The 72089-nt window shown below is 35.5% G+C and overlaps 6 protein-coding genes across 7 annotated transcripts; all 6 read left to right on the top strand.

Moving 5' to 3' along the window:
- The first annotated feature begins 626 nt into the window (after positions 1–626).
- Positions 627–3256, top strand: LOC113321013. Of its 2 annotated transcripts, none has more exons than XR_003346418.1 (2): positions 627–2236; positions 2813–3256. XR_003346418.1 is itself a non-coding variant. In XM_026568890.1 (2 exons), the coding sequence occupies exon 1, from the start codon at positions 650–652 to the stop codon at positions 1901–1903; it is 1254 nt and encodes a 417-aa protein (XP_026424675.1). In that variant the 5' UTR covers positions 627–649; the 3' UTR covers positions 1904–1943; positions 2813–3256. The 2 variants fall into 2 exon arrangements, 1 of the variants encoding a protein (XP_026424675.1); XM_026568890.1 differs by having other exon boundaries at positions 627–1943.
- A 12322-nt stretch (positions 3257–15578) lies between these two features.
- On the top strand, positions 15579–16235 carry LOC113323939. Its single transcript, XM_026572285.1, has one exon. The coding sequence runs from the start codon at positions 15579–15581 to the stop codon at positions 16233–16235; it is 657 nt and encodes a 218-aa protein (XP_026428070.1).
- Positions 16236–20479: 4244 nt separating this feature from the next.
- LOC113323938 lies at positions 20480–21023 on the top strand. The gene is made up of 2 exons (XM_026572284.1): positions 20480–20908; positions 20997–21023. Exons 1-2 carry the CDS (start codon positions 20480–20482, stop codon positions 21021–21023), a joined length of 456 nt encoding a protein of 151 aa, XP_026428069.1.
- A 13961-nt stretch (positions 21024–34984) lies between these two features.
- Positions 34985–35563, top strand: LOC113323937 (N-terminal acetyltransferase A complex catalytic subunit NAA10-like). Its single transcript, XM_026572283.1, has one exon. The coding sequence runs from the start codon at positions 34985–34987 to the stop codon at positions 35561–35563; it is 579 nt and encodes a 192-aa protein (XP_026428068.1).
- Positions 35564–46459: 10896 nt separating this feature from the next.
- LOC113323936 (N-terminal acetyltransferase A complex catalytic subunit NAA10-like) lies at positions 46460–46921 on the top strand. The gene is made up of 2 exons (XM_026572282.1): positions 46460–46507; positions 46649–46921. Exons 1-2 carry the CDS (start codon positions 46460–46462, stop codon positions 46919–46921), a joined length of 321 nt encoding a protein of 106 aa, XP_026428067.1.
- Positions 46922–47519: 598 nt separating this feature from the next.
- On the top strand, positions 47520–51705 carry LOC113323935 (N-terminal acetyltransferase A complex catalytic subunit NAA10-like). The gene is made up of 2 exons (XM_026572280.1): positions 47520–47868; positions 51392–51705. Exons 1-2 carry the CDS (start codon positions 47520–47522, stop codon positions 51703–51705), a joined length of 663 nt encoding a protein of 220 aa, XP_026428065.1.
- Positions 51706–72089: the final 20384 nt, after the last annotated feature.

The following is a 72089-nucleotide window of genomic DNA, read 5'->3' as shown; positions in this document are numbered from 1 at the left end:
ACTACAACCACCGCCAGTTGGCCGAAATTTGAAGACGGTTATAAATAAACAACTACAAACACTAACAATCATTCATGATTCATAAACTAAAACATCCACTAATCGTTCAATTAAGAGCGACTAGTTCATTTAATTTATTTTAACTATTTAAAAATAGTAGTTTACGATCGAGTTAATCAATCTAAATTAGACAAGTGGATCCAAAGCGAAACCGCTAGTACTTCATCATCATATACAAAAAAAGAAAAGAATTTAAACATAAATTTTATATACAATCGTACATTCGTAAGTTACAATCAAGTTTAGTTTTAGCTCTTTCATAGTTGGACATTCTGTATTTTTTTTCGAGGCATGTTTAGAAATATAATCGACTATAAACCTTAAATTGATAGTTGTATTGAAGATTTCCACGGCTGTTTCTTTTCAAGTGGTTTTCTGCTCAGAATTGTATTCAAAGAAAGAAGAAGATGATGAGGCTAGTGAGGTTTGATAGACTGACTAAGTGACTATAGAGACCGGGGACATTACTAACTGGGCTTGGGCTCTTTTGCTACAGTAGAAGTGGAAGGAAATCTTTTCGTTAACTTCATTTCTTCATTTTTATGGGGGACTTCAAAATTTTGGTCTGCTGGTAGTGGTTTTGGGTGCAATGTTTAGATCGTTATTGTGTAAATCAGGGGGAACTCTGAAAAGGGCAACTTCCATCATCAATGGAGAATCTTCTTCTTCAACATTTTTAGCAGCTAAGTATTTTCTATTTACATTTCGAAATCAAAAGGATTTTGTAATTTCAAAAACTAGGGTTACTTCCATCTTTTGTTCCTTCTCTAGTTGTACTACCAGTAATAATCTTACTTGCTCTGATTCCAATTCTGCATTTGTAGTTTCTTATCTTATAAATTCATGTGGATTGTCACAAGATAAAGCTGTTACTGCTTCTAAGAAACTCAATTTCAAAACTACATCTAATCCCGATTCAGTCTTAACCTTACTCAAAGCATATGGATTCACTGAACTTCATATTTCTAAACTAATCCCTAGACACCCAGCCATCCTCTCATCAAAACCAGATAAAACCCTCAAGCCGAAATTAGATTTTTTCATATCCAAAGGGCTTTATGACCTTGACCTAGCCGACTTCATTACAAAGGAACCAAGGATCTTGAATAAGAGGTTTAGTAAAGGAATATTCCCTCCCTTCGATATCATTAAGAGCATTGTGCAGTCTGATGAAAATGTCATTAAAATTATTAATCGATGTCCTTGGATTCTCACTGCATGCCAACTTAAAAGAGTGATGGTCAATGTAGAGCGTTTGAGAAATGAAGGTGTCCCTCAAGCTAATATTTCTACGTATCTAATCCATCAGCCAAGAGCATATATGGAAAATGTCAATAGATTCAAAGAGATTGTAGAGAAGGTTAAAGAAATGGGTTTTAATCATTTACAAACCTCATTTCTTAAAGCTATAGATGGATTGATATCAATTAGCGAAGCCAATTGGAGAAAAAAGATGGATGTTTACAAGAGATGGGGTTGGTCTGAGGATCACTTTCATTCAGCATTTAGGAGATGTCCTTATTGTATGAAGTCTTCTGAGAAGAAGATAACAGCGGTAATGAATTTCCTTGTGAATGAAATGGGTTATGATTCAGCAAGTATTGCTCAATACCCAGTAGTTATTAATTGTAGCTTGACGGAGAGGATTATCCCAAGGTGTTCTGTTAGTAGGATTTTAGTCTCCAAGGGTCTGATTAAGAAGATGATTTCTATAAATGTACTTTCAAAAATGGTAGACGAGTGTTTTCTGGAGAAGTTTGTTATGACGTACGAGCAAGAAGTTCCTGAACTAATGAAGGTATTCCAAGGTCAGCTTAGTCATCAAGACCTGCTACAAAATTGAAGGATTTGATGGGATGAGTTCTGCATTCTCAAATTACAGTGTACACTGTCTTTCCCATTATTGCTTATATCCTGCTTCACTTTCACATTTTAGCTCTAATCTTGTTTATGCTTGTTTCGAAATTTCTGTTATGAATATCTGGTTGCTGCATATGTTTGAAAATACTGGAGACTACATATGTATCATGGAATAGTTGACAGGCTTATACTAGGAGATGGATATAGTGACGGAGATAAAGAACACTCATAAATTTTATCGATGAAATCAAGGAGTATTTATATGATTAAGAATTAGGGCTGCCTTCAAGAAATCTATGGTAGTTTTGTTTACTGTGTAAGTATGTAATCTCCTACCTTTTGAGCTGGATTTGATTTTTTATCTGGTTAAGGTTAACTGACGTTTGACCTGCAGAATTCTTGTTTGATTATCATAAAAAACTGAAAAGGGATTCTTGGAGAAATTTGCAAAGATTATCGAAAAACTGCCTGTTAGTAGTGCTTCCTAATTATAGTTTCAGTAACATGCATATATCATGTGAATTTGCAAATTGGTTTCCAGCTGGTTGAGTTCTCTTCCTGAATAAAATATTATACTTGAACCCAAAACCTTTAGGGTGTCAACAAATTGATTTTAACTTTAAATTAGTATGCTTTTGTAATGGCTTGAAGTTTGTTGTTGGGAAACCATGAGGAGAGTTTTAGTTTTCTGTTAACACTAACTACTGGATTAGTCACATGAATGTTTTATTTTGAACTACACTGAGTCTGTAAAAATGTACGGTCTTTCAGGTTTGTAAAAATCTTTTGCTAAAATTTGATGTCCTAGATTCTGATCCGTATTATATATGCTTTTTTTAAGTTCGAGAAGTCGAAAATCCTAGAATTGGAATTATAATGTTCAACTTTGCAGGTGGATCTGGTGAAGTTAGTGCAGCTACAGAAGAGAATATCGAGCAATATGCCAGCAGGTGCTGCCAGGCTTAAATACTGCAGTACTGCACAATGGATCCCAGAGCTGGTTTTTAGGAGGGTGCAGCTGCAAGAGATTTGTGTGTGCAGAAGTAAGCCAGTATTTTTTTTTTTTTAGTATAACCAAATGGTTGTTCGTAAGTTGGAATTTTGTAAACATGGCCCTATAGGTAAGATTCTGATGTAGTACTAGTAGCAGGAGAATATATGATGAAAATGTAGAAATGTGAATAAAAGTTGCTTTAGAGTTTAGATAGCTTCTCCCTTGTCTGACATTCTGAAGCCCAAGATATTTGCTTGGGATCACTCTTTTTGTTGTGTTTGGCCGAAGAAAAGAAATATGTGTGTGAACCAGATCCACTGAATGTATTCTTGTTTCAGAATATTTGGGTAGCACATTTGTGAATTTCAAACAAATGATAATGATGTACAGAGTGACTATCTGGACATCGTCGACTAAGGTAACTAGATCTCTCTTGACAGGGAAGAACGCTAAAATAGACACAACCACATCATTCAAGATCATGAAATGATATATTCCTGCGACAATTTTTTTTTTACTAGCATTGGAAATAGCGGTTTCTCCTGGAGCCTAAACTACAGATTCTGTACGAGCAGGTTGTTCTCGAGTGTCCAGTTGCAGTTTAATAGCGGATCTGAGTGCTTTGCCGTTGCCAAGGTTTGCACTACTAAGTGGGCTTGGGCTTAACAGACTAAGTCACAACCACCACAAATGCCTCAACAAGTAACCACCAGCACCACCAAACAGAAAAAATAAGTAAATAAAATCTAGGCTTTGTTTTGGTGGTGCGGGTTGGTGGTAGTGGCAAATAACTTCTTTTCTTTTTTTGATAAATCAAAAATTGTATTAAATAAAAGAAATATTTACAAGGTAGTATGAGAGAAAAGAGGTCACAGAAACTAGGGGTGAGCATGGACCGATTTTCACCTCATCCGTATTCAATCCAATGCACTACGGATTTTAAATTTGGCATCCGCATCCAATCCATATCCAACGAATTTCCAGCCATGGATGCACGGATGGACGGATTGGATGCGGATAATCCAATGGATTTGTTTTAGTTAATATCCACATATCTTATATATTATACAAATATAAAAATGTCATGTATAACATCCCAATCAAACACCTTACAGATTCATAAATGATCCATGGGTATTTTTTAGAACTATATAAATGCCTTTAATTTAACGGATATGGATGTCCAACGGATTTTCAAGATTGTATCCGAGCCCAATCCGTAATCCGTTGGATTTCAAAAATGTCATCGGCATCCAACCCATTAACGAACGGTCCGGGCATCCATCCGCAAAAGAACGGTTGGTCCCGATTAAATCCGCTGATTACGGATAAAATGCTCACCCCTAACAGAAACCCCAAAAACTCTCAAAAACTACAAACATGTTGTAGGGCCTACGGCTCATGGGTGTGCGGCCCAACTAGAAACCTAAGGGTTTCTCTTTACATGTATATAAATGATATTTCACCTATGTAATATGCTAATCAATAGAAATCCTTCTCTTCTCTGCATCTTTCTTTTCCCCCTATTATTCTACTATAACACGTTATCATGCACAAAGTAATACCGCAGAGCTAGATTGGATAGGTTGATTTTTTTTTTCCATGGATGCGTTACCAGGTATTTCTTTTGAATAAAGAAATTTCGTTTCATAGTATATATTAGGGTTTCACAAAAGCATGATTATCAAACGTAGAGATTTCATCGTTAAATTTTCATGAAAATTTAGTGCGTTCTAACCAATTAATTTTTATTTACTCTGTTAAAATTTCAATCAAGTCGGAATATGATGTAATCTTAGTAGAACTGTCTTCGTTCAGAAAACCCTAATTATAACAGCGTAAAAAAACCTAAGTTTAGTATAATTTTAACCGTTGGATTATTCTTTAATTTTTTTATATGTGGTATATGTTATCCTCGTGGAGATAATGTAAAAATTTCATAAAGATCCAACCATGGAAAATATTCCAAAGCACGTAATATTTCCTGTCGTGTGCATAGAAACGTGAATTGGAACAGTTATACGATGTCATAAATATCTTTTTATCTAGCCGTTGGATGTCTTTGAAATTTTAATATTTTTGTCTAAACATTGTGGTGAATCTACATTATTAATTTCATCATCATCGGACTATGATGCATTGGTCTGTCGATCATAAGAGTTGAAAGAAGAATTTTTTCAATTTTCATGGTTAACGATATGTTTTGGGAAGATATACTAATAGTTTTACACTTATTATCAAGGGAAAAATATCGGTTGGTCCTTTTTTAGGTGGGCCCATGTATTTTTAGTCCTTTGAGAAAATGCCTTTACTGTTTGGTCTATAATTATTTAAAAATATAAAACAAACAAAAGTATCCTTCCGTGTTAATTTTTACTTATTTTCTTGTAGTAGTTCATTCGTCAAAATGAAGTCTTGTTAATTTCTACTTATTTTTTCAGAAAACATATAAACCAGAGTTCATTCCAGAAATGAACTCCATATAAAAACCTAAAAAAACAGAGTTCATTCCAGAAATGAATTCCATATAAAAAACCTAAAAAACCAGAGTTCATTCCAGAAATGAACTCCATATAAAAACCTAAAAAAACAGAGTTCATTCCAGAAATGAACTCCATATAAAAACCTAAATAAACAGAGTTCATTCCAGAAATGAACTCCATATAAAAACCTAAAAAAACAGAGTTCATTCCAAAAATGAACTCCATATAAAAACCTAAAAAAACAGAGTTCATTCCAGAAATGAACTCCATATAAAAAACCTAAACACACAAATCTTCATCTTCTTCATCATCTTCATATCTTAAGCAGCAGCAACAAAAAAAAATAAAAATAAATCTTCATCTTCAAATAGCAGCAACATCGTATTCATCATCTTTAACAGCAACAACAAACAACAGATGCACAAAAAGAACACAAAACTTCATCATCTTCATCGACTTCAACATCATCATCATCAGCATCAACACCAGTTGAGAATAAAAAGCCTTAAAACTCCGTCGTTCATCATCTTCTTCGTCGTCTTTATCATATTCATAGTTTTTCATCTTCGTCTTTAACAACAACAATCACCATCTTCAATAGCAGCAGATCTCGAGAAAGTTTTTATCATCTTCGTCGTCTTCAAACAGTAGTCGATCAAATCTTCAAATCAAGATTCATTGACTGCAACATAAACAGCAGCAGAAAAGAAAAAAGAAAAAAATGGAGAGAGAAAAAAACTAGATCTGAAATTGAATAATAGTGGAGAGAGAAAGAAAAACTAAAAATAAGATATTTTCTACTCTTTTTTTGTATATATATGGTCCTAAAAGGGTATTTCTTCCACTAGATATTTACATCATCCATGACATCAATCTAGGACCAAACTATAATTTTTACGACCAAACTATAATTTATATTACCAAATAGGACCAAACAGACAATTGACTAGGTCAATTGGACTAGACTCTCTCTAATATATTATTTGTAGGACCAATTGGTATTTCCTACTATTATCAATGGGCCTGAATATCTCATATATAATGGACCATATATGTTTATATCCATTAAACATGACCTTCTCAACCCAATGGACCGGGTCTTGACCAAATAGTTGAACAGACTTTGACTAAACCAATTGGACTCTAATTTGACCTTTTGAATTCAGAAGTACTTTAACACCACTAAAGAGTCTATGATGTGGAAGTTTTTGTACACAAGTACAATACTTTCTTCATAAAAATCTTCAACCTATAAAGATACACCTTCCAAAGAGGAATCCATACATTCAACATTTCCAAGGCGACATATTAACTTCATACGATGTATCTCTTTGAAGGAAGTTTGTCGAAACATTCATTTTCCCCCAAACTTGAATGTTAAGCGGGATGTACTCCACTTGTTAGACTATAATGAGTCAATAACTTTGACAATGATATGTTGTAATTAAAAGCACACCTCACGTTTTGTAGAAAGAAACTCACAAAAGTTTCCATGAGTCAGAGATGTAATTATGGCTCCAGTAGTGATGATACAAAGTAAATGTATCTACCTATAATGGGACAAAGATGTAATTCTGACTCATACCAAAGAGAGTTGCAAATATTGGCATAAGCATTTTACTGAGAATGATACAAGCGTTGTAATGAAAGTATCATATATTAATAGTCAACTACAAAAAATATAGGGAGTTTAAAGGAAAACGAACACACTATATTATTGCAGAAGGTCATGCCCTAGACATCAACATTAATGGAAAGAAGAAATCTTCCAAGTCAATACACTTACCCATTTTTTTTCTTACCTTTATTCAATCGAATTTGTATGGTTAGATTCTATATTTTGATCATAAAATGTTGTTTACATGACAGTTTGACATATATTTCATTAGCTAAAATAAATAATTTTTTTTTGCGAAGAATTAAATTCATTGTCTGCACTTATGGAATGAAAAGTATATCATGTTCATGAGATTGAAATACTCTAAAGAACTTGAGATATACTCAAAAGTACTTGATTGATAAGGATCATTCGTACATTATGATGAAAAGTATATCATCTTCATGAACGGTAACACTTTAAAGTAAATGAGATAGATTTTATTTTGTTACATAATAAGGTCACACCACTTATTACACGAAACTCGTAAGGAATTTAAATTAGTTGTTGAACTATTTTCTTATAATGTGACTAGAAGGATTGGATCATCGGACGCAACATTGTTTAAAATTTGTTTTCAAGATAGAACAAAGACGTCGGAAAATCTCTAGATGTACCGAGAGATTATCACACCTTGTTAAATTCCCAAGTAAATCATGTGGAACATCACAATGATGAGAATGTTATTGATTGCATCTTTTATAGTCTCTAATATATTTGGAAGGAAATATATATTAGAGAAACGAATGAGTCAATCTAGTGCAATGTATTTCACTATAATATTTGGATTATTGAATCCATATTTACTCCGACGATGAAATGTTGAGAACTGACTCATACAGGCTTTGGGTATAACCATAAAGAAACTTTGGTTGTGATATGATGATTGTTTTGAAAGAACTAATACAAATATCACTTCATTTGAGTGAACTAAAATGGGAAGAAGATTGACAGAATGCAAAGTGACGACATATCACTCATTCACAAAGCTTTTAAGTAAGAGAGCATATCACTCATTCACAAAGCTTTTAGTAAAACAAGATCGGGACCATTTTACGATGCAAATGGTAAAAAAAAACATATTAGAAAGAAAAAAAACGAGGTGAAATTTAAAATATATTCATGCAGAATGCGGACCATTAAAGTGAATTATGGCTCTGGTGAATGTTTTGACATTCTTAACTAGTTATAGTTCCCAAGAAGTTTTGCGTTTGGAAAACTACTAGCACATATTACACATATAAGGGCTCACCATCCCTTGAAAATGCTAGCTATAGTGCACATCAAAAGGACTTGATGGTTATTGCATGTTTAATAGGATCAATGTAGAGCATCATATACCCCATGGTCACGCAAAGGCTATCATCAAAGGTTACAGATGGTGCCTAAGGCATGCTTATGCGTACAAACCTACCTTTAACTAGTTGGGGAATATGAAATATTACATGCATATTCAATTATTCGATTTAGACCCACAATTGGTGAACCATTCTTTGTGTACCAGTTGGTAACTGGATAAGCCTGTCATTTTTTTGTACGTTCTTACGCAATTTTGGTTGCACTATGTATGTGCCCTTATGACTCCACATCGTAATATCATGGGTCATCAAAATGATTAAGTGACTATGTTGGACAGGAATTTCCAACAATTATACGCATTTTTAAAACCTTTGGAAGGAGATCTCTTACCGCTAGATTTGCGAGTTGTCATTTTAATGAGACAATCTTCCTGTCGTTAGGGGGAGATAAGAAAAAGTATTTTCTAAGGGAATGACAAGAATTTTCGTGGTATGTTCCCACTGTGTTTCATATTAATTCTAGTACCCCACAAATGTAAATGTGAAGTGACAAAGAATAATTGATTTTCAGAATGTACACTAATGTCGCTAAAGTGATGAGATCACACATATCAGCTGCAAACCTACCTTCAAGGTTACAAATCCTCAATAAGGGATATACACCATAGACTAAGGTGTTGCAACTACACTTAGTGGAAGTGTAGTTGAGGCCGTGGCTCCACAAAGGAAGTTGGAGACACCATTTGGTTGGATCAATCCTCACCTAGAAAGGAAGTAGGTGAGGATGGCACAACTTACTTATATCATCAGAAATCATCTCATAAGATTGTCTCTGAATATGTCCATGAATCAAACTAGAGGACGTTCCGAAGTTTAATGATTCCAGAGAACAATGACATCCCAAGTAGATTATAAGAATGTGCACGAGTCAATGGAAAGATCATGCGAGCATATTGATGGTTAATTTCATATACACTTGCTTAAGGAAATATAGCAAGATGATATCGAACCGTGCTCCTTGTTTCTTAATGTCAACGAATAGCATATTTGTCCCATACAATCCAGGTAGAACTTGGTTCTTTGATAAATATACATGTATTTGGTGTGGTAGTGCTAACCAACCAAGTGTAAAGCCTATTGGACATACATGATTAATTTATCATAAAACATAATGAGAAGAAAGAAGTCATAAAGTATAAAGACTCGCCTTCTGGCGCGAGGTTTCTCACAAAGCCCTGGATTTTTTTTGTAATAAACTTCATAGTGTTCGGCGACTCATTTAGCTTGGTAATTTCAAAAGGACTTGAACTGCAGCATATGTATGTGGCTGTTACATATCTCTGAAACAATCAAGAGATACAAGATATTTATAAAAGTACGTGATAGCCGTTTGTTACCCGAATCAACAAAGACATAAAAATGAATGCTAAAGGAACTGTAATCCAAAGGTTCTTGATTATGAAGGAATAATAATCTGTTCTCCAACAAAAGTATTTACCGCATTTCCGATATTCGGTTTCGAAAAGTACATGACTAAAAAACTGTTTGGAACAACTCTGAAAGTAATCGGGGGAGATGCCGACATCAGGGGGAGTATCCAAGGATATGATGTCGACATATTTTACTTCAAAATGGAAGTTGTGTTATACTCTTTTTCTCTTCGATCGAGAATAGTTTATCCCAAAGGTTTTTGTTACTCGATAAGGTTTTTAGCAATATAACACTAAAAACATCAAGTATGTTGAACGTTAAATACATAAAGATCGCGTTGGTATTACAGAAAATATCTGAATCAAAGAAATGAAATGCGGTATTCTATCAAGCAACGTAACTTCCAGAATCAACAACATGGTCTTATAAACATTCAAGTCACCAAAGTAAAGTGTGATAAACTCCTTTTGACTTCATTAGACTAATGAAAATTGTTTGACATCAGGGGGAACATCTAAAGGTGTGTTGAGCTGTTTTCCTTCACCGAGGTTGCTTTTTCCCACATTGTTTTGTTACTCAACAAGGTTTTTAATGAGACAATAACAAACATCACGAATATAATTTCCCAGTTAAGGCTATTGTATTTCTCACGAGGATTTTTTGCCTTAAGAGTTGTGAAGGAACTGGTCAAATTCAACGGAGCAAAATGATCATCTGCAAAGGATCACATTTACTTTCATCTATCATGTTGTACTCTTTTCCCTTCGTCAAGGTTTTATCCCACTGGGTTTTCCTTATCAGGGTTTTAATGAGGCAACATATTTGAGTCCAACTATGTTCTAAGTTTGCTTAATATTGTACTCTTTTTCTTTAGTTCAGGTTTTGTCCCTCTAGGTTTTCCTGACGAAGTTTTAACGAGGGAATTAACTTAGACTCGTTGATCTTTGAAAATCATATTGCATGTGATGAATTACATGTAAAGTACGTGAAAACATGTGAAGAGTTTCACCAAGATTTTATCCCACTGGTTTTTTCCTTGTCAAAGTTTTAATGAGGCGATTGATTTCGGCAAAATTCATCAAGAAGAGGACGACATTTGAAGACCTATATTCGAAGAAATATACGTAAAGCACTACAAACGGAGTTCTATTGGACCACACAAGGGGGAGTATTGTAGAGCCTACGGTTCATGGGTGTGCGACCCAACTAGAAGCCTAAGAGTTTCTCTTTACATGTATATAAAGGATACTTTAATAGAAATCCCTATATTCTCGGCCTCTTCCTTTTTCCCTATTATTCTACTATAACAATAAATTATGGTGGAAAATAACACAATTAAGAAGACGTGGTTCTTTTGGTACTACAATAACTCACCTTCCTAAAACACTACTAACTGGGCTTAGGCTTTTTGCTACAGATAAAATGGTGTGTTATAAGATTTCAGAAATTTGGTGGTGGTTTTGGGGTGCGATGTTTCAATCATTGTGGTGTCATCATCAATGGAGAATCTTATTCTTCTTCATCACTAGCAACTAAGTATTGTCTCTTTACATTACAAAATCAAAATGCTGTTGTAATTTCAAAATCTAGGGTTGCTTCAATCTTTTATTTCTTCTCTACTACTACTTTTAGTAATAACAGTAATTCTTCTTCTGATGATGATGATTCTTCATTTGTAGTTTCTTATCTTATAAATTAATGTGGATTGTCACAATATAAAGCTCTTACTGCTTCTAAAAAGATCAAATTCAAAACCACATCTAATCCTGATTCAGTTTTAACCTTACTTAAAAATATGGATTCACTGAGCTTCACATTTCTGAATTAATCAATAAGCATCTATCCATCCTCTCAATGAAACCAGATAAAGCCCTCAAGCCGAGATTCGATTTTTTCAAATCCAAAGGGATTTATGAACCTGACCTAGCCATCTTCATCTCAAGGTTCCCAACATTACTGTTGCGAGGCTTAAAGAAAGAAATAATCCTTTCGTTCGATATCAATAAGAGCGTTGTTCAGTCTGACCAAAACGTCATTAGAATGATTGAACGAAATTCTTGGATTCTCTGTACAAAGCAAGTTAAAGTATTGATGGTCAACCTAGAGCATTTGAAAAATGAAGGTGTCCCTGAAACCAATATTTCTATGTATCTAATCAGGCAACCTAGAGTTTTAACTGGAGATGCCAATAGATTTAGAAAGATTGTTGAAAAGGTTAAAGAAGTAGGTTTTGATCCGTTTAAAACTACATTTCTTGTAGCTGTGGAAGTATTGACATCAATGAACGAAGCCAATTGGAGAAAAAAATTTGATGTTTATAAAAGATGGGGTTGTTCTGAGGATCAAATTCAATCAACATTCAGGAAACATCCCATATGTATGAAGGCCTCTGAGAAGAAGATTATGGTGGTTATGAATTTCCTTGTGAGTGAAATGGATTATAATTCATCATTTATTATATATTTTGCTAAAGAATACTCCTAATCCTCTTTAGTTTTTCCTGTAATGAAGAAATGTAATCGTTCTAGTTATAAAAAAGGCCCATTAAGCCTAACGAGCTTTGTTTGTATTTCTGAACATTTTTGATTAATAAAATTTATATTACTGAGCAAAAAAATAAAAGTGGAAAAATTTCTACAAGTACAGTTTCAACATTGTAGACAAGTCTTTTTTGGAGAAATTTGTAATAAAGTACGAGCAGCAAGTTCCTGAACTAATGAAGATATTCCAAGCTCAGTTGAATTACCAACAGCTTCTTCGGAATTGAAGGATATTATGGGATGAATACACGGTAATTACCTGCATTCTCAAATAAAAGTGTACATTGTCTTTTCCATTTTGTTTAGGTCCTGTTTATCTTTCACATTTAAGCTCTGCTCATGTTTATGCTTGATTTTTTATTTCAGTTATGAGTATAAGGTTGCTTCATATGTATGAAAAAACTGAAGAATATATTTCATGGAGTAGTTGGAAGTTTTCTACGAGGAGAAGGAGACAGTAACGGGAGTCGGAGAAAAAGAACACTAAACATTCAAATAATCAAATGTATCGCTGAAGTCAATGACTATTGTTATGCTTAAGAATTAGGCCTGCCTTCAATATGTAGATGCTAGTTTTTTTTTTTTTTTAGTATGTAGGCAGGTAATCTCCTACCTTTTAAGCTAGATTTATTTTTTATCTGCTTAAGGTGAATAGACGTTTTGGCTCACAGTGTTGTTGTTTGATTGTCTTAATTTGCTGAAAAATGATTCTTGGAAAAGTTTGCGATGATTATTGAAGAAGTGCATGTAAGTCTTGCTTCGTAGTTATAAAGTTGGGAATATGATGATATTTACGTCAGTTTTCAAATTCGTTTTCACCTTCTTGAGTGGTCTCGCGGAATAAAAACTTGTGCCCGGAACCATAATTTGTTGGGTACCAGCAAGTTGATTTTACCTTTGTGATTGTAACGATTTTAAGTTGGTAAATTAAACAAAACATGTTTTGCCTTTGGGATGGAACACCCCAAGTAAATTGGTACCCCTATTACCAGCCATGCATTTTGGTACCCACAACAAAACTATTATTGGAAAATCATTCCAAGACCATACCATTTTTCTTTTCGATTGATGAATTTGGTGCTTGGAGTTTCGAAGTAGATTACTAGTATCATTATATTAATTAGTTAGCAGGATAAATTAGTTCTCTCTCATCTCTGCAACTTTCTTTAGGTTTCCAAAGAAGAAAATCTGTTTCTTAATAACCTTCTGACAGATTCTTTCTGTCAGAATCAGTCAATCATTGGTTTTTAATCATTCAATCATTAATGTAATCATCAGCAAATTAAAAACCTACAATAATGTATCTCCTATATTATTGGTTTAGTGTCTTCTAGTCGTAAATTATTTTTTCTTGATTGTTCTTGAGTTTTCCCTAAATTCAACTTTCATAGAATCATCTTATAAACAATCCCTTTGTCCATAAATTGTTTACTGTTTCATGGCTTAAATTATCATGTAAACAAATTCTAAATCCTCTGTTCTTGAGACCAACTCCCAAACCATTATCTTTTCTCTTATCACTTTGGTAACTGCTGATAATCGCTTTTCTAACTGCTTTCATCAGTTCCTTCGGAACTTTTCTATATAAGTCTGTTGTGGTTCCTGTATCAGTGCATTCTATCTTCAATTGCTTAACAATGTCTTCCAATCAAGAAAACTTTGAAAAAAATCTTCATGATGATTTACTTCATGACTTTGCAAACCTATTGGCTCAGGAAAAATCGTCTTCTATAATCAATATCAACAATCATTTCCCTGGCTCAAAACTCAACCACAATATGTGTTTAGTTCTTAAAATCATCACCAACAAATCCCTGCAAATCACTTCGGTGAGAGAAATCCTTCAAAAATTCTGGAAAACCAACCATGCTTTCTATGTCTCGGTTTTTACTGACGATACATTTTTATAAAATTTGAATCTCGGGCCGATATGGATATGATTATGGGTGGCATTCCTTAGATAATTAAGGAAGGTCTCTATGCTCTAGAGAGATGCATTCTGGGGAAGTTACCAAGTAGTTATAAATTTGAATCTGTGGAACTTGGTTTTCAAATCCATGGACTTCTAGTGGAAAACTTAAGTGCAATGTATGTTCATGAATTTGTCTCTCAAATTGGTGAAACTCGTCCAATACCCGTCTATGAAGCAACTACTTGGGGTAAGTTCGCAAGGATTAAAACTCACATCAACATCAATCATCGTCTCCCACAGGCAATTGCTTTTCCTCTACCTAATAATCCAAACTATGAAGTTACAATCAAGTATGAAAGGCTACCGAAGTTTTGTGTATTTTGTGGGTTTATTGGCCATCTAATGCATAACTGCCCATGGGTTAATGACTACAAGGACTACATCTTTCAGAATCACCCAGAACATCTACATCAAGCGGAAATGGAAATGATCAAACCTGTGTATCATCCTTCTATTAATGTTTCTGCAAAGTCTCAAGTCAAGGAGATTCCGTAGTTCAAAGATATCTATGTTGTTGGTGAAGCCCCGATACCTGAAAAAGAAGGAAAGTGTTCTTTCAATTCTGATCCCCATAATACTATTCCTTCTACTTCTATGGGAAGATATTTCTCTGCTACAAAACGTACGTATGAACGAACGGATCTGGTTATTGGATACCAGAAACATTATCGCGTTAGATCTGAAATAGTTTATCTTGACAACACTAATTCTTTTATGGGAATTCCTTCCTTTACAGAAGAGCGTCAGGTGGAAGAGAATCGTATGAACATGATGGTTTCCAGAGCCAAACGAGTTATGCAAAATTGTATTGGTAGCACTAACTTGAGACTTGCTTCCAATGATCATATTATCATAGAAAGTCCTCTCTCGCTGAACCCTATTGTTACATATGCCAAGAATCACGTTTCCATAGGCCCCAAAAAGGTATTTGGGAAGCCTATCCCTAAAGCTAACCCCATTCACAATGATTGGAAGATGATGGCTAGATCACAGGGGAAATCTTCTTCAAGCACTAATGCGGATAATCTTGGAGGTCAAGGCGCAAAACGTGGCCAAGATGAAGACTACATTCGTAGGACCTCTCCTCAGCCAAAGATACAAAGAAAATCTACTACAAACTATTCTTCTGCAAATGGTAAGGCGGCTAACCTCAAAATGCCGCATGATAAATGCTGATATTCTCATGGAATTGTTGGGGTCTGGGGAATATCCCAATAATTCGGACATTACATTCATTCCTCAGATGTACAAATCCATCTATTGTCTTTCTGTCTGAGACTAAGATGTCTGAATCGATCTCATCTCAAAAGATTGGTCCATTTGGTTTTGATCACCATTGTGTAGTTTCTTCAGTAGGCAGGAGTGGAGGCCTATGGATGCTTTGGGAAGATGATATAGACATCGAAATCATTACACAATCTCCGAATATGATTCATGCATTGGTTCGTAATGATGGTCCGAGAAATTCCTGGCATTTATTCTACATTTATGGTCCTCCAATCACAAATCAAGGGGCTTCTTTCTGGTCTTCTCTAACTAGTTATGTTAGTAATTTTGATGGTTGTAAAAGCTTTATTGGAGACTTTAATGCCATTGTTTCGGTTCAGGAGAAATTTGGAGGCTTGCCAGTTCTTGATTCTAACATATCTGCTTTTGATGACTTTATTCACCAGAACCATCTTTCGGACTTAGGGTTTTCTATACCGGCTTACACTTGGAGTAATGATAGAGCATTTCAAGGTATTATCAGAAAACGTCTTGATAGGATTATGGCTAACCCTGAATGGTGCATTTCTTATCACTCGCCCGTTGTTCTCCATCTTCCAAGGATTTCCAGTGATCATGCCCATATTCTTCTAAATACTTCGAGACGAATTGCTAGAGTTCCTCCAAATTACAAATTCGAAGCTTATTGGATATCCCATCCGGAGTTCTTATAGAAGGTGGTGGAATGCTGGAGTGAAGACATGGATTAAGATATTCTATCCAAGCTAAGAAAACTGGGTATCTTTTTATCGGATTGGAGTAGAAGACGAATTGGCTGTGTTAAACATAAGATCTCAATCTTAAAAACAAAGCTTCTGAGAATTCATGCAAAACTTCCAACTGCTTCTTCGATCCATCAGGAAAAGATTATACTAGCAGAATTAAATGAATATCTTGTGATGGAAGCCACTTACTGGGACCAGAGGATGAAACTGGCTTGGGAAAAGGATGGTGATAGAAATACAAGACATTTCCATCTATCTGTGCAACATAGAAGGAGAAGAAATAATATCAGTCATTTAAGAAAAGATGACAACTCCTGGACAACAGATCATTGTGAAATCTCAAGTATTTTAGTAAATCACTTTCAAAAGCTCTTTCACAAAGATCCTTCAGTAAGTACCCATGATTTCTCTCTTCAGCTTCTACTCAGATTGATAATGCTGAAATATCTAGAATTCCCTCTCAAGAAGAAATTTTGTTTGTAATTTCCAAAATGGGTTCTTACACTGCTCCAGGACCGGATGGCTATTCTCCTATGTTTTATAAAAAATGTTGGTACACAGTATGTAATGATGTTGTCAAATCTATAAAACAAGTGTTTCAATATGTTGTGTTTCCTAAATTATTAAACCATACTAACATTACTCTTGTGCCTAAGATAAAAACCCTGAATGTGCTTCTGATTTTCGCCCCATAGCATTATGTAATGTTCTATATAAAGTGGTGGCAAAAATAATCTCGAATAGAATTAAACCACACTTAGATAACTTCATTCCGGGGAGACAGATACTGGATAACATAATTGTGGCAAAAGAACTTCTGCATTCCATGAATACTTCTTATGGTGTAAATGGTCATTTTGCGTTGAAAGTTGATATGGAAAAAGCATATGATAGAGTTAACTGGTCATCCTTGGATAATATGTTTCATTTAATGGGAATCCATGGTGCTGCTCATTCTTTGATTATGATCTGCGTGACAACAACCTCATTTTCTGTCAATATTAATGGTTCTCCTTAGGGGTTATTCAATAGTGAGATGGGAATTAGGCAGGGTTGTCCGTTATCTCCATCTCTATTCATCATTTGCTCTCAAGGTCTTTCAATTCTAATGCATCAGCATGAAATTCAAGGCTTATATCAAGGTTATAAAATAAACAGTATGGCTCCTACAATTACTCACTTGATGTTTGCAGATGATCTTTTTTTCTTTGGTGAACACTCGAGAATAAATGTCCTCAACCTTGAAGAAAATTTTGGAAGAATATGCTGTGTTTTCTAGTCAACAGATTAATTATAATAAATCGGCCATTCACTTCAGTAGAGGTATTTCAGATATCAGGAAACAATCTACAACCCAAGATTTAGGTGTTCGTGAAATGTCAGTTGAGGATAAGTATTTGGGTATCTACCCATTAAAATCAGATTACAGGATTTCAAGTTTTAATTTTCTAACTGATACGTTTGCCTCTAGACAATCGGGTTGGAGACAACATTTCCTTAATTTGGCAGGTAGGAATGTCTTATGCAAATCTACTTTATCTGCAATTCCTTTCTATGCAATGGGTATTTTTCTTCTCCCAAAGGGTGTTACCAATAACATTGATAAAATTCAGAGATGTTTTTGGTGGGGGCATTCTCCAGAGGAAAGGAAGATGCACTTTATTAACTGGCAGAAAATGGGTATTCTTAAAGATTCTGATGGTTTGGGTATTAGAAATGCAGAAATGATGAACATCTCCTTAATTTGTAAGTTAGTTTGGAGGTTCTTAGAAGGGGAGGATGCTATGTGGATTCAATTACTGTCTGCAAAATATCTACAAGATTCTTCTTATTGGACTGCTTCTACTCCTGCTAAATGCTCTGATGTTTGGAATAGCATGCTAGAGGTTATACATATTATGGAGAATAAGGTTTTTGGCAAGTGGTTACTGGGGATAAAGTGAGAATCTTTGAAGATCCTTGGTTACCAAATCACATGGAGCACTTCTTATGTAGAAATTCTCAATCCTCCTTTGATGTCCAGTTTGTCTCGGATCTTATTGATCAGGATAATAATTCGTGGAAGATGAATATTCTACAGGATTTATTCACTCCTGATATTTTGCAGAAGATATCGGCTATAATTCCGTGCTCTGGTGAGGCGGACATGTTAACCTGGTCATGCACTTTGGCAGGTAAGTTTTCGGTGAAATCCTGCTATCATCTTTTGACTAATGAAATCCAAGTATCTTCTGCCATAAGCCAGTTCCCTTGGAAGAAATTTTGGTCCTTTAGTGAGATTCTGCCTAAGATTCATATTTTTGTTTGGAAAGTTCTTCATGGGGGTATTTCTGTCAAACAAAACATCAACAAATTCTCTCAATACTCTGATAGTTCGTGCACTTTCTGTAATCAGCGTGAAGAAACTGTATTTCATTTGTTGTTTGAATGCTCCTTTGCTAGGGTAGTATTTCAGCACGCTGGTTTAGATTATGATTCCTTGGTGTTTTCTGGAGATCCCATGAATATCATTGCAGTATGGATGGAGCAGAATATTGACAACAACTTTATTCACAGAGTTTGCATTCTGTGGAATATCTGGAAACTTAGGAATGATATGGTGTTCCCAGGCCATGCATTCTCCTTGGATGTTATTCTTCGTAAAGCATCCTTGGATTTTAATTTGTGTATGCAGAATCGTCCTTCAAGTTATCCAGGTATGGTTCATGGCTCAAACTCCTTGCATTGGTCGCCTCCATATATGCCGTTTATCAAAATCAACGTTGATGCAACTTTTGTTCCAAATAAGGGTGCGGCTGGTGCAATAGCTCAGGATTACAATGGTTGTTTTTGAGGCTGTGAAACGTCTACTTTTGACGCCACTTCTCCCTTATTGGCAGAATCTGTAGCATGTAAATTGGGAATCACTGTGGCAAAAAGCCTGTCTCTTCCTAAAGTTATCATTAAAGGTGACGACGGCTATTTTAGGTGAACCCAGAGATATTCCTTGGAGCATCCTTTCGGTGGTTTTGGACATCCATAATGAAGCAAACTCATTTGAAGATATTAGATTTGTTCATGTTCCAAAACCTGTCAATCACTTGGCTCATATTCTATGTCAATTTGCAATGCATAACAATGTAACACATAGGTGGAATGCTTCATCTCCACCATATTGTATCTCTTCTAACCTCAACTTTAATGAGGTCATTGAATAAAAGTTCACGTGCTGTTTAAGCCCGTCTTCCCTTCAAAAAAAAGATTTACTACCGTCTTATAATGGTATATAAGTATTCCCGCCTGCCAGACGACGTGACCCGGGTTCGAACCCGGGTAACAACTTCGTTTTTTCATGTATGTAGTGTGTACTTATATGCTTACAACTTACAAGTAAAATTTGAGAGGAGAAGAATACACTCTTTGTCATTCTGTTCTGGTGGTGGTTTTGGGCGCAATGTTCCTATCATTGTTCTGTAAATCAGGGGGAACTCTAAAAAGGGCGGCTGCCATCATCAATGGAGAATCATCTTCTTCAACATTATTAGCAGCCAAGTATTTTCTCTTTACAATTCAAAATCAAAATGTTTTTGTAATTTCAAAATCTAGGGTTACTTCCATCTTTTATTCTTTCTCTACTTGTACTAGTAACGTTAATACTTCTTCTTCATCATTTGTTGTTTCCTATCTGATTAATTCATGTGGGTTATCTGAATCTGAAGCTATTACTGCTTCTAAAAAACTCAATTTCAAAACCACTTCTAAGCCCGATTCAGTACTATCCCTTCTTAAAACATACGGATTCACTGAACCTCACATTTCTAAACTAATCTCTAAGTATCCATCCATCCTCTCATCTGACCCTCCTAAAACCCTTGAACCAAAATTTGATTTTTTCAAATCCAAAGGGTTTCTCGGACCTGACATCGCTTACTTCTTCTCAATTGACCGGACGATCCTGATGTACAGCTTTCAGTAAGGTGATAATCCCTTCTTTCGATATCCTCATGAGCATTGTCCAGTCTGACCAAAACGTCATTAAATTGATTAAACGAAATTCTCGGTTCAAACCAAGTTAAAAGAGTGATGGTCAATACAGAGCTTTTGAGAAATCAAGGTGTCCCTGAAACTAATATTTCTAAGTATCTAATCCAATACCCAAGAGCTTTTGCGCAAGATGCAGATAGATTTAAAGAGATTGTAGAAAGGTTAAAGATATGGGTTTTAATCATTTACAAACCACATTTCTTAGAGCTATAGTAGTGTTGACATCAATGACCGAAGCCAATTGGGAAATGAAAAAGGATGTTTACAAGAGATGGGTTTGGTCTGAGGATCACATTCATACGGCATTTAGGAAAAATCCCAGCTGTATGATGGCTTCTGAAAAGAAGATTACGGCGATTATGAATTTCCTTGTCAACGAAATGGGTTACAATTCAGTAAGCATTTCCAGAAGCCCAATGGTTTTTAACTGCAGCTTGAAGGACAGGATTATCCCTAGATGTTCAGTTATCAGGCTTTTAGTCTCCAAGGGTCTGATTCAGGAAAAAATTTGTATTCATCCACTTTCAACAATGGTAGACAAGGCATTTTTGGAGAAGTTTGTCAAAATGTACGAGCAAGAAGTTCCGGAACTTATGAAGGTATTCCAGTGTCAGCTTAATTATCAAGACCTACATCTGAACTGAAGGTATTGTCTACATCATCTTTCCGGTTTTTGTTTACTTCCAGGCTTCCAGCTTCTCTTTCATATTTTAGCTCAACTATTGTTTATGCTGGTTTTGTGATTTCCGCTATGAATATTGGGTTGCTTCATAACTCAATATGTATGAGAAAACTGAAGATGCTGTAGTAGTTTTATGCTTTAGTTCTGAAACCGATGCAAGTATATTTTGGGCACACTAAGTGTAGATTTTTCTTTGACATGGAAGTCGATATACGGCATGTAGACTTTGATCGAACTATTTATGTTGGCAATAATCAAGATAAACCTTAGAATTGAAATAGTTGCTTGTGTGAACAATTATGAGTTCTCCATAAAGCTTGGTGAAAAATTTAGTCTCCAGAGATCTGATTAGGGAAAAAATTTCTATAAGCTCACTTTCAACATTGGTAGACAAGAAATTTGTAACAAAGCATGAGCAACAAGTTCCCGAACTAATGAAGATCTTCCAAGGTCATTTAAATTACCAACAGCTTCTTCAGAATCGAAGGATTTTATGGGATGAATACATGGTAACTACCTGCATTCTCAGATAAAAGTGTAAACTTTCTTTCCCAATTTTGTTTAGATCCTGTTTATCTTTCACATTTAAGCTCTACTCTTATTTATGCTTCATATGTTATTTCGGTTATGGATATAGGGTTGCTTCATATGTATGAAAAAAGCAAACTGAAGAATATATATCATGGAGTAGTTGGCAGTCGTCTAGTAGGAGGAGACAGTAACGGGGAGTCGGAGAGGAAGAACACTAGACATTCAAATCTATCTATGAAATCAAGGTTTATGCTTAAGAATTAGGCTTGTCTTCAAGATCACTAGATGCTGGTTCCTTTAGCTTGTAAGTAGGTAATATCCTACCTTTTGAGCTAGATTTGATTTTTTTCTGGTCAAGGTGAATAGATTTTTTGATCCACAAACTTGTTGTTTGATTATCATAAATTACTGAAAACTGATTCTTGGAAAAGTTTGCGGTGATTATTGAAGAACTGCCTGTTAGTGGTGCTTCCTAGTTATAGATTTAGTAACATGAGTATATTATGTACTCAATTTAGTTTTCCAGCTTGTTGAGTTGTCTTGCAGATTAGAAAATTGTGCCCAGACCCAAAAAATTTAGGGTATTGACAAGTTAATTTTAACTTTGTAGTTGTAGTAATTTTAAATTGGTATGCTTTTGTAATGGCTTCAAATATACGAGTCTGTGGAATTAATAGACAGTCTTTTAGGTTTGCCAACTTTTTGTAGGTTTGTTTGAAGTTGACGTCCTAGATTACCCAAATAATATTTGTTTTTTTTTGTTATCAAGTCTGAAAAGTCAAAAATGCTGGAATTAGAATTTTAAATGTTCAACTTTGCAGGTGCATCTGGTGAAGTTAGTGCCGCTACAGAAGAGAATCGAACAAGAGTTGTGTTTTCAGAAGAAACCAGTATTTCTTGTATTGGTTATATCACCAAAAGGGGGTTCTCTTTTCTCATATAAGTTAGAATTTTGTAAAATGACCACAGATAGGAATCTGATCTAGTAGCAAGCAAAGGAATGTATGATTTTGGATGCTTCTCTGTTGTTGTCCGACATTCCGATTCCCAAGAAACTAACTTGGAATTACTCTTTAGATTGTGTTTCGTCGAAGAAGAGAATCGTACAAGATCCATTTGAACATATTTCCTGTTTGTTGAATGTGTTTTTATGAGGTGTCTATGAAGCACATTTTAGAATTTCAAGTAAATGATATTGATGTACGAACTGGCAATCTGGATGCCACCAACAAGGTAATCAGATCTCACATGACAGGAAAGCTACAATAGATACAAATCATGATGATATTTCTAACAACTGGGCTTGGGCCTATGTCATCTCATTCGTTGTGTGTGTGAGGTTCTACTTTGTGGAAAGGGAAAACTACTGGTAGACCCGTTTTCCAGCTCTTCTTCACCCTTAGACCCATGGTAAGAAAACTTCATTGTCGCGCCATATATTTTGCTTTTTTTATTAGGAAGCCCATTATTCTGAAATTTTGTTTATCGTGTTTTTAGAAGACCAAGCTACCATTTTCTATCGTGTTAATTCTTGGGTGAGCCTCTAACTTGCTTTAATTTCATTATTGTGAATTTAATTTTTTAAGCTGTAGAGGTAATATGATTGTGAATGAAATTGAAGTTGAGGTAAGTGTAGAATAGGGTTGTGTTGAACAATTAGAGTTAGGTAAATAGGCTTGTGTTACCGTTGTATGAAGTTGATTGATAAGAATTTGAGAAATTATAGTTGTATTGAACAAGAACTATGGTAGAAACTTTTGGAAGTTGAGTTATAATCACTTCTTGAGTGAATGAAGTTACAGAATGTAATCAGTGAACTATAGGTGAGTTATGCTGAGTGTGGAAGCATTGAACTAAGATGAGTATGAAAAAGCAGTTCATCGAATTGGTGTTAATGTTGTTGAGATGAAATCTGGGGAGGATTATGTTCTGGTGAATGGGTTCAGAAAGTGATAGAGACTGGGGAAAACCATGGTGTTGATAGACTGTGATTATGTTATGGTAGTGGTTCAGGTTGGTTGTGTAGCGAATATAATTGAATGGATTTAATTTAGGATAAGTTGGACAGAGAAGCAAGTCTGAAGCTAGGTTTGCTGCAGGAATGAAAATGGTAGTAAAGTTGAATGCAGGGAGTTGGTTTGTAGTTGGAGTGAACCTGCAGATATAGTGGTATTGTCGCTAGTATTATAATTTCAAGAGATATTTTGTAAAAGGGTCGGATGTTTATTGTCTGACTAGGATCCGGGTCATAAAAAATGCAGTTGATGCAAAAGGATCGTAGAACAATTTTGACCGTCTAATTCATTTACTAGAATACCCCTGTGAATTGGTTAAACGACATCATATCATTAAAAACTTAACGGGAAAATACACAGTGCCATTTTGTCGAACATCTTATTGATATATTATTTACAAATCAAAGTGATTCCCCAAGTTAAGACTTCCCTGTCAATGTCTGTCAACGCCTGTCAACGTGTAGATTTTTGCAATATCTAAACTATCGATGCCTGTCAACCAGTGGTCAAAGTGTTCTGCCAAATGATAAAGTCAGCTAACGTTATTTTTAATGGTCTTCCGTTAATCTTGGACCCTTTTGCATCAAACACAACTTCCACGACCCAGACCCTAATTAGACATGAAACATCCGATCCTTATACAAAATATTTTTAATTTCAAGGTATGAGAATAAGTAATGGAGATTATAGATGGAATTGAAAGATGGTGCTGCGAGTGTTGATAATTTTAGAATATTTGGTTGATGAGAGTTACATGTGGTGTATAAATGAAACAGAAGATGAAGATTTATGTCCAAGATTTAGTAGAAATGGTGATTTTAGAGTTGTAGATAAATATACTGAGTTATAAGTAGTGGCGGTATTGAATTATATTTGTAGTTGCTGGTGGTGATTTAGTTTATCAGGTCGTGTTGCTTGATTTATAATTAGATGTTGCTTAAATATGCAATTGCAGGTAAGCAGAGTTTTGATTGTAAAAGAAATTTAAAGTTTTGATTAGAAGAATGAATTGAGGTTGAAGTGTTAAAGACGAAGGTAAGGTTGTCTAGGTGATGCTGCAGTGTAACGCATCTGTGGTTTTGAAATGCATCACTTTGGCGCGACCTAAGTTTTGGTCTATGAAATGGCCTATCAATAAAGATGTGTTACATGTTCTGGTCTGAGCAATGACTCATGCTTAAGTTCTCTGTCAGTCAGATATCTGACCGGTCTAGCTCTTTTGACTCAGTTACTAGTTGACCAGTGACCTGACTTGACAAGTTGACCTTTGACCAAGACTTGACCTTTGACTTGTGGAATTAACCTTGACTTGATTTTTTAACGGTGACCGTTGGTTGACCCTTTTAACTGTTAGCGATGGTCAGTTGACTCAGATAAACCATACCATGGGTTAATGAGCTGGTTTTGTGGATTTGGGTTTAAGGACAGTTTTCCTATTTTGATGATCCAAATTAGAATTTGGTTCCTTCTTCAGAGTTGTATATGTTTTCAATTCTTAGTAAATCGACTAAAGATCTAAACCAATTGGATTATTAAAAACCTTAGACAGGTTAAAGGTGGAGAACGGGAAGGTGTAAAACCATTTATGCGTTTAGAACCATCAGATAGTTATTTAGCCTTTAAATGAAACTTGTATGATTATTTTGTAAGCCATTTTAGTTGAGTTCTTGGAGTGCTGATGTGATTAACAGTTGGTATTTATTACCAAAGATCGATCCAAAGGATGAAGAGTGGTTTGTGGATTTCGAGGTAGACATGGTTTGCCTTCAAAATAGGCGGGAACTCTATAACCTTCTTTTTATCATTAAGCTAAGTTTCGATCTAACGGTTGAAAGATATTAGCTTGAATATGATCAGGTTTTCATCTAAAGGTGAATATTGAATGCTTTGTTACTAAGCTAACATTGATTTCCAACCCTGATTTGAAAAATATATAAAGGAGAACTCTAGAAACTGGGAAAGCTAATCCCCACACCTCTTGTGTGATACTAGTTGTGTTAGTTAGAGTAGATTCTCCTTTAACCTAAGGTTTATTCTCGAAACCCTGTAGGTTGACGACTTAAAGATTTTATTGGGATTGTGAAGCCAGACCGAACTATTTCTCTTGTAGTTTAGTGATCTGATCTTGCCGTTTCTATCGTAAGAGTACAATCGTAAGATTGGCTTGAGATTATATCTCTGATAGGCAATATAAAAATAAATTACAAACAACTTCGTCTCATCGTTTGTGATTCCACAATATCTTGTTTCTCTACCATACGATTAAGATTATTGTGAGGTGATTGATAATTCTAGGTTGTTCTTCGGGAATATAAGTACGAGTTATTGATTGGTTCTTGTATACCTTGATTTTATCAAAAGACGGAACAAACTCGTAGGTTTATCTGTGGGATAAATATTTATCTATTATCGTAGACTTTTCTGTGTGATACATATTTGTTTATTAAAGTCTTCGACTTTGAGTCGTAGCAACTCTTGGTTGTGGGTGATATCAGCTAAGGGAATCAAGTGCGTAGCATCCTGTTGGGATCAGATACGTAAAGAGCCCAACTATACCTTGAATCAGTGTGAGATTGATCGGGGTTCAACTACAGTCCAGACCGAAGTTAATTTGTAGTAGGCTAGAGTCTGTAGCATCTTAAAAAAGTTTGGTGTTCAATCTGGATTAAGTACCGGGGTTTTTCTGCATTTGCGGTTTCCTCGTTAACAAAATTTCTGGTGTCTGTGCTATTTATATTTCGTATTATATTTTGTCATATAATTGAAATATCACAGGTTGTGCGTTGTATCGATCAATTGTGAAATCCAACCTTTGGTTGTTGAATGGAAATTGATTGATCCTTGGATATTGGTCTTTGTTACCATCCAAGTTTATTTCTCTTGTATTTAATAAAGACTCGCAGATTTCTATTTGCTTGAGTAAAGATTAAATCAAGAGATCGAGATATTAACTCTTTGATATACTTTTCATTAAAATTGAGTCTGATTGTTTAGTTTATTCTCTTAAAAGTATATTGGAGTTAGTCCATACAGATTTCTAAGCGAAATATTGGGTGAGGTTGTTAGACCCCCGTTTTTAGGTCTAACAGATTGAACTCGTTAAAGATAAGAATCCACCAAATAACCAAAACTGATACAACTCCCTCTTGGATGACCACCATTTTGAATTAAATTTCCTTACCAAAAACTTTGCCATAAAAACCCAGCGGGAAAAATATACGGACAAAGAAAAAAAGAGCACAATATCAATAGTTTTAATAAGAATTTAATGTCCACAAGATGTTTCCTCGTTAAAACCTTGTCAGGGAAAACCACATGGGACAAAACCTGAAACGAAGGAAAAAGAGTACAACTTTTGACGATTTATGGATGCTAACTTAAATATATGAGTATTATAGAAAACAAGCATCAAAATCATAACTCTAATCTATATCATAGAAGAGTTTTATGCAAGCATAATATTAAAACTGCAGATTTAAAAAAAATAAAATAATATTTATGTTACCAAACGTGGATTTTTGTGTTTTTATGTACTCTTTATGAGACCTATGAAGTTGATATTATCAACTAATTAATCCGTATTTTGGTTTTGTACCAAATTTCTAAAAAACACAAAAAGGATTGTGACAAAATCAAGTCAAGTGGCTGTGTAAATTCAAATATTTTCCCTCAAATTTTTTGTGTGAATGCTATGAGTCCTTAAGGACTACCACGCCAAATGCATGACATAAGATGAACAAAGTAGTATTCAAACAATCCTAAGGTTTGACTAATAAAAATCAAACTCTTAAATCTGTTTTAGCATGATCATATTTCTCACATAACAAATGAAGACTACACCAACATGTAATTTTAAGAATTTAGGCTTGCACGTTTAAGGTGTTAAGTCTTGGATCCAAATTTTGTGTTATTCAAGAGATTTTAATCCAATATAATTTTGTGCTTACCAATCACATTTGTCGATATTTATCCGGGTTCACAACCGCCATCATTTCTTATTCAGTAGCTACTGTAAATGAATATTCGACAATCACTAATTTACAATCATCCCATGTAATTCATTAGTGTACGCATATTTTAAAAAATTCAAAATTCACTTGTACCAGTGGCCATGGGCGCTATAATCTCCTCATCTTCAAACGAGGAGATATTAATTATGACAATGTGAATTTTCATATGATAGACTCTATAAGAGCACTATTCATAGCATGTACTAAGATATTACATGCTTTTTAAGTGTGATCGTATTTTCCTTTTCAAAGGAATTAGCTTATGAGGAAGCTAAACGAGATATTTTCACGCCTATTTGATGACATCCTTTTCGGTTTACTCATAATATGGGAGAGAACTTGATATAACTGTTTTTTTTTTAAGTTAATAAACACTATCTTATTGGTGTAGACTCTCCCTCTGAATAAGGCGGAAATATTTTCATTTCATAAACGAAAAACATTTGGTAAAGTATTATGCGGTTAATTCAAGGACATATACTTTTAATAATTACGGGTTTTAACAACACCTGGTTGGACATTAGATTTTGGCTTCAAGACACACAAAATAAAATAAAAACAAATGTCTTAAAATTGTAGTCTGCTAGACATACAAATTCAAAATTAACCATGGATTTTATTAGTTACAGACAAAACCAAATAAAATATTTAAATAAATCTCCAATAATTTCGTGACCTTGAGGTCCAAGGAAATAATGATTTAGAAGTAAATTATGGACATATTCTTTATCAAAATAAAATTATACCAAGATCAATATAGTCTCTAAAAAGACTAATAATATAAGTTAATTAGCCGGATGCGCACCCTTTGATATTTTATGTCCAACCATATTCCATCTACAAGTTGAATGGTATCGATGTTAGAGATTATTACCATGAGGAAGAATCAAAAATTGCTAAATATCCCTCAAGAATCAGCAATTCCTCATTTTATTGGTATTTGAAATTGTTTGTCTGCCATAATAACGATATATCATTTTGGGATCGATAACGAAAACCAATTTTGTTTGGCTTAAAATGTTTCATTAAAAAATAAAGAAATCATTATCGTTATATTCTTCGGAAAAAAAAATCCATTATGTGGTCGGAAAAATACCACTCCTTATTGACGCAAATTTATAAAATACACCAATTGATTTTCCCATCTTATAGAAACGATGGACAAAATTATCACCAATTTTTTTATTATATTTACTCAAGCTCTTGTATCGAAAAAATAAAAAATAAAAAAATTGTCCTTTTAGTTATCACAAAGGGAAAAACCAGGTTGTGGTTAGAAGGATGATTTCTTGTAGGTGAATAGAAACCAAATAAAAATCACATGATCTTCCCCCAATGAACGAAGTTATTAAAAAATTGATCGTAGGTTTTTCAAACATGCACGTGATTAATTACCAGAGAAGTAATTAAATTGCGATAACACCAATTTTTGGTGATTACAGTTTCATTAAAGGACTGGGAACTATACATCATCTTTCGATGTTTTTTTTTTTCTTTCTATTTATAAATGAAATAGAGAAGAAAGGAAATCAATTTTTAATATTTATCACCTACGCCCCATATATATGGACCATGTCAATATATTTAATTTAATTGCACCCAAAAATTAAAATTTGGTGCAGCGAAGATATGAAATCCATCGCAAAAAAGAAAAAGAATCATTCTAATGAGAACATATTTTATGATCTCATAGACATGGGTTCTGTTATTGTCAATAAGACAAAACAATAATATGCCAAATAAGGATAACTAAATTGATTCAATAATCAATTATGTAATTATTATCCAAGAAAATAATTAAAAGATATTACAGAAATACCTTAATAAAGCTGATATAAAAATGGGTTAGCGATAAAACCAACAATACCATCGATCGTATCTGTTTTCTTATGCATCAAAACTGTATTAGTCCAGCCAAGTATAGTACATACAAAAAAAATGAAACAAAAAATTAGCATAACCATGCAAGCATATTTAGAGATTTATAGAATAATTACCAATATAAATTGTTAGAGAAGAAATTTTCTTATAACACCAATTCTCCTTTGTTGATTTTTTCTTAAAATTTTTGAAGCTCGATGTAGAGCGTGCTGATGACGTGTTGTAAACTAAAGAAATAGAAGATGATAAGCATAAATAATTAGAGAGAAAATAGAAGAGACCATTTCTATTCACATATATGAGTTGTCTCTATTACAAGGAGAATAACATCTATTTATAAGATTACAAAAGAATGGGTGTTAAATGTAGCATTTAGGGGAGAATTAAGTACATGCACCCATTAGTATAGAAGTTACCATAAGGTGTAAAGGTAGTGGGAGATGTGAAGAGGTGAAAAGGGATAAGGAAAGGTGGTGGTGTAAATCCACACAATATTTATTTACAACAATCAGTTCCAGTTTTCAAGGTTTTGTCCCTACCTTCTCCAGCTAATAAGTTCCATCTAATGATACCTAGTGATTCTAGGAGTTATTACTTTTAAAATCGATAAACCTATTGCCGAATAAAGAAAATGATCACATGTTATTGCTAGATGTTACTCTAAAACCTATTGCGGCTGTCAATATAGTACACTAGTAAAAGTCACGGTGATGATACCAATGACCTGAGTTCTGAAACTCGCCAGCACCAAATTTTCTACCAAATAAAAAAAGTAATTATATCACTAGGTATCATTGTATTACACTCCACCGGGTAATGATATATATTGTCGACCTGAATTGAAAACTCGCCAACACCAAATTTTTTATCGATAAAAGAAAATGATCATGAGTTATTCAGATGAATTCCCACAACTCACAAATTACTATACGAGGATGATTAAACTGAGAGCCACAGCTTAAATACTACATGTATACTAACATTCGATATTTATGCTATACTTTTACCGAGTGGTTGCTTATTTTCATATCATTTTACACTGCAGGCATCCTTAAGTTCTAAAAAAATCTCCTAGGATTGAAGCGAAATCTTCCACTTAAAATGCTACACTTTAAAATATTCCACATGCTTTTAGCACATATCACATCTTTTTTATAAAATATTTTTGCTCAGCAATTATGGACAGTCAACCACATTATATCAACTGTTTGATAAAATATAATAAGAATTGAAATCAAAGGATAATATGTTAACTTTAACCTAATTGGGAATATTCAAACATTCATAAGTTCAAAAATTTTCTTCAACCGAAGATTAGATCCAATTTGTGCCATTTGTGTTGAGAAAAAAGAGAAGAGCAATACAATAAAAAGGTTATAGTTTATTTAGCTTGGAAAGCAGTAAAATAATCACAAGTCATCTTGTGTTGTTTAATGAAGGTGCTTCATGAAATCTGGAATAAGGTAAAATTGAGAAGAGAATCATTATAGATGATGATGAACAAAAAAATTCAACAACAGTGAAAATAGATTAGGTGAATAAGAATGTGAATAACTACCTCTAACACCTGCAAATGCAAGATTTAGAGCATATCCAAGTGAGTCTCCAAATACTACTGCATCAACATCACCACCATTGACACCACGGAAGATGCATAGGTTGAGTGAAGTGTTTTAAATATATAACTATGTTATTTTTGAAATAATTTTTTTTTAAACAAGCATCAAAAGAACTGGTTTGGATAAAATCTATGGAAGAAGAAGTTTTGCCATTGATGAGAACGATACATGGAGAAAGTAGCAAAGCCGAGTAAAAATAAGTTATTGGTGTGAAATGGATCTACATGGTGAAGTACAATGCAGATGGATCGGTTCCGAGGCACAAAAAGGTGACAAAGGGAAACTCGCAACAATCGTACATTGACTAAAATGATACTTTTGCACCGGTTGCTCGTCTTGACACCATTAGAGACGTGATTGCTATGGATTCCAAAAAGGTTGGTTATTATATCAACTTGATGTTAAATCGGAGTTTTTGAATGGAGAACTCCAAGAAAAGATATATGTAGAACAACTATAAGGTTTTGTGGTGGAATGAGAGGAAGACAAGGTATACAAGTTGAAGAAAGCATTGTATGGCCTTAAGCAAGCACCAACAACTTGATATAGTGAGATAAATGGATACTTCAAATGAAAAAATTTCAAAAAAATCATGAGTGATCCTACATTATATATGAAGGTACATCAATTTTTATTATGTCTTTATATGTTAATGACCTAGTTTTTTACGGGTAATAATTTTTATATGATTGAACAATTCAAGAGAGAATGCTTATGAAATATGAGATGAGTGACATGGGATTACTCAAGCACTTCCTTGGTATTGAAGTTCATCAAAGTGAAGATGGAGTGTTCATTTCTCAAGAAAACATGCCGAAAAAGTATTGAAGAGGTTTGGTATGCTTGGTTATAATTCAACTTCAACAACACTTGCAATAAATGATAAACTCAAGAAAATGATGGAGGAAGTAAGGATGATGAGACGCATTATAGAGGTGTTATTATAAACTTGTTATACCTCACACATACAGGACAAGAAATCATTTCGGCATCAAGTTTGCTTTCAAGCTTTATGAGTGCACCTAGTCATCTACATCTTGGAGCGACAAGAAGGTTTCTAAGGTACACACAAGAAACAGTGAATTTTGAAATCATGTATTCTGGAAATTTGATGTCAAATTTGTTGGCAAATGTGATAGCGACTTAGAAGGTCGTATTGATGACATTAAGAGTACATCTGGACATGCTTTTTCTCTTTGTTTGGGAATATTTTCATGGGCTTTGAAGAAGCAGCAAACTGTGGCTTAATCCACAACGGAAGAAGACTATATTTCAGCATCATTAGTAGCATCTCATGTTGTATGGATAAAAAGAATCTTGGAAGACATCCAAGAGAAACAAGAAGTGAGCACTGAATTTTTTTGTGATGACAAACCGGCGATTGGTATGTCCAAGAATTCAGTCCAGCATTGTAGAGATAGGCACGTAAAGCTCTAGTGTCACTTTATGAGAGAGACATATGAAGAAGGTGAGATTTAACTCAAGTATTGCAAGATGGAAGATCAATTTAAGGACATATACACGGAGGCTGTGGCAAAGGGAAAATTTCAAAATTTTGCTTAGCTAATTAAAGTTGTAAAACATCACAGTTAGGAGGATATTGTTAGTTCTGTGAAGTTAAATGGTGTAATATGAGTGTAAGTTAGTAAGATGAAACATTACCAACAAGAAGGTCAGGATAACTAAGAGTTATCATTTCTCCATTATCAATCATCTTAGAATATTGATATAAACTAATCAAAGTATCTGACAGTTTCCGACACTAATCTTTTTTTTTAGTTTGAATAGATGCTCACCAGTGCGCGTAGCCATATACTCTTTCCGTCCCATTATTAATTGATTTACTAGTATAATTTAGAAATAATTTATCTCTCCAACTATATTACGGATATTTTTAAATTTTATATCATTGAAAAACATTTTAAAACACCTATTATAACGAATATAAACATGAGTCTTAAACGATATAAAATAAATTATTAATGAGAAAAAACATAAAAACAAATAGATCAACTAATAGTGAGACGGATGGACTAGTGTTATTACTGTACCAAACTGTTTTTCTTTAGCCACTTATTCATGCACTAAATGTAACAAGCGGATCTAGGAATTTATATATGAAATCATTTTATTTAGCAGCTTTATTGTCAATGGGGCCACCCAGCAACGTAAGGGATTGGAACCGCCCACCCTTTCCATGGGTTCCCCTAACTTCTCTCAATACAAATGCATGTATAACAAAGCAATGAAATATTGCAACGGTAGCTAGCTGAGCTGGTCATTCTGTTTCTCAAAAGTTCATGTATTTCAGGAGATCCTAGAATTAGGTCCCAGTGGCGCAATATTGTAGAATTTGACTGGGAAGGTAGAGATAATTTACCCTCTTGCAAAATAATGAGCCACTTATCCGCTTCGGCTCCCTTGAATGGATCTTCATGACGCTCACTGATAGCTTAGTACGACAACCTGTTTAACTAACATTACACGCTGTTGGAGCTTAGCATGTTAAACTTTTAATTAGTTTCTTGTAATAAAATACTAAAATAAATGTTACTAGATTATGATACATAGATGATTTCTTCTCTGAAAAACCGGAGATGAAAACCCTAAGATGGTGAGCATTGTTTTGTTCAGATCATCCTCAACCAAAGCAGTGCGTTAAGCTGTTCTTGCTATTATAGAATTTTCTTGGCTATCTTTTATATTTTTAGTGCTTGGTTTGGATTTTCCAGTCTGTCCTTTGCAATTTAAAGGATCGGCTTGGGTATTCGCTGGCTGTTTAGTGCAGGTTTGTTCATTTCAGAAGATAAAAATGACTAGATTTACTTTCAGTGATGTCCTCCAACCAAGTTGCTGCAACAAGTTCTTTCCCGGCAACAACTTTTTGGACCAGAAAGGATTCCCCATCTGTTCACGGTTTAATTTTTACTTGTATCTCATGTTATATACGTAGTTTGTAACTTCAACATCTTATTTGTTTCACTCATCAGGCTCACTCTAAAGTCTCTTTCAAAAACTGACCAACTGAAGTGGCAGTCAAGAAAGACAGTTTCTTCCATGGCTTCCTTGCACAAACAAATTCCATTTACCAGGACCGATATAGCTTACCTTTCACAAAAGACATCTTGCCCAGGTGGAATTCGCAATAGGCTCCCCAAACTATGTTGTCATTGTTTTTACGCCGATGCAATTTGAATTCTCGTAATTGACATCTCATTTTCCCTTGCAATAGTTACCCTCAGAGCAACCACAGTATTCCTACTTTCCTGCCTTTAATCACTCACCCCTGCTGTCTGAACGGCACAGCTAGCAAATCATGAACCTTAGTGTCTCCTGCATTTTACCTAATCTAATCAGAGGAATCGCGTAATGGCACTTAGGGGAGTGATGCTACGTTGACAAAGGGAAATCCCGGGGCTGAATACGGAGTGAGACAGCCCCTGAGACCCGCTGGAGCTAACAGGGGTGGGCTTATGGGACCCACTAAAATCTGTGTCTACCCGTGAATCTCACGGGATTTCAGCCCCTGTAGACATAGCATTATTGCACTTAGGGCCTTCTTATAGGCAGATCATAATACTTTTTGCAGATTTCCTTTTCCATATCCCGAAGCAAGAAAAGCTAGAGTGTTTTTTTTTTTATGCTTCTGGTTATCATAAACACTAGATTAGCATACAGCAGACATGAATCGGTTTAAAAAAGAATTCAAAAGCAAGATAAAGTAAAAAAGGTTAACAAAGTCAAACTGCCGCCCCAAGAATCAGTAGTGTCCCGTTAGCATCGTATTTCTCTTATAAGTTCGTTTCTGTTTAGGAATGTCATTAGGAAAGAGTTGTTCATCAAGTAATTCATCCATCTATAAATACATAATATTGGGTATTCGTAAAAACTATATATCTGTTTTCGTCTTCTCTCATCAGTCAATATTCAATTAACAATGGTTGTTATCAGACAAGCAACCATGGATGATATACCAGGAATGCAAGATTTGGATTTAGACTGTTTCGAAGAGGAAAATCACCCAGGAGACTATCTTTACTATGAAGATTATTTAGTTTTGTGGCCAGGACTTTCTTATGTCGCAGAAGAGAATGTTACTGGTCGTATTCTTGGATATGTTGTCGCTAGGATGGAAGTCACTAAACCTCATGGTTATATTTCATATCTAGGTGTTCTTCCTACACACCGTAGAAAAGGAATTGCAAAGAAGCTGATGAGTGTTGCTCAGAACGCTATGGTACAAGAATATGGGCCTGAACGTGTTTCTCTTCACGTTCTTAAAAGTAGTCGAGCTGCGATTAATCTTTTTACCAAAAGATTAGGGTATAAATTCTATGAATCTGCAGATATGTTTTATGATAATGGGGAAGATGCTTACGTTCTGGTAAAGCAACTTCAAGGAAAACAACAAGCTGATCATATTGGGGATGGATTTGGTCATGCTGCTGGATGTCTGTCGAGTGAAACTGCCAGAGCCAAGTTGAAAAGGCAAACGGAGACACTGCAACTAAGTTAGAGATGATGACAAAGTTTCAAGTGAATAATTACAACTAATCTTGGTTGATCAATTGGAGTGTAAATTTAATTTATGTCTTGAATTTAAATTCCAGACATTGTTAACTAGAAGTACCAAATTTATCAAGGATCATGTGTTAGTTTCATTGTTAACTAGAAGTACCAAATTACCAAATTATAAAACCTTGTTAAAGTCGGAAAAGATGTTATTTACATATAGGGGAGAGGGAAGGGAAAACGTGAACCATAGTGCTTGGCCTCAGGGAATTATTGAACAAAATAGTCATATTTATATGATGGCCTTTGTTTATTTGCATTCTATTCGTGAGATCTACCATCTTAGCTTGTCTCAAATCTCAACTTTTTGCAATTAAAAAAGAGATGGATTAGCATGAACGTCCAAAATGAAACCGTAGTCTTGTTTTAGCTTGTGACTTGCTTTGCTTTCCAGAGGAAGACCCATCACATATTTATTTATTTTTCTCCATTTATTCAATACTCTCACTGCCTCAACTTATTTATGTCGTAGAAAGCTATGGTGGTCATATTGTTGTTTATAAGATAGAAGAAAAAGAAAAACAATGTTTATCCTTGGAGCATTTCAACCAAATCAAGACTGCTGAACAGGACACTTTGGATTTGAAAGGGTTTATCTTCATGTTCGTATAAGTAATCATTCTGATTCGCAGCCTTGGATTATTTGATATGCTGCTGTTAAAATGGAAGGAGAAAGGACTGAACGGCATGGTTATATTTCATATTAAGGTATGCTTCCTGCTACTTAGGACGATTGATCGATTCCTGAGTTACAGTATGTATGGTGTTTATTACTCTGGAAATAATCTCATTGTATAAGGAGACAATTCGATTCAGATTACATCAATTATGACCGGAACCCAGTAGTTTTTATATGGTTCCAGTCAAACTCACCTAAACTCAAATTACACTCGGACAGCCTCCCCCCAAAAAAGATCGGACGGCCCTTTTAAAAACCCAAATTACGTGCACATTAGATATGCTTGTAGAAAATCACGGTCAGTCATATAACATGTTACAGACCTTGGATGAAATTGAAAGAACAAAGTTGTGTATTGAATTAATGCTGTTAACATTACAAAGAAACAAAGAGAAAGTATTTAAAGATACAACCGACAATACTGACAAAGACAGTTACACTGAGCTGTCAAAGATACACATGGACTCAAACTAGTGGAGGAGAGATCAAACACGTGGACACATAGTATTGGTTGAGCTAGGTGCTCTGACAGCCCCCCTCAAATTGAGCACTCTGGTAGTGCATCAGTTTGCCCTCCAACTTGAAGAACAAATGTTTGTCAAGTCCCTTAGTAAACATATCAGCAATTTGATCCAAAGTATGGACATACTTCACAGATATAAACCGATCATTACCAAGCTTCTGACAGAGTGATAAGCGATTTCAATATGCTTGGTTCGAGCATGACACACAGGATTTGAAGCTAAACTGTTGGCTCCCATATTATCACAGTATAAGAGACAAGGAGTAGTGAGAGGAACCCCTAGTTCATCCATAATGTATGAATTCCATCTAACTTCATAAGCAGCAACAGCCAAATCTTTGTATTCTGCTTCAGTTGAAGAATGAGCTACAGTTGGTTGTTTCTTAGAGGACCATGAAACCAGTGGTTGATCTTCTGGAATCAGGACAACCAGACCAGTCACTGTCATTATAAGCAGTAATTGTATTGCAGTTGCCTCCAGTAATAGTAATACCAGACCCTAAGGAACCCTTAATGTATCTTAAAATCCTTTTAGCAAGCTGTAAGTGAACATCAGTTGGTTTGTACATAAATTGAGACACATGGTTTACTGCGTAGCTGATGTCAGGTCTTGTAAAAGTCAAGTATTGAAGTCCTCCCACCAAACTTCTATAAGTAGAAGAATCTTGTAAGCCTGTACCATCTGAAATAGATGCTCTTTGACCTTGTGCAACTGGTGTTTTGCAAGGTTTGCACTCTAACATGTCAAACTTTTAATAACTCCAAAGAATATTTATTTTGAGTAAGAAGCATAGAATTTGTACCTGAAGTAAAAGCAGCTTCGATACCCAGAAAATAAAAAAGAGAACCCAAATCCTTCATTGCAAAAGCAGCACTTAAAGAAGTAATGAAAGTAGATAAGGCTTCATCTGAACTGCCAACTAGAATAATATCATCAACATAGACTAAAAGAATCATCTTGACACCAGATTTTCTATAATAGAACATGGAATGATCACATTCAGATTGAATAAATCCTTGAGAGAGTAAGAATTTACTGAATTTATCAAACCAAGCTCTAGGAGCTTGCTTTAAACCATATAAGGACTTTTGCAGTTTCCAAACATAAGAAGGGTTCTCTTTTGAAACAAATCCAGGAGGCTGCATCATGTAAACATCTTCACTTAAATCTCCATGTAAGAAGGCATTGGACACATCCAATTTCCTAATTGGCCATTTTTGATTTAAAGCAAGACTTAAAACACATCTTATAGTAGTTGGTTTAACCACTGGGCTAAAAGTTTCTTTATAATCCACACCATAAATTTGGTTGTACCCCTGAACCACTAATCTTGCTTTGTGTCTCTCTAAAGTACCATCAGCTTTAAGTTTGTTTTTGAAAACCCATTTACAGCTTAGAACATTCATACCAGGAACATATAGAACCTCTCTCCAAGTATCATTATTATAAAGAGCTTCATATTCATTGTTCATGGAAAGTACCCAATTTGGTATGTTAGCAGCCTTTTTGAAAGTTTTTGGGACATCAAGAGATTCTAAAATTGCAGTGTAAGCTACTGGTATTGGATGTTTAATATGAACATTAGCTATGAAATCTGAGCCTAATGGTTTTGGTTTTGAAATGCCTGATTTTGATCTAGTATGAATAACATGAGGCTTAAGAGATGAAGTAGAAGAAACATTACCATTTGCAGAAGCAATATCAGCTGAAGCAGATGAATTAGTAACCACTGAAGTAACAACAGAATCATATGAAGTATTAGAAACTGAAGCATCAATTGAAGGAGATAAACCATATAGAACACCTGAAGCAGCAGCTGAACTTGGTGTTGCTGAAGCAAAAGGAAAAACCAACTCATTAAAAACAACATGAATTGTTGTATAGACCATATGAGTACAAGGATCATAACATCTATATCCTTTATGAAAAGGACTATAACCCAGAAAAACACAAGGCACTGATCTTGGGCTCAACTTGTCTTTTCTAGTAGAAACTATATTTGGAAAACAAAGACAACCAAATACTTTAAGAAAAAAATAGTCAGGTTGTTTTCCAAATAGTAGTGCATATGGACATTTGAAAAATAAGAGTTTTGTAGGAGTTCTGTTTATCAAATAGGTGGCAGTCAAGAATGCATCAAACCAAAACCTTTTTGAAATATTAGCTCTAAAGGATAAAGTATTACCTATTTCTGTCACTTGCCTATGTTTTCTTTCAGCAGCCCCATTTTGTTGATGTACACGAGGACAAGAGATTCTAACAATAATACCATTAACATCCAAGAAATCTCTAAATGGACCTTTAACCAGTTCATAAGCACCATCAGTCTGAAATTCTTTAATCTTGTTCTCAAGAAGATTTTTCATTGAAGTTCTGAACAATTTGAAACAACTTCATTGGATATATCCAATTAAATTTGCTGAATTCATCTACAAACAATATGTAATATCTATATCCTAGTGTAGACATTATAGGTGCAGGACCCCATATGTCACAGTGAATCAAAGCCAAAGGATGACAAGATATAGAACTAGAAGAAGTGAAAGGTAAATACTTGCTCTTCCCTAACTGACAGGATGAACAAACAGCTTCAAAGTCTTTATTAGAAAATTATATTTCTTCTGAGGAAGCAAGCCTTTGAACAATCTTTTGTGATGGATGACCAAGTCTTTGATGCCATATAGTTGGTGAAGCCAAAATTGAACTGAGAGTTATGTTGGGAACTGACTGAATAAGATGGTTAGTTGAGAGAGGATATAAATTGTGTTTCATTAGACCCCTTGCTAGCACTTGCTTACTGAGAATAAACTTGATTTCATAACCCCATGGAAAGAATTCAAAGGAACAATTATTGTCAGTTGTGAACTTAGCAATAAAAAGTAAATTCTGTTTCATGTTTGGCACAAACAAAATATTATTTAACTTAAAAGAAGTACCACTAGAAGAAGGATGTAAAGTGGAAGATCCTGTGAGAGTGATAGGAAGTAACTTACCATCTCCCACCATGACTTGTTCATCTCCATCAAACTCTTCAACAGTAGTAAGTAAAATTGAATCATTAGTCATATGACTTGTAGCACCAGAATCAGGAATCCATACTGGTCCAGTTTCATTTGTACTCCAATGACCAGGAGAAGAAAAAATATCTGCAACATTAGATACAATAGGAGCGGAAGGAGGAGTAGAAGTCTGCAATTGTGTTGAAACTTCCAAGCCTGCAAAAGCTTTTTGCAAAGCAGTAACACCATTTCTAGACTGAGAATACCTAAATCTGCATCTGTTGGCAAAGTGACCTTGTCTATAACAAATATGACAAGGAGGTTGTCCATGTCCAGCATTAAAGCTTCCATTACCACCATGAAATGGATTACTACCAGTGTGAAAGGTATAAGGTGTTGAAACTGGTTTTTGTGAGGGTTAAATTCATTTCTCTTGAAAGTATTACTAGTACCATTGCCAGAATGAGAAACAAAATTCTGTGAAGAAGAACCAGAATTACCACTAGATTGTCTTGAAGAACTACCAACAGAGGATTGTGAATTTGCAAATCTTCTAACAAAGAATGCAGAATTAGTAGGATCGACTATGAGAGAAGAAAAAGAATCTTGATCTTGATCTATAAGTCATTGTTCATGAAAAATCAGTCTAGATCTAAGTTCTGCAAATGAAAGAGGAGTTTCTCGATTTTGAATTGTAATCACAAAATTAGCATATTCTCTGCCAAGACCGGAGAGAGAGTACATAACAATGTCCTCATCAGATACAGTTTCACCGATTTCTGCTACAAAATCTGAGATAGTCTTGAATTGATGAAGGAAATCAAAGATTGAAAGATTATCTTTTCTGATAGTTTGAAGTTGAGCACGTAATTGAGATTTTCTTGCAAAAAATTATTGGTAAAGATTTTAGAGAGATGATTCCATTTATCTCTAGCAGTAGCCTTTCCAAGAAGTTCAGATGCAAGAGAAGAAAGAACAGTAGCATTGATGCAGGAACCAATAAAATGATCTAACGCTCTCCATTCTTGATAAAAAGGGTTTACATGAGGGATATTTTCATGAAAAAGAAATTGAGGTTGAGGTTCAATAGAACCATCAACATAATCATATAAATTGGTGCTGATAAGAATCGAAGCCATCTGATCTTTCCATACTAAAAAATTGGAACCATCAGGTTTTACAGAAACATAGTGAGAAATGTTTGGAAAAGGTAATTGAAAACAACGATAATGTTGTGATGGATGTGGTGATGTAAATTGATAAACATTGTTTTGTGATGGTTGTTGAGAATCAAGATTCAAAGGAATCGATTGTGATTGAGTATTGTGAAGATTTGTTGAAGACGAAGGTTGTTGTTGTTGAGTGAGTGGAGGAGGTTGTTGATGTTGATGATTGTTTTGAGATTGTGATGGTTGTTCGGTGGTTGTTCGGTGGTTGTTGGTGGTTTTTCTGAGACTGAGAAGACGGTGGTGGTGGTGATTGTAACGGCGTAAAGTTGTGAGTATTGTTGTGAAGAAGGTTGTTTGCAGCGGAATTCAGAGAATTGTTGGTTTGTCTTCCCATTTGAGAGTAGACATACAATGATCTATAATGTCTAACAGATGCATCTAGAACACTGACAAAACCAAGATAAATAACACAACCATCTCATATAACAAGAGTTACATTTAGTTTTCTTGAAATAAAAAAGAGTACAGCTACTTCTGAAATAAAAAAGAGTACAGTTACATTTAATGTCTAACAGTAGCCACATTAGTTAAGATACTGGGATGCTGATGACAATAAGGATAAAAGACCATATTTAAACTATGCAGGATTTCTGGCAGAAACAAAACAAAGAAAAAAGAAGGAAGTTGACCTTGATAGGCTTGGGGTCCCAGGAAACAACGACTCCAGCGATTTCAGTGATCCTCTGTTAAGATGGAGAGAAAAAATTATAAGTCCAACTATAGTAAAGAAACATAAACAGTCTAACATGAGTAAAAATAAAGATTAAACTTAATATTTGCAGATTGATGTACTAATTACCTCAAGAATGTAGCGAGCCACCATATCTCATCACCAGCAGAGATACCAACAGCAGGGCCAACTTGGAATTCCCACTGTATAAAAAAAATAATCAGGCTTCAATTTTCCAAATTGTTCAAGAAGAAACACGCAAAACAGGTGAAACCCATCTGGCCGAATAGAAAAAGCTGATAAAACTAAAACGAAATCCACCTGTCCGGGCATAAGTTCTCCATTGATTCCACTGATGTTAATTCCTGCATAGAGACAGGATTCGTAATGGGCATCAACAATGTCACGTCTGAATGCCTTGTCGGCACCAGTATCACAGTAGTATGGTCCCTGGTAACCAATCAACAAAATTTCAGTTAAAAAAGCTGGAAAAAATAAAAAAGCAAAAGAGCAAAGTTAAAAGCATTCCCATAGTAAATTTGTCGGATGCAAATTTGATGCACAGTTAGCAGAAACTACAACAATAACTTAAAAGGATCATACTACAAGTTTCATAACAAATTGAATTCCCAATTAACCGAAATTCAAATAACAATCAACCAAACTATGATAAATACATTTTGAACAACATCCAATAGAACCTTAACATCATAGCATGATATTATCCACAAGTAAGATTAAAACTGTTTTTGGAAATATCGGATACCAAGTGCTGCCAAAACATAAAAAGCAGAAACACGATACAAAACCCCTCAAACATAGCATTGATTTATTACCTGTGGTCTAGGAAATTTATATTGCACAAAAACCCTCAAAACAACAGCTAACATCTTCAGTATCTCTCCTCAAATACATTCAGTAATCCACCAGATTCTCTGTTTCAGTCCTACAATTTCCCTACACATTCATATAAACCAAATTCAACTCATCCTTTCAATCAACAGCATACAAGTGCCTCAATTAACCCAAAGATGCACCACCAACATCTTCAGTTCCTCCTTAGAGTTTTTCTTCACTGGAACCCTAACCTCAAGCTCATCTTCTAACTGCATCTGAGATTCAGAAACCATTAAAACCCTTTGAACATCACCTCTTTACTGCCAGATCCATTAATTTATCCAGAACATCACCACTAACTCCTCCACCTCAGTACTAGCACCACCAGCAAGAAAAACTGCAATATCAAATCTCCACCTCTACATAGTTAGGCCACGGCACCAGCAGAACTATCATCTGTTCACCAAATCAAACCTAATTTCTCCACATCAATTTCTTGCTTCAAACCCCCATCAAGATAAACTGAAGAACAAATTAGGGTTTCACTGAAATTTGGTTGAAAAAATTGCTTCGATTTGGTTGAAGAAATAATAGGGTTTTACTGAAATTTGGTTGAAGAAACTTGATTGAAAGAATTTGGAGTTCGATTTTGACTTTTAATTGAAACATTTTGAAGAGCTCTTGAGATTTGGTTTCGTTTCTTCATCGATGAGGATGTAGGGTTTCTGATTTGCTTCGAACTGAAACTGGGTTTTTTTTTCTGAGGGAGGCGCAAGGTTAGAGCGATTAGAGACGAAGAGATATGAGACAAAGTGAGAGAAATTTCGTTGATGTTTTATATAAAAAACTTTAACGGTGATAAAAGGTGGTCATACATATTAGGGATATTTTTGTACGGTAGAGCTTTGACTAGGGATGTCATACAGATCAAGGAAAGTGTGTTTTCTTTATGTTTTCTTTATGTATTTTTGTATTTTCTTTTTGTGCTTCCGGTTTGAATTTCGACCGGTCATATAGGTCATGAAGTAGCTTTATTTCACACTGGTAAATTCACTGGTTTGAATTTCGACTGGTCAGACTTCAAACTTAGCAGGATACATCATCGAAATCGATAAATATGAAGCTCAATGTCGATTCAAACTTCAAATGTGGTATAACGACATACAAACTATGAACCAAGAAGATCCGGGAGGGTTCTGACTTCAAATTTAGCAGGATACATCATCGAAATCGATAAATATGAAACTTAGGTGTTGACTCAAACCTGGACGGGAGTTGACTACTATAAGTCGGAAACTTAGTAAAAACGATGAATCCAACCATTCGTAGGTAAGATTCCATCGAGACATTTTTCAAAACCTTAAACAAACCCTTTTTTTGGCGACTTCGAGAAAAAAAATGGCTCCGAGATCGAAACCTTAAACAAACCCTTTTTACAACTTGCATCCAATGTAGCTTGTGATCGGTTATACCTTGATTTTCAAAGTAGCTTGTAACAGAATATACCACCTGCCATCTACTAATGACTACAACCATGGCTAGTACTTTAAAAGTTAAAATCCAATCTCATGTGTCTAATGGATCCGACACTATGGTCACAATTTTTTTTTTCGTATAGCCATATCATAATCCTCCCAAAAAATAAAGAAATGGTGTAACCATATGTCAATGTTTTGTCATGTTTGATAAAATGTATCAATTCGTCAGTACATGAGTGTCTAATAAACCATATATTATGGACACATAAACAAACCAATGTGACTAAATAAATCCTTTTTCCGCTACGGATTAATAGGTGTGTCTATGTCATCCTACAATTTCGACACATACATAATTATTTAATGTGGCCATATACGCATTTATGGATACATGTGATAGGATTAGACTGAAAACTATGACCAAACAATACCTTATGGCCACAGTTGATGGGTTTAGGATTAAACCCATGACCAAATGGTGCACTATGGCTACATGGTAACACAAAACGTGGCTATAGTTATACTGATGACATGTAGCCACACAAATAACCCGAAACGTGGCTGGGCTTTAAACAAAAAAAACGTGGCCTATGTGAAGGTTTGTACTAGTGGATTAATTTGATTGACTAATGGTGGTTGAACTTTGATTGCACCTAGTTTGTTTATGCTTGAAAATCTCTCTTCTACTATAAGATTCACTCAAACTAGATCGAAGTTTCGACGGGGATCTTTAGACTGTTTGTAGATCTAAAGACGTCTTGTGATAATCCAACGTTAAAGACTCCGTTCTGTGTGGATTGATCATAACAGATTCAAGTTGATTGTGTGCAGTTGTTTATTGAAGATCAAAGAAGATTCGAAGACAAGAAGACTTTTTAGGTTCATAATCTTTGGTGTGCACAATACGTGTTTCGGCTGGAAAGGGATCCGACTATAATTGGTTCATCATTGTGATAATCGCGATTGATTAGTTGAGTAAATCGGCATCAATAAACTTCTTAGTTATTAAAAGTATTGATTGCTTAAGTCTTACAATCGCCTTAGTGATTGGTAAGAAGGAGATCTAAGGACCCGACAAAGGAGTTTATTGGTTAAACGGAAGAGCCTTTGTCAAACTCATATCACTTGATTGAAAACAGTTGTTACCGAACAGATTTGTTATTCCTTTATTGTTTGGAATACGAACCAAAGGAATTGTTCCAAGTGCGTGACTTATCATAAGTTGGAGGCGCATGGATACTGAGGAAACTAGGTGAACCATAGGTTTAGTTGCTTGGTCTCAACTATACGAAGTTGGTTTAGATTTTGTATAACGGCTTAATTCTGAGAGTATTCAATCTGGACTAGGTCCCGAGGTTTTTCTGCATTTGCGGTTTCCTCGTTAACAAAATCTTGCCGTGTATTTTACTTTTCTATTTCCGCAATTATAATTGTTTATTATAATTAGAAGTAAAATACACAAACGTTTATTCCTATTTACTTGATAAGTAATCCTATAGTGTTTGGTTAAGTACGAACATATTATCAAGTAAACATACTTCGTTGTTGTATTATCTCGATCTCGTATCCAGAGACGATCACACGAAGTGTGAAACCGATTAGTTGTATTGCCTCGACTCAGTGCATAGACAATCACTTTCGAAGAAAGGACTTATAGGTGGAAATTTTTTAGATTGAGGTATAATTGGGTACCCTCGTCTTTTCAAACCCTCCCTAAACATTTTGTAGGAACGATTTCCTGGGCGCAACTGATTGTTTTTGGGACCATGGTTTGATTAGGCCACTTACCGTGTAGTTATAAGGGGTGTCATAAAAGGTGAAGTTGACTAGTTTACCCTTTAACTTATAACTCAACCACTTTTTCTTCTTCTTCTTCTATTCTACAATTTTTCTTCTTCTTTTCTTCATCAATTTATGATCATATAAACCTGATCATATACAAATCCAATCAAAATCATCAAATTTTCATCGTCGTTAATTCAACTAATCATTACTTATATTAACTAATGATTCAACTAATCATTACACTAACTTAATTGAAAAAAGATAATTTTGATATTAAGATAAATATTTGAATAAGGAGTGACTTACTTTTACATCAAATATCTTTCCAAAAAGGAAACTTTAGTCCCCAAATAAATAGTGGTTCCCACAAAATCGTTCTTTTGTAGAGCCCTAGCCAACAATTGGTAGGCCCAAGAAAAAAATACTTATCGCAAAATAACTGTGAAAATCCCTATACACAAGCCCAAAAGCCCTAAACCCAGTAAATACCTGTAAACCCTAGATTGAATCTCATTTCAAAAATGAGTGGAAACCCTAATAAGCGACTGCCGCCACCTCTGGGAAAATTGGTGGTATTAACTTTTTCTTTTAGTATTCTTTCATCAATATTCTTAATCTCTTCACTTGGATCCAATCAATATGGCTGATATCGGACAAGCAATAATGTTTGATATACCAGCAATTCAAGTTTGTGACTTGCTTTGTTTTCTAGAGGAAAACCTTTGGGATTATCATCTTTATGAAGAATATATATATTTTTGGCCACGACTTGTTTATGTTGCAGAAGACCGTGGTACTGGTGGTATTGTTGGATTTGTTTTTTCTTAGATGAAAGGAGAAGGCACTGAGAGTCATGGTTATATTGCAAATTTAGGTGTTGTTCCTACTCATCGTAAACTAGGGATTGCAAACAAACTCATGGATGCTGCTCAGGACGCGTTAGTAAAAGAATATGGGTCTGAACATGTTTCTCTTCATGTTCGAGCAGGTAATCAGGCTGCAATTGATATTTATACTGAAAAGTTAGGATATAATTATGAGAGTGTAGCTCCTTCTTACAAGGATGGGGAAGATGCTTTTGTTATGAGGAAACAACTTTAAGGAGAAGAAACAGATCATCTTGCGCAAAGATTATTCATGGCGGTGGCCGGCCGTGTTCTTCCTTCCGAGCTGCACTCACCTTACCATGGCCATTAACCCCAAATCTTCGTCTAAATATACTCTTTCCGTCGTTAGATCTGGTGGTATATTACTGTTCAATTAATCTTGCGATCTACAGTCATAATACTTCGATAATCAAAAAATTGAGAGTCATGGCGAAAACTAGTTCCTTCCGTAAAACTTCATAGATTCGGCTTAGGTTTTGAGTCAAGGTAATGTTTTTTTTTTTAAGTCACCTTGACTATTCGATGTACTGGAGTCAAAGTGACAGATTTTCGTTTCAGCTTCCTACATTATTGTCACCCTAAATTTTTTCAATTTTTGTGAGCTATGGTATAAAAAGTTGTGGACTAAAAGCAATTTCTTAGAAATTTTGATAAAAGTAAGACGCGTTTTCCTTGACTCTTCTAGCTACACTTTTCGGGGTCGTTTTTACAAGGTCTTTCTTCAAGGAGGGGTATGTAACATGGTGCCACGACGTAGATACTTTTTGTTTTATTCCTCTATCATCAATATACTCAATCTCTTATATCCAACTATGGCTGAAATCAGACAAGCAACAATGTTTGATATATCAGCGATTCAAGCTTGTGACTTGCTTTGCTTTCCGGATGAAGATCCTTGGGATTATTTTCTTTATGAAGAATATATAGTTTTTTGGCCTCGACTTGTTTATGTTGCAGAAGACTCTGTTACTGGTTGTATTGTGGGATATGTTTTTGCTCAGGTGGACGGAGAAGGCACCGAAAATCATGGTTATATTGCAAATTTATGTGTTGTTCCTACTCACCGTAAACAAGGGATTGCAAAGGAACTCATGGATGCTTCTCAGAACGCGTTAGTACAAGAATATGGGTCTGAATATGTTTCTCTTCATATTCGAACAAGTAATCAGGCTGCAAATTAGGATACAGTTATGCGATTGCAGCTAATTTTTATAGAAATGGGGAAGATGCTTATGTTATGAGGAAACAAATTCAAGGAAAACAAACAGATCATCTTGGGCACAAATTACTCATGGAGGTGGCCGGCCAGATTCTTCTGATGTGATGTTACAGAACTGTTGTTGACTTGTTTTCTTACATCACATGTACTGTAGAGTCCTTTCTTCCGGACGGTATGAACCTTATATCTTCTTGTGCAAAACTCTTAGATTTTGATATGTAGATCAAGTTTAAAATGGATATCATAGATATTAACAAATAACATTAAGATTGATCAATGATAAAAAGAGATAAATAAAAGATAGACAATCTACATACCAAAATTATCATGGAGACGATGTTTAACGTGGTTGTTCGGCACTAACGCCTACGTCAAAACCTTCGGGTTTATCACAGCCTCATCTAACAACTCCGTGCGGGGCGTTTGCGCACGGGATATAGGTAAAAACAAAGAAAACAAAACATATAAGTAAAGATTCATGGGGTTACGCAAATATAAAGTGCTGAAATATAAACAAGACCGAGGTTTACGTGGTTCAGCACTAAGGCCTACGTCCACGGGGTTTGTTGTTTCACTATATTCTTGACGGTTACAAGAGTAGTCGAATGACTTTTGAGTTTACATGTCTTTCTATTGTAAAGGACTAACTTACACTCAAAATCCTTCTCTCTCCTTCCCTTCCTGATTTTTCCGATCCCCCTTCCTCTTGGTGGAGAGAGGGTATTTATAGGGTTAGAGTGTGGGACCCATCTCTGAAGGCCGTTGGAACCTTATCTTCTTGTGTTTTGTGTCCATCACGCAGGGGTCTTCGTTCGTAACTTCATCACGCAGAGTCATCCTCGTTCGTTCCACGGGTTGATCGACACGTATGCTGCTCAAAGTGTTTAATGCGGGTAGTTGAGGCGCCTGCTCGTGTCAGGCAAGTGTTTTCTGCCTCTGTCGCGTCGATGTCAGTACATCTTCTCTCCATCGTTGATCTTGGCTTCTTTTGGGGATGAGATAAAGTAACTCTTTGGGAGTTATTTGGTGCTCCGCAGTACAGCGTGTTACCGGAACATCCTTTAACTTCTACCCTTGGATTGTTCGAGCAAAGATCCCTCGTTGACGGGATGGGATTCTTGGTTATGAGCGTGTGTCATCATACTTTGATGACCTTGTCTGCATGCCCTCCATGTATCTTCCTATGTACACGTGTTTGATGATGAAATATGTGCACACACTAACTTCCAATATTTTCCAACAAAAACCGTCGCCTGTACCTTCTTAAATTCTGCTGGGTGTATCACCTGAAAAATGTAATTGTAAATTGAACATTTAGGATCAAGCCGTTTGGGTGTAATTTAATTGCGTTGTAGATACGAACAGGATGAGGAAAAAAAAAGAATTATTAATATCTGCCATTTGTGCATTTGTTTGATTGTGTGGTTCTGCTTGAACACCTACAGAGAAAGAACTTTTCATTTTTTCGTTCTCCTCTCAACCTTATCTTGACTTGGGACTTCACTAGCTATTTTTTTTCCTTCAGGATATCTTAATAGATTGTGCAGTCTGACTCAGAAGCCTTTGGCTTGCAAGTACAATTTATCGTGGGAAGAAACAAGGCAAAAGCAAAATAAATCAGCCAAACGTGGGAGTTAAAACAAGTGACGTGGCGCCTATCCGTCGCTTCCCAAAAAGGTATGATTTTAATGAAAATTCCATTCTTGTTTTTTTGGGGAAAAAAAGGTATGATTTTAATGAAATTTCCATTCTTGAAATTGTTCTTTAACCGAAACTTTGTGAACCTAATTGGAAGACAAGTAATTCTATATACTCGTACTCCAAGGAAAATGGTCATGACGCAAAAACAGATACAGTTAGGGTAGGGATTTCCTTATTCCACCCATTTGTTATGTTCTGATCTACAGATTGATCTATATATGGTTCATTAATTGGTTGGAAAAATAAACATTCAGTAATTGTGATGTCACGTCCTCTTTTCAATAAATTATCAACTGTAGAAATTGCATTCTGAATAACAAACCAAACTATTAGAAAAAGGTACGATACGGGAGCTATCTGCTTCTTCCGAACATGCACAAGAGAGTTGGATGTTGATGTTGCATGACCCAGAGATATATATCCCTCTTTTGAATTGCAGGTTGAGTTTGCTGTCATTCACCAGTAGAAAAGCTCGACTGTCACTTCCAGAGAATGAGTTATGGTGGCTTTTGATTTTGTAGGCCAGAAGTTCCTCTGTTCAATCCCGTTGGCAGGTTGTGAAACTGCTTATAGGAAATAATAATTCGCATTTGACACGTATCAAATGTACATATGGCTTCTCGCATTGACATATGGGTATATAAGAAAAATGACAGATATGCTGGAACTAGTAACGCCATGAAAGAGTGTAATACTGTGATTGGAAACAAAACACCACAGAGAAAATTCGTCACGTTGGATTCAGATGTTTAGTATACAGCCAAAAGCACCAGGTTATTCGAATTTTTTCTATGACCCTAAATCTTCAACAATTAACAAACTGTGGGGTGATTCAGCTAATGCCGCAGAATTTATTCGCGTAAAGGCAGTTTCTCAAGGCAAAGCTTTGTTTCTTCGAATGATTTGGGAGAAACTAATATTACTTCTTTGAAAAACTTTGCCAGGTAATCGATGCTAAAAACGTGATGTATCAGAAAAATCCGTGGAAAAGCCGATCAGATCAAGAGTTGCTAAAAGAAAGAAGAACTGTTAATCATCCGAAACAAGTAAGAGGGTAAGACCATGATGGATCGGTATGTCCTTCACAAAGTTTTAGTTGCTTGTTTATTGTATTAATGCGTTCTCTCAGTTTTAGTTGTTAAACTCTTTTAAATAACAAAATCTGGAACTAAAGTTTTATATCTTTAGATATCAAGGAATTTGGTATGACCACACTTAAAAGTCTCAAACCCTCCTTCTAAATTCTGTACCTTTCAGACCATTTCCTAAAACTGTCTTCTGGTTGGTTTCTGTTTAGAAATATCACTATTATTATATATCAGTCGTCCTAAATTTAGAAGTTGTGTTTTGATATATGGGAGTTGCATATATAACTATAGTTTGTAAATTAGCCATACATCATTCTTTTCTACTTTTTTTGGGAACAAAAAACAAGCCGTAACTCAAGGAATCTAAATCTGATCGATCCAATCATGGTTTGCATCAGAAAAGCAACACTTGCTGATATACCAGAGATTGCAGCTTGTGATTTGGTTTGTTTTCCGAGTGAAGACTCATCCGTGTGTTTTTCTTTTTTCAATGATTCTATACTCTCACCGCTTAAAGTGGTTTTTGTCGCTGAATATGGTGGTCGTATTGTTGGATATGTTGTTTCTATGAAGTTAGAAGAAGAAGACGAAGCGGAAGAAGCAGCAGCAGAAGAAGAAGAAGATATTCAGGGTTATATTGACTATTTAGGTGTTCATCCGACTTGCCGTAAATTAGGCATTGCAGCCAAACTCATGACTGCTGCTCAGAACGCTTTGGTGCAAGAATATGGTTGTGACTGTGTATATCTTCATGTTCGTCAAAGTAATTATGCTGCAATTGATCTTTATATCAAAATATTAGGGTATATATTCCATGACACTATTGCAAAGTTTTATGTTGATGGCGAAGATGCTTATGTAATGAGGAAACAACTTCCAGGAAAACAGCCAGATCATCTTGTTCTTGGATTTAGTCATGGTGGAGGATGCTTCTGGAGTAAAGCTAACGCCGAGTTGCTGGGGCTACTGGACAGACTGGAAATTTGTTAGATGATGATTTAACTCGATCCTGACTTCATGTAAATTTATAATTAAGTATTTTATAACTTTAATTTATTAAATCAAAATCTATAGAGGCATATAAAACTAATCAAGGATATATCATAAGTACTTGGCATATGCCATTCTTTGTGTAATTCCTCTTCTGTAGAGTCCTTCCCGTGCTGCTCGTTCTTCTTGTACAAAACCTTCTTCCCCTGTCCCTTGCTAGGTGTGGCACCTGATGAAACGCGTAATTTTAGTGAAACATTTAGACTCAACAAGCAGCTATATACATTCATTTAACTGAGCCAACAGTGAAATCCAATATTAAGATGTTTTAACCACGATCAAACGTTAGACCACCCAACAACGTTGGGAGGAATTGAGTGCCCGCAAAACAGCCAAAAAAGACTATCAAGGTCACAAAATAAATAGGTGATTTTTGGATATTGCTATCCAACAATAAAAAGGTAATAAGTTACACGACCTTAAACCAACCACCATCCGAGGATACGTAAGATTTGGAGATAAGGAGATCAAGATCCGGGAGAACTTGGACCATCACTAGCAGTATCCCGTGTACGTACATCTTTCCATGTTTCATTATCTATGCGAAACCTGGGAGGGTGCATGTATTCTGTTAATCGTATATTCATAATGTGGATCAAAATATGCTTACAATAGTCAATAGACAAAGACTACACCCACAAAAAGAAGAAGTATATATATGAGAATGAAGCCTCGGTAATCATATTTCTCGCAGTTCACAAGTTTAATATGTGGAACTGGAAGGCATATGCTTGAAACTTCCCTAATAATTAAATTACTATGTTCGAGCAGAGCACAACTCGGAGAAATGGAAGAAGTTCTATTAGGGGTGCTTCGCCATAGTCTAAAGACTTGAAGGAATTGACAAATAAAGCTCTCACGCTGAATAGTAAGGAACTCGTCATTTCGTATAAGGAAACCATCAGTTCATATAAGCCGACATAAGTCTTTTTTGACGCTTTTGTGAAACGAAAGTTTCGGTGAGGACACTTAACAATGTATGATTGATTTAAAAATTACAAACTCAAATGAAAAAGTTAACATATCGTGTTTGGAATTTTATGCAAGTCCGAATACCGACAGTATTGTGACTCTTTCCAAATTAATACATAAAGGGGAACATGTTCAAAACTAATGTAGTAGTACGATGTCGGAGTTTAGCTTGTTAGGCTTCCAACTAGTTTAAAAAAAAGAAATCCACACATATTTTCTATTTTTTCTCCACCTAATTAATGCATCGAGACGGGGCGGGGCCACACTAAATCAAATATGCATCGCCAACGGGGCAAGGCAAAACCCCATGCACACAAAATCAAAAATAGGGTTGAAAGAAGAAAAAACCCTGGTGGGTAGCCAATATACTAATCTAATCTAAAGACTTAAGCTCCCTCGCTGAACAGTAATGGAACCCTCGCTTCCTGTCGGCCGAAATAACTTTTGATTGTGGAGAGTGCGTGTTCATCTGAGCAAAAATGTTATCCGTAACTACTGTTGTGACGAAAAGTGAGATACGTACATCCCCAATGATTGTGATGATTTGCACTTTGTAAGATGAAAGGACTGCTCGGAATAAACCAACCAATACCAAAAGAAAAGTTATCATATGCCCAACGCATAGCACGGGCAAAAATATAGTGGGATCTGAAGCGCTAATATATATCGTCCTAAATAACAGTTAGTTCAAACGCCCCTAAACCTAACTAGCGGAGGCCTGATAACCAAACTCTGAACCTATAAACAAAAACCCTGTGAGAGAGGAGTAGAAAACAAATACATTTCTAGGCTCATCTGTTGAAGGTGATTTTTTCCGCCGCCGAAAACCCTAGAAGAAACTTCATCCTACATCTACAGAAACCCTAGTAAGTTTTTCAGTATTTTCTCTTATACTTCGAAACGGTTACTATGGATTTGCAAATTCAAAAGCAATTAGAGGGACGAAACAGCAGCATTCATGATGCAGAAGATAGGACCACCAACTTACCTGATCCAATTCTTCACCATATCCTTTCTTTTATTGAAATCAAGGATGTTGCTCGTACTTGTGTATTATCAAAAAGATGGAACTTCATTTGGACCTCTGTCCCAACCCTTGATTTTGTAAGCTTATACCAGCTGATAGGCGAAAACGACAACAAAAAATTCATGGATATCGTGGATAGAATATTTCAGGTTCATGATATGTCAAGTATACAGAAGTTCTCTATCCGCTGGAGGAACTTCTATTACAGGGACGTGTTGGATGCATCTCGTGTTAATACATGGATATCCGGTGCAATAAGGCGCAAAGTTAAAGAGCTTAATCTCAACTTTTTTCATATACTAACCTATTTGTCCCTTGTCTATTTTAACGTGTGAATCATTGATCACTTTGGAGCTAAATGTATTCTCCCTCTACCATTTTTATATTCCTAAATATTTGTCTCTTCCAAATCTTAGGCACCTTACACTCGGTGGAGTCCAATTCAGCAATGATCCACTCAATTTATCCAATTGTCATGTACTTGAAGATTTGACTCTGGAATATTGTGAATGGAAAGATGTGAGAAATTTCTGTGTTTCAGCTCCTTCAATTGTACATTTGAAAATTATTAACAATGACGCTATTGAAGAGGCTTTCAAGGTTAATTCAATACATTATGGTTTAGGAGATAGTTGCCTCAAAATCCATGCACCGAAACTAGTGTCTCTTACTTACAAAGGTAGTATTGCCAAGGATTATGTCCTGACTAGTTCTCTAACACCAGTGGAAGCAGATATAGATGACTTTTTATGCAGTCAATATTATCCATATCGTCCAACGAGGGTGCAACGAATAAGTGCTGGTGCAGCTGCAATTAGGTTTCTTCGACTGCTTTCACATGTAAAGGTTCTATCAATTTCTGATCAACTAATAGAGGTTTTGCTTCTATCTTTATGCTATCTCTGTTTTATATATGTCGTGGTATGCGATTGATTGGACGCCTTAAAACTATTATGTGCCTATTCTGTTTTATAGATGGAGTTGGAAGCGGTCGCGACGCAACAACAAAGTTCAAGATCAGTAGGATCAATGGAAAGGCAGTAAAGCTAAGTGATGGCATAAAGTACTAGGCAGAGAAGTTTTGGCAAGGTTAAAGGCCAAACAAGTTTGCCGAATTCTGAGAGTGGCTCAGATGCGTACAAGGCCAAAGGAAAGTTCAGTAGAGGCTGGACTGATGTTGCGTTCGACGAGGACGTTGAACAGATTGGGTGGGGGAGGTTTGTTAGTGTTCCCAAGAGTGGCGCATGATAATGATGCATTACGGAGTTTGTAACCTGGCAGATGGAGCTGCATGTCCGACGATGTAGCGCCAACATGGCTGAGACAAGAAAGGTTACTTGGCACATGCAACATTATGCGATAGTGTTGCATATCTTTATTTAGAGTTAGCCCAGCTCAAAGAAGGAATAAAGGATGAGATGCAAAGCCATGGAATGACTTTTGCATGGTCCTAAGTTTTGGCCAAGGCTTGGACTGTGCATGTGCATCAATGGCGATGCCAAACACGCCATTGGTGATCATTGCTCGCCAAATGAGATGCAAGTGATGCATATGAGCATGAAGCTGAACTAAGCAAGTAAAGACTCAAGTGGCATGGTATTTGGATGTTGGAATCCAAATTAGCTAAGTATGTAACTGGAATGGATGTTGCACATCTATTGCCAGATACTTGGCAGACATGCAAGTGGCATGTTGCATTACCATTGACGAATACTTGGTAGAGGCCAAGAGTGAGTGAAGCGTAACCAATGTCAAAGACTTTGCAGAAGTGCAAGTTGAGTGTTGCAAGAGCACGCCAGAATTGGCATGGCCGGAGTGGCACGTTGCGAGACTTGAGTGCAAGTGTCAGATGCGAGTGTGTGTGCATCACACGCATGCCAAAGTAGTGGAGCAAGTTAGAGACGGTTGCAAATGAGTTTTTTAATCGATTTTGGCATGCACTAACCATTCAAGACAGGTGTGGCACCAGTTGGCGTGACAACACAAAAGGTGGCAATTAAAGTTGGCGGTTATGGAAGCTACTTGGACACTTGGCTGTGTGAGGCTTGTGCAAGCGGTTGCATAGAAGTTTTGGCTAGTGAGTTTGCTGTATAAATAGTCCTAAGGAGTGGGAAAAACGGTAGGCTTACATAGGAGAGTTTTGTGGACACGTAGTCTCATACGTGAGAGAATAAAGGCATCACCAAGAGGGTGATGGACTGTTTTGTATAATCTTCCTTAATGCAATGAAATGGGTTTATTGTGTTAGTTCTTTGTGTTCATTATGTTGCTGATCTTGTGTAAGAATTATTGAAGTGCATGGAAGAACCTCTTATGCTTATGGGGGCATAAAGAGTTAGAGAGAAAGAAGATAAAGACTTCCGTTGTGCAAAGCCTTTGGAGTGAAGGCAGATGCATACTTTGATGCAAATATGCAAGGCTGAATGATTTTGGGTGATGTTGAATCGCTGAACCACAATCATTGCCGGTCATGTCCCATGAAAATTTTAGGCGATTAAATGGGCGTGTGACAAACACCATGATGAGCCTTCTTCAGTTGATGATTGTTGTCCAAAACTTTGCATAGAAGTATATGGAACTATGAAAGTATATGGAACTATTAAAGGAGGAAAGTACCAATGCAGCTGATGATATTGAATCAATATTGGCCGAATGAGTTTATATAGTATGTAGATTAACAGTTCATGGTTACATTATCAACTGTACATATCCAACTTTTTTTTCTTCCCTTTGGCCCACGTAAAATAATACCAAAATATCACAATCTGAGCCAAATGGAGTACTAAAATTACGTCCTGCATAGTTCTATAGATCCGTTAGTCTATAACAACCAGTCAAATAATATACAGAGGAAGTTCTTGATCTGTAACAGTAATATCTTACATACAACTAATCTTGAAGTTGAGAGATAATGTACATTTGCATTGGACAGCCTTTATACAAGTGCAACCTTATTTCTCCAATGCGAAAATTACATTATTTCTCAGCATCTTTTTATTGTTTTTTACTCTTATCTTGTGCATGGGTAGCCACTAACCATATTTTTATCATCACAGAACAAGCAACCACAACCATTACGCTGGGAATTCCTTTTTTTTTTTTTTTTTTTTTTTGCAGCAACAGAAAAGACATACTATTATTTTGAAGAAGTCAAGATTTATATAACATATGGCATGCAATATTACTGATGTTGATTGATACCGCGTGAAGGAGCAACGGAAACAGGTAGAGAAGTGACTGTTTTCTCCTGCTTGCATGTGTAAGCAATAAATATGGTTCCATGGCTCCAACCAATTAATTGGTAGTAATATTTTGGGCTTTCGCGTATATTTGAAGTAGAGGCTTTAAAAAGTTTTCCATGGCTTATGGAAGATACAACGTTCATACTTCATAACAGCGTTATATATTTTCCTATCGATCGATATCGGTTGTTCCTATCATCAGGCACCATTCATGATCTTTAACTATACAACCAAGCCAGCTGAGAGCATGGATGTGCCGTCTGCAGTTGCAGAGAATAATGCTTTGGTACTTCTTCTTTATTTTTCTTTGCCAAGAGAAATATAGATTAAACCATAATATGAATTCATATTGGTCGAAAGAGTTTATATAGAAAAAGAGTATCCTTGTGGATTAATAGGTCATGGTAACATTATGAACTGTACATGTTCAACTTTTTTTTTTCTTTCCGCTCACGATAAGTAGTACAAAATATCACAATTTGAGACAAATGGGGTACTATAATTATGTGATGCACAGTGTTTGTACCCAAAATTACTTTTAGGCAAAAAACAGGATGATTGAATAATGATTATTAAAAATTAGGGTTAGAAACGAATCGAAGGAAAACAAAGAAGACAAAGAATTTATCGTGGTTCGGCGTTGAGCCTGCAAAATTACTTTTAGGCAAAAAAAAAGGATGATTGGATGATGATTATTGAAAATTAGGGTTAGAAAAGGAAAACAAAGAAGACAAGGAATTTAAGGTAGTTCGGAATTGAGCCTACATCCAAGAATGAATCTCCATAAGGAGAGTTCTTTTATTGATTTGATTACAATTTTTTCTCTTCTACCGTTTTTCTCTCTATCTCTCTCCCTGTTAAGGTTAGGGTTCCCTATATTTATCTCATTGTGCCAACTTGCATTCGGATGTTCTAGAACCTTCTACTTGGATCGTAGATACAGGTTGGCGAAAATGAACCGGTGAAATGGGATGATAGGCATGGGCCAAAATTGATCTTGATATTGGCACCCCAATAGTATGGTACAAACACACAATTCTATAGATCCGTTAGTCTATAACAGCCAGTCAAATATATACTATATAGAGGAAGTTATTGAACTGTAATAATGAGGCACCGAGAATATGTGGAGGATCTGGAAGGAAAATTCGTTCTAGTTTTTAAAAGAACACGGTATTATAAGTCACTGCCAATGTCACTGTCGCAATACTAAATTCTTTACTGGTAAAAAAAACAGCCACTAAGATGTTTTTATCATTGGAGGCACTAGCATACACATGTTAAGATGGGAATTCCGTCGCTTTTCTACAGTAACCGGAGAGCGAAACTATTATTTTGAAAGAGAAACGGGAACCGGTAGAGCTATAGAGAAGTAACTGATTTTTCTTACATGTCGTTCATAACGGTTGTTCCTATCACTGTAAAGTAGAAAAGTGGCTGAGTGCACCATTCAAGATCATTAAGTGTACAGTTCGTGATAGTGTTGTACTGTTGTGTTTAGCATTCATATTGTATGCACCACTAAAGTGATATGGTTATGAGCTAGGTATACAGTTTCTGATTATTTATTTTTTTACTGTTTTTCACCTTCTCTACTCATCATCAGATTCATCACCACATGCTGATGCAGTAGTAAGAGCAATTCCTATGGTAATGTTCAAACTCAAAATTTTGTTGAGCTACGTGGATGGTCAAATCTAGTTTGAAATTGATTGCATTCACTTTGGATGAAACTGGTTTCATCTAGGTTTAATGTTTGAAATTGATTTAATATGGTTTGAATGAAACTGGTTTCATCTGCGATTAACCTATGTAAAACTAGTTTGAGATTAATTGAATTTTTATTTTCGTTAGAGTGTGTGCTCGTGGATATGTTTTTTTTCATGATATGAAGAATGAAACCAGTTTCATCCTGGCCAAAAATCTGTAGTTTTTTTTATCTTCAGAATATGAAGAATGAAAACAGTTTACCCTGACCAATAATCTTAATTTTTTCAGAATATGAAGGATGAAACCAGTTTTACCCTGGCAAAAAATCCGTTGATGATAAAAGTTATTAGTAGCGTGTTTGGAAAAATGCACGAGTGAATTTTATGGCATATGATATATATAGCGTCTCGCTAAAAATATGATCCATATAGCATCACCTAGATAGCTAAATGCGATACATATAACATCTCAACAGCTAGGTTATGCATATATCAATAAGACTAGCAAGTAGCAACTTTTCTTGGACTTGTCATGTGACCGAGTTTCCATGGCCTTGGAATGTAATTAAATATTATAGTGTATGTTGATGCAGGAGCATAATCCCATCTTATGTGCTTATTTTCTTCTGCATTATGTAGTCGAGTAATGCGATTCTTGTAGCGTCTTCTAAGCTGACATGCAGAAACTGTTTTCACATAGTGATAACATTGGATGTAGCTATTTTTCATCCAATGGTATCATAAGATGTAACTGGTTTTCATCTGGCTTTAATATATGATGTAAGTGGTTTTTATAAAGCTTTAAAAAAGGTGGTAACTAGTTTCTATATAAAAAGGTGGTTTTTATGATGCCAAGAATAGGCATGATGTGAACGTGGATGGTGAATCAAGCATAAGGCGTATGCATGATGTTAACATGGTTGGAAAAATAGATGAAAAAAGTTGGAGAAAAAAGAAACTAAATGAAGTTTATAACATATGCAGTTGCTTGAAATTGAACGATAACTAAAACCGCTAATGTCTTTAGGTTGTTTAGCAAATAGGTTACTACAAATCCTATTGATGTAATTTAAACTTAAGTTTTTTGTTTGTAAATCTTTCTTTGCATACAATAATGAATGCATGTATTATAATTGCAAAACAATTAAATATGCAATGATTTTACTTAAACTGGCCTATACTTCGAGTTGTCAGTAATTTCACATAATCTTCTCTCAGAATATGCAGGATGAAATCAGGTACATTTGCACAATATACATGATGATACTGGTTTCATTCTGACAAAAATATTTTTGTGACTTTGTGCAGGATGAATATGTTTTTTTTTCTTCAGAATATGAAGGATGAAACCAGTTTCACCCTGTACAAAAAGTTTATTTTCCAAAATATGCAAGATGAAAAGGGTTTCATCCAAGTCTAATCTTTGTTATACTCTGAATTTATTCAAGTTTTTACCATAAAAATTTGAAAAGAATCAACGTACAATTAAACAACCAACAAAAGTCATTAAGATACACCTTTTCTGAATGTGTCAAAACAAATACTAGTCGCAATACTGAAATACGGATGATGTACCCATAAACATTAAGGTTCGATGAAGCCATATAACAATAGCCTGATCATAAGGAAACTGATCCATATGCCGATGCTTACAACTTCAATACAACTTTTCAATAATAAAAACATTCAAAACATATTTTCATTTCACGTTCAATAATCTCATGCACCTCAACCTTTGCCAAACAACCCTCACGTACAACAACTGAACCATGAACCATTCTGCGAACCAATGTGTACCCATTAATTTATGCCATCTCCAGCTTCCACATCGAGTCCTGAATCTCAAAGACATGAAATCCATTACAGCAAGCACACATATTAAATTTCATCAAACCATTAATTCCTTCGCCTGACTTTTTGCATAAAAAATCGACCAAAACCCCACGTTCTAGAGCCATACTGTTGTGAATACGCATTTAGTTCACATCCCTTATTAGATGTAGACCCGCACCATCTTTTATTCCTCCTGGTTGATTTACAATCCACCAGTCACTATCCACTACAAGAAAATTGGTGTATTGCAACACCTCATCCATGTAGAAAGAACCCATGTTTGATGTGGCAAAAGCTTTTTGGCACATAAAAACCTTTTTCCACACCATGTGGAAACAACCTGTGTGACAAGAAGTTATTGCCACACCTTTAATACAGTGTAGCTATAACATGAGTTTTTGCCACATTGGTCAGTGAGGCAATAAAATGAGGCAAAAAGGTTTTCATATTTAATTATTATTTTCATTTTTTATTTTATTGTATTTGAAAAATATTTTTCCACACCAACTGATGAGGCAATAAACCTGCGGCAAAAAGGTTTTCTTTTTTTGATTTTTTTTTTATATTTTCTTTAAATATTATTTTGCAATACATATAAGTGCAGCAAGAAAACATCTTTCCTGTGGAAAGAATTCAAATATTTATGGAACGCAACACAACAAAATTGTTTCCATAAAAGAGTTACAAGCACAAAAACTGAATTAAAACATAGAATTCTGATTTCATTAGAAAGTAAAAAAGTATATGTTGCAGAGTATAATGGTGAATCCATCTTCACCCTAAAAAAACAAAAAAAAAATTAATTTACACATTTTCCAACTTTAACATTAACCTCACTCTAAATCATAAAAACTTTATGCTTCAAAATTTCTGCTTCAAAATTCAATTCTATATCTCATCCGAACCGTCCCTTCCTGGTCCCTGCTTTCCTAATAAAATCAAACAAATAGTACCAAGGAGAATGAACATTAAGAAATGACAAAGAATTGTCATGTCAAATGGAATGAAGCTTGAGCGGTAAGAGAAATATCATACAAACATACCGAAAACTATGACCGCTTAGAGCTATTTCACATGTTTAAGATATTGATTGAATCAAAATCAAAGAAGAGGTACTTCAGTTTTTGATCTGTACAACTGCTCCCAAGGCTTCTCCCAAGATCTATTAAGCTGCTCCAAAGGTCTGTAAGGTTGCTCCTGAGGAAGTGTCACAATCAACAGTTTAGCACCTATAAATGACATCAATCTAATGCATTGAATTTCTGTAAATTTCTGGTTAATATAGTATTTTTACACGGAATATCACAACCAACCATATAAAAAATGGTTGACTATTATACATTTTTTTCTTTTGAAGCAATTGTTATACATATGTAAATAAGCACAAGCGTTACTGGCTAAATTTGGCTTTAGAAAAGAAAAGAAACATCATAAAAAATTTGAATGACAATAGAATGACTATAACTAACCTTACTCAAAAAGAATGTTTTGATTAACATAAGAAACTAGAAAATGATATTTTTGCAAAACATGAAACAATATAGTAGTAATTGCAGGCTACATTTACAATCATTTATATCTCTATAAGGAAAATCAAAAGTGAAAAACAAAACAGAACACACAAAATCCTATTCATACCTCTAGATAAGTATATTGCAGAAATAAAACGCAAAGTTCAAAATCTTTATATGGATTAAGTACATTATTATAGAAACACACTACTTTGCAACATTTTAAAGTACTTTAAACATAAACATCAAAACCCATCACAGATCCAGTATTCTTGTTGAGCTGGTTTCAAGTCTTGTAAAGTACGGTATGTATACACTTTTAAAAAGAAATCATGAAGCCTTAATTGTACATTTGTAATACATTAAACTGACTTCAAGTGATTCCGCGTATATGCTCAAGGCTTATTGCTTTATTTTCGAACTGTGTTTTTCCCTACTTCAAACCACAACCTCCTGACTCAACAAATAATTCAATATCCTGCCCTTACAAGAGACAGTTACACAAACACACATTCATGCACAAAACAGAAAGTGACGTGATTGGGAGCTAGGATACAAGAGACGGACACAAAACAGTGAGAATATGCATTCATTCTGGTGAGATATATGAGTGCAGTTTCCACAAAGCAACAAAACGCAAAAAAACAAATTGCATTTGCAAGGAATCAACAGAACGATAGATTATATTGCAACTACCTGCTTGATGGATGCCTTGTTTTCTTTGAACATTCAAATTTGGAGTAAGCAACTTTCTTAAATTATAAATTTCATGCAATTTACAATCATACAAAAGTTAAAATAACAAACATAGTTGAACAATCAAATCCACCAATTTAAAATAGGAAGAAACATTACAGCTTTCAAAAATCTATTACACTAGAATGAATAAAAGAAAATCTAAGTGAAAACATAAAACATTACAATAGCTCACATAGAAAATCAACCTATAAAAATAATAAGAGATTCAGTTACCTTATTTCCTTTGTTATGGTTCAAGCTTAGATCCAATCTTCAACCTCACAGTAGCTTAGTTATGGCTTTGAGGAAAAAATCAAATGCAAATCTCTATTTCAGATCCCATACCTAATTTTCACCAAAATAAAAAATTAGGGGAAAAATAAAACAATTAAACGCTAAAATCAAAATTTCGCAACAAGATTGACAATGTTCTTAGATTCAAAATGAATCATCTATGGATAAACCAATTACCTTGATCACATCCACTAACAACAAGGGTATATGATACTGTTTGTGTACTTGATTTCTCCTCCGAGAAAAACCAAACTAGAAATACCAGAGGCTATAAACTGAGAGAAGAAATCCGAATTCATCTGCAAATGGTTTCGAGAGTGAAAAAATTGTTTAAGATGATGTGAATTCATTTTCTAGGGTTTTGAGAATGACAAAAAGTTTTGTAAGAAAATGGAATTCGTTTTCTAGGGTTTCATTAGACATGGAGTTTGAGGCTTCGATGGATGGATAGAAAAATGAATTGGTTTACAGAAAACAGGTTGAGACGTGATCGGTTTCTGGGTATGAAAACAAAAAACTATTGTAAGTTTTAGGGAGGAAGATGCATTTATAGGGAAGAAGAGTAACAATGTACATAGGTTTTTCCGCTATTAAGAGGCACATCATCAAGGTAAGATAACTTCTTTCCGTTTCTTTTACTTTAATTGATAAAATTAAGAAAATAAAATTAAAACCAATTAAGAAAATGGGAGTCAAAATTTTAATAATTATATTATTTGTAATTATTGCCACATGTACGTGGTAAAAACGTTACTTATTGCCGCATCCCTAAATTATGTGAGGCAAAAACTAATCTTTTTCCTCAACTATTCATAAATGTGGAAAAAGGTCATACATGATGCCACACCTATCTTGCAGTGAAGCTAAAGCCTACTTATTGCCGCATCACTCATAGATGTGTGGCAAAGAGGTGTGGCAACAGACTCATTTTTTTGTAGTGACCATTTAGCTACATATAGTGGTAGCACCTGTGTTTATCTTCCTTGTTCCCTGACCACGGTGAACTCTAGATGCACATAAATTCCATATCCTTTTCCTGCACACAGTCTCCAAAAGCCATAACATCACATATCAACTTCCATCTTATTTTTAGCTCAACTTCTTGTTCTAACATCAACTCAGAACTCCAGTTTGCACATATGCCAGAATCCCAGAACTCAAATCTCTTCTCAAACAGCTCACATAAGTGCACTACAAAAATCAGCTTCAAATCGAACTCAATTCAGCCACAGCAACTTCTGAAGGAGATACATTAGTTACATTTATATATGAAAAATCGAAATCTGGTGATATATCGCAGGGTCTTCCAAAAGTGGAACAGGTTTTAGAAGTGTGCTTGCTTGACTTAATATCAATGGACCTAGAAAAAAGGGTTGAAGGTTGGAACATCTTGTTCTAAGCCCCAAATTCAACGCTGTAGAACCACCAGAATTCATCATCTGAGCAACACAAATATGTAGACAACACCAACTCAACTGCAATGTCCTGAGTTACCTACAACTTACTAGCACACACATAATTTATTCACTCAGTATGAACTACCGGAACAACCAAAAGCCAACACAAATTAGGGCCAGAATCAATCCCTTTCATGCTTCAACCAATTCTTGCAATTTGGCATCTCCATACTCGGACCAAAACCAATTCTGATTGCAACCCAATCTCTTAATCTTTCTCTGCATCAGATCCTCACATTCAGTCTTGCCTGCAACCACCATAACCCATTAGCTCAAACCTCCACCTCAACATCCATTTGTACATGCTTCTCAGTTCCTCAAGCCAATAACATTATCATCTCATCATCTTCATAACCTTCCCCATCTCATCATATTCATAACCTTCCCCTGTATTTTTTAATCCTTCAAACCAAAAACTACCCATTTCATATCCATTTCAGCATCACCAACTCCGTGATTGTCATGATTCAAATTTAAGAACTTATGAGTTGTTCGTTTCAAAATCCATTTGTAAAAACCTAGACTAGAAAATCAACAACTAAACAGTAGAATAAAATTTACCGTAATAGAAGAAAAATCGGAGAATAACCGAATTTTACGCAAATCGAACTCGAACGTCGAACAGATAAACAAATTCAAGCTTGTTTTCTTTAGAACTAAACTCAAAACCAGAGCTCGTCTTCTGTTAACGAGAAACAAAGACTTCGATTCTAAAATAGATCTTTAGGGATAGTCAGTCATAATTATATTTTTCTAATATTCTTGGGCAGATTAGCCACAATGGATAATTAAACAGTATTTTTTTGATTCCTGTCCATATAAAACAGTATCAAAACCTACCAGTCTGTTTCATCCAGGAATTGTTGTTTTTGGTCTTTTTAAACATTTTTATGTTAAATTAATACCTAATTATGCTTAATCAATATGTTATTCTACTAAAGATTTTATGGTTTATAAGTGTAGTTTATTGGTGACCTTTGATTATTTTCGAGATGAGCATTGATAGATATTCTGATTAATTGTACTTGTGACAGGTGGCGAAGTTCTATTCCTTCTAATCTAACCCGTTGATTGTTTCCGAGATTTACAATTATCGGATCAAACATCCTTATCCTTACACGTGTATAAGTGTATATGGGTAATGTGTTTCATAGTATGTCATCTCATATGAGGAGAAATCTACTGAATTAACTGGGAAATTGATAAAACTAACCGATTTGGATGGAAACATAGATGAAAGCCTAGTTTTGTATTGCGAAAAAAAAAAAGTGATCTAGAGTTGTAACTCAGGGTAAAAACTAGGCATATATGTGTATATAATCCTATTTTGTTCAATCGTTGTGCGATATGGTATTAAAAGTTGTGGACTAAAAGCATCCAGGACAACTTCTTAGAAATTTGGATAAAAGTAAGACGCGTTTTCCTTGACTCTTCTAGATACACCTTTTGGGGGCGTTTTTGCAAGGTCTTTCTTCAAGGAGGTGTATGTAACATGGTTTCACAACATATATACTTTTTGTTCTATTCCTCTATCGTCATTATACTCAATCTCTTAGATCCAACTATGGCTGAAATCAGACAAGCAACAATGTTTGATATACCAACGATTCAAGCTTGTGACTTGCTTTGTTTTCCAGAGGAATTGGGATTATTTTCTTTATGAAGAATATATAGTTTTTTGGCCACAACTTGTTTATGTTGCAGAAGACCCCGGTAATGGTTGTATTGTGGGCTTTATATTTGCTCAGGTGGATGGAGAAGGTGGCAAAAGTCATGGTTATATTGCAAATTTAGGTGTGCTTCATACTCACCGTAAACTAGGGATTGCAACGAAACTCATGGATGCTTCTCAGAACGCGTTAGTACAAGAATATGGGTCTGAATATGTTTCTCTTCATGTTCGAACAAGTAATCAAGCTACAATTAATCTTTATACTGAAAAATTAGGATATAGTTATGGGATTGCAGCTAATTTTTATGGAAATGGGGAAGATGCTTATGTTATGAGGAGACGATTTCAAGGAAAACAAACAGATCATCTTAGGCACAGATTACTTATGGCCGTGGCGAGCCGGATTCTTCTGTTGTTACAGAACTGCTGTTGATTTGCTTTCTTACATGTACTAGCTGTAGAGTCGTTTCTTCCGGCCGGTATTCACCTTATTTCTTATTGTACTAAACATTCTCCTGGATCTTCCTAAAGTCTGTGTGTATCACCTGAAAAATGTAATTGTAATAATTGAACATTTAGGATCAAGCCGTTTTGCCGGTTTTGGTGTAATCGAGTCAAAACGAACTACAAGTTTAAGATGTTTTAATCGCGATGTAGATACGAACAGGATGAACAAAAGAAAAAAAACTTTTTTTATTAATATCTGCCATACAATTATTAATATCTGCCATTTGTGCATTTGTTTGATTGTATTGTGTGGTTCTGCTTGAACAACTACAGAGAAAGAACTTCTTTTTTTTTTTTTCCTTTTCCTCTCAACTTTATCTTGACTTAGGACTTCACTAGCTATTTATTTTTTTTTCTCAAAATAATTAATAGATTGTGCGGTCAGACTCAGAAGCCTTTATTTATTTTTTTCTCAAAATATCTGTAAAAAACCTCGCCAGGCAATCAAGGCTAAAAGTGATGTATAAGAAAAATGAAGGATCCTACAGACGTTACATAGTACCGATATTGTCCCCATTTTCACCATCTTTGGCCAGACAGGTGTGGAGTTTTAATCGAAAAGGCCTAGAATTCTGCTTATCCCATGTGGGACTAATTTTATGGGCTTGGGTCGAGCCAAATCCGCAACAATCTCCACCTTGGCGAGATCCAAGCTATCTCACCAACTATCGTCGTACGATCACCGTTATGCAACATCTTGAGGTACCCTTGCTCCTTCATGTCCACAACTCCACATTGATTGGCACCACTTAGGTGTACTGCATGCCAACTCAATCTATCGTACACGATCGTCAGCCGTATGCTACCGCCGAACCTGGTTAAAGTCAATATGCGCCCATGAACCTTGGCAGCCACTTCGACCTTGCTCCACCTGAGTTAGAGAGGGAGACGATCTAACTCCACCATGAGCCCTAGCTTCCGCTTGCCATACTCCACCCGAGTTAAAGTGTTCCGCACTACCTAACTCCACCTTGCACACCTCATCCTTCCTTAGGATTGACATCCATAACCATTCGATCTCTTAGTAGCCCTAGTTATGATACCAATTGAAGGATCCTACAGACGTTACATAGTAACGATATTGTCCCCACTTTCACCACCTTTGGCCAGACAGGTGTGGGATTTTAATCGAAAAGGCCTCGGTACTATGTAGGGAGATTCCACACCTTATTAGCCTCTACCTAGAACTCCGCTTATCCCATGTGAAACTAATCTTATGGACTTGGGTCGAGCCAAATCCCAACAAAAAATCCATGGAATAGCCGATCAACTCAAGAGTTGCTAAAAGAAAGAAGAACTGTTAATCATCGGAAACAAGTAAGAGTGTAAGACCATGATGGATCGGTGAAACTCTTCCATTTTTAGTTGTATGTACTTCACAATGTTTTAGTTGCTTGTTTACTGTTTGGATGGGTGCTCTCCGTTTTAATTCTTAACTCTTTTAAATAACAAAATATATATGGAACTAGTGTGTTACTGTGTTATATCTTTATATTTCAAGGAATTTGGTTTAACCACACCTAAAAGGCTCAAACCCTCCTTCTAAATTGTGTACCTTTCAGTTCGGACCATTTCCTAAATCTGTCTTCTGGTTGGTTTCTTTTTAGGAATATCACTATGTCGTCTTAAATTTAGAACTTGTGTTTTGATATATGGGAGTTACATATATAACTATATAGTTTGTAAATTAGCCGTACAGCATTGTTTTCTTCTTGCTCTGGGAACAAAAAACAAGCCCTAACTCTAGGAATCTACGTCGGATCGACCCAATAATGGCTTACATCAGAAAAGCAACACTTGCTGATATACCAGAGATCTTGTGATTTGGTTTGTTTTCCCGGGGAAGACCCAGTCGTGTGTTCTTCTTATTTCGAAGATTCTATACTCTCAACGCTTGAAGTTGCTTATGTCGCTGAATATGGTGGTCGCATTGTTGGATATGTTGTCTCCACGATATTAGAAAAAGAACCAGAAGAAGAAGAATCTAAGGGTTATATTGAATATTTAGGTGTTCATCCGACTTTCCTTTAATTAGGCATTGCAGCGAAACTCATGACTGCTGCTCAGAACGCTTTGGTGCAAGAGTATGGTTGTGAGTGTGTATATCTTAATGTTCGTCCAAGTAATTATGCTGCAATTAATCTTTATACCAAAATATTAGGATATAAATTCCATGACACTACTGCAAAATTTTATGATGATGGCGAAGATGCTTATGTTATGAGGAAACAACTTCAAGGAAAACAGCCAAATCATCTTGTTCTTGGATTTAGTCATGGTGGTGGATGCTTCTGGAGTTAAGCCAACGCCGAGTTGCTAGGGCTACGAGACAGACTGGAAGTGTGTTAGATACGAAGACGAAGTTGTGATGCAGCTATGCGCTCAAGAGACAATTACAACTAATCTAGAGGTTGATTAATTTGCGTGCAGAGTTATTTCGTGGCTGCTAATAGGAATTTTGGTAACCTCCTCCTAAGTAAACTGGTAACCTTGTTAGAAATGTTGATTTATTTTATCACGATCTTGACTTCATGTAAATATATAATTAAGTATTTATAACTTAAATTTATGACATCAAAATCTATATATATAGTCATATGAAACTAACCAAGGATATATCAGAAGTAACTTAGCATATGCTCTTTGTGTAATTCCTCTTCTGTAGACTCCTTCCGGTGCTCCTCTTTCTTCTCGTACAAAACCTTCTTCCCCTATGCCTTGCTAGGTGTGACACCTGATGGAACCGGTAATTGTAGTGAAATATTTATTTAGACTCAACAAGCAGCTATAGATATTCATGTAATTGAGCCAACAGTCAAATCCAATATTAACATGTTTTAACCACGATGAAAAGTTAGATCACCCAACAATTAATGTTGGGTAACAAATTATCCTCTGGGAATTGAGTTCCCCAAAACAGCATAAGAGACCACCAAGGTCACAAAATAAATAGGCGGAATACGTTACACGTCCATAAAACAACCACCAGCGAAGGAGATGTAAGATTTGGAGATGAAGATCCGTCAGAACTTGGACCATCACTAGCAGTATCCCGTGTACGTATAATCTTTGCAGTATTAGGGATACTTTGCGATGACGAGATCTGAAGCGCTAGGATCTAAAATTACATTTCTAGGCCGGAAACCCTAGAAGAACCTTCTTTCTTAGAACAGTTACACTAAACGCGCCTAAACCTAACCAGCGGGGCCTGATAACTTTAATCCCCTATGTATAAACCCTAAAACAAAGGAGTAGAAAATAAAATTACATTTCTAGGCTCGAACCTAGAAGAACCTTCTTTCCTACATCTACAGAAACCCTAGTAAGTTTGCCCGTATTTTCTTTCATATTTTGAAATGGTTATCATGGATTTGCAAGATCAAAAGCAACCAGAGGGACGAAACAGCATCATGAACGAGGCAAAAGATTGGATCAACAACTTACCTGATCCAATTCTTCACCATATCCTTTCTTTTCTTGAAATCAAGGATGTTGCTCGTACTTGTGTATTGTCAAAAAGATGGAACTTCATTTGGACCTCTGTCCCAACCCTTGATTTCGTAAGCTTATACCAGCCAATAGGCATAAACGACACCAAAGAATTCATGGATATCGTGGATAGAGTATTTCAGGTTCATGATATGTCAAGTATACAGAAGTTCTCTCTCCGCTGGAGGAACTTCCATTACGCGGGCGTGTTGGATGCATCTCGTGTTAATACATGGATATCCGGTGCGTTAAGGCGCAAAGTTTTTTTTGGAGAAGATAAAATTCATTCACTACAGAGTGCTGAGCTAGCACTAAAAGAAACAAAACACAACTATTCAAACTGGACAACACAAAACGAGTAAAGGGGAGTGTAAAACATGGAACAAAAAAACGTTTCCCCTACTACATGTTTGAAGCTAGTTACTACTTAAAAACCTCCCAACCGTGCATGAAATCCACAAACTTAAAATGCTTAAAGGATTCATGAACTCTCGCCCAACTGAATAAGGAAGCCTTCACTTGACTAATAACCCTTTGTATTGTTTTTTCCTTGTTGCGGAAAACTCTATCGTTCCTTTCCTCCCAGATTGGCTGCCATATGGCGAAGGGCAACCAGAATTTAAGAAATTCCCTTGGTTCGGTCCTGAATTTCAACTGCCAAGACACAACGAAATCCATACATGAATCTGGCGGCCTCCATCTAATTTCCAACAAGTTTAAGAAATGATCCCACACTTTCTTTGCAAACTCACATTGAATAAAGATGTGTGAAATTGATTCGTGTTCTTGATGACACGGACAACAGTTAATGTTTGTGATTGCCATCCCTCTTCGACGTAAACGATCAATAGTTGGTAATCCATTCATTGCTGCAGCCCAAACTAGAAATGACACTTTCGTTGGGATGGCTGAATTCCAAATGTAATTCGACGGCATTCTGCGTTGTCTTGCTTGAGCTTGAGATTGAGATTGTCCTCGTAACTGTTGTTGTCCATCAATCATTTCGTAACAAGAAGAAACTGAGAATTCTCCATTTTTACCCGGAGTCCATGACCTTGTATCTTCTTCTGTTCCTAAATTGCTAGGATCCCCAATAGTTTCAATGAGCGCAGCAACATCACTTATATTTTCTTCTATGAAACCCGATTTAAAGACTAAATCCCATGATGGAGTTTGCAACCCATTTCTGTTCACCATTCTGTGTATCACTCTTCCTTTCTTGCTCGACTTTCTCCAAATTTTAGGATAGAGCTCCTTCAAGGGTTGTGCTGTTTTCCAACTATCTTCGCAAAAACGAACATTCTTACCACTCGATACAATTTGCTTAGTCCCACTTTTCAAAATTTTTGATTGATTAAGAATATTTTTCCATAACCCAGACCCTTGAGTCTGGTTTGTTTGTGGAGCAGTCCATGCCTTTTCATCACCTCCGCACTTCTCTTGGATGATTTTGCGCCATAGACTAGATTTCTCTTTTCCATATCTCCAAAGCCACTTAGTTAACAGGGCTTGGTTCATTAATCTTACAGATTTAACCCCTAAGCCACCTTCTTTTTTTGACCTGCACACCTTTCGCCATAAGACCCAATGCATTTTCTTTCCATTTTCAGAGTCTCCCCAAAGAAAATTGCGCATGATTTTTTCCAATGTATTTGCTACTGATGCTGGAATTGCAAATAAAGAGAGACAATATATTGGCATCGAGCTTAAAACACTCTTAAGAAGGATCAACCTCCCTCCTTTCGATAAGTATTGCCGTTTCCATGGTGCTAGCCTTTTCTTTAGCCTATTAATAACTGGATCCCAAATACTTATACTTCTTGAAGAACTACCAATAGGAAGTCCTAAATAAGTAATAGGAAGACTTCCAACT

This window comes from Papaver somniferum, chromosome 11 (genome assembly GCF_003573695.1).
Source record: "Papaver somniferum cultivar HN1 chromosome 11, ASM357369v1, whole genome shotgun sequence".
Taxonomy (NCBI): domain Eukaryota; kingdom Viridiplantae; phylum Streptophyta; class Magnoliopsida; order Ranunculales; family Papaveraceae; genus Papaver; species Papaver somniferum.
This window is presented reverse-complemented; position numbering and strand designations above follow the sequence as displayed.

Coding starts and splice junctions, on each gene's coding strand:
- LOC113321013 (XM_026568890.1), top strand. CDS start 650: ATGTTTAGATCGTTATTGTGTAAATCAGGGGGAACTCTGAAAAGGGCA.
- LOC113323939 (XM_026572285.1), top strand. CDS start 15,579: ATGTCTGAATCGATCTCATCTCAAAAGATTGGTCCATTTGGTTTTGAT.
- LOC113323938 (XM_026572284.1), top strand. CDS start 20,480: ATGGGTTTTAATCATTTACAAACCACATTTCTTAGAGCTATAGTAGTG. Junction 20,909..20,996: donor AAGTTCCGGAACTTATGAAG/GTATTCCAGTGT, acceptor GTTTACTTCCAG/GCTTCCAGCTTCTCTTTCAT.
- LOC113323937 (XM_026572283.1), top strand. CDS start 34,985: ATGGTTGTTATCAGACAAGCAACCATGGATGATATACCAGGAATGCAA.
- LOC113323936 (XM_026572282.1), top strand. CDS start 46,460: ATGGCTGATATCGGACAAGCAATAATGTTTGATATACCAGCAATTCAA. Junction 46,508..46,648: donor TTGATATACCAGCAATTCAA/GTTTGTGACTTG, acceptor GTTTTTTCTTAG/ATGAAAGGAGAAGGCACTGA.
- LOC113323935 (XM_026572280.1), top strand. CDS start 47,520: ATGGCTGAAATCAGACAAGCAACAATGTTTGATATATCAGCGATTCAA. Junction 47,869..51,391: donor TTCTCTTCATATTCGAACAA/GTAATCAGGCTG, acceptor GCCGTAAATTAG/GCATTGCAGCCAAACTCATG.